This window comes from Pyrus communis, chromosome 15 (assembly GCF_041283825.1).
Source record: "Pyrus communis isolate YQ-2024b chromosome 15, ASM4128382v1, whole genome shotgun sequence".
Taxonomy (NCBI): domain Eukaryota; kingdom Viridiplantae; phylum Streptophyta; class Magnoliopsida; order Rosales; family Rosaceae; genus Pyrus; species Pyrus communis.
The window spans coordinates 18,399,799-18,460,746 of NC_142579.1; the positions used below are offsets into that span (position 1 = coordinate 18,399,799).

General features: G+C 36.7%; 4 protein-coding genes and 1 long non-coding RNA gene across 6 annotated transcripts; 3 read left to right on the forward strand and 2 right to left on the reverse strand.

Moving 5' to 3' along the window:
* The first annotated feature begins 5,692 nt into the window (after positions 1-5,692).
* LOC148690620 (uncharacterized) lies at positions 5,693-6,718 on the forward strand. Its single transcript, XM_088684967.1, has one exon. It carries the CDS (start codon positions 5,693-5,695, stop codon positions 6,716-6,718), a length of 1,026 nt encoding a protein of 341 aa, XP_088541093.1.
* Positions 6,719-20,646: 13,928 nt separating this feature from the next.
* LOC137745174 (glucan endo-1,3-beta-glucosidase 2) lies at positions 20,647-24,567 on the reverse strand. The gene is made up of 4 exons (XM_068485081.2): positions 24,213-24,567; positions 21,282-22,535; positions 21,144-21,171; positions 20,647-21,026 (listed from the first exon to the last, which is right to left on the reverse strand). Exons 1-4 carry the CDS (start codon positions 24,292-24,294, stop codon positions 20,876-20,878), a joined length of 1,515 nt encoding a protein of 504 aa, XP_068341182.2. The 5' UTR covers positions 24,295-24,567; the 3' UTR covers positions 20,647-20,875.
* A 6,601-nt stretch (positions 24,568-31,168) lies between these two features.
* Positions 31,169-38,356, forward strand: LOC137747112 (uncharacterized). 2 transcript variants are annotated; one of them, XR_015957071.1, is made up of 13 exons: positions 31,169-31,307; positions 31,407-31,549; positions 32,649-32,979; positions 33,097-33,309; positions 34,182-34,274; positions 34,366-34,479; positions 34,589-35,194; positions 35,721-35,962; positions 36,381-36,551; positions 36,719-36,783; positions 36,872-36,941; positions 37,030-37,125; positions 38,161-38,356. XR_015957071.1 is itself a non-coding variant. In XM_088686522.1 (13 exons), exons 3-13 carry the CDS (start codon positions 32,689-32,691, stop codon positions 38,248-38,250), a joined length of 2,118 nt encoding a protein of 705 aa, XP_088542648.1. In that variant the 5' UTR covers positions 31,169-31,307; positions 31,407-31,549; positions 32,649-32,688; the 3' UTR covers positions 38,251-38,356. The 2 variants fall into 2 exon arrangements, 1 of the variants encoding a protein (XP_088542648.1); XM_088686522.1 differs by having other exon boundaries at positions 36,652-36,783.
* Positions 38,357-45,565: 7,209 nt separating this feature from the next.
* On the forward strand, positions 45,566-51,311 carry LOC137746606 (bifunctional riboflavin biosynthesis protein RIBA 1, chloroplastic). Its single transcript, XM_068486619.2, has 7 exons — positions 45,566-46,087; positions 46,330-46,666; positions 46,792-47,007; positions 47,390-47,712; positions 48,181-48,310; positions 49,793-50,089; positions 50,657-51,311. The coding sequence occupies exons 1-7, from the start codon at positions 46,038-46,040 to the stop codon at positions 50,921-50,923; spliced, it is 1,620 nt and encodes a 539-aa protein (XP_068342720.2). The 5' UTR covers positions 45,566-46,037; the 3' UTR covers positions 50,924-51,311.
* A 4,564-nt stretch (positions 51,312-55,875) lies between these two features.
* LOC137717491 (uncharacterized) lies at positions 55,876-57,911 on the reverse strand. Its single transcript, XR_011065780.2, has 2 exons — positions 57,509-57,911; positions 55,876-56,299 (listed from the first exon to the last, which is right to left on the reverse strand). It is a non-coding gene; the product is annotated as an uncharacterized LOC137717491 (long non-coding RNA).
* Positions 57,912-60,948: the final 3,037 nt, after the last annotated feature.

Sequence of the window (60,948 nt, forward strand, 5' to 3'; positions counted from 1 at the left end):
TGAGGGGCACTTCTTTCTCACATAGAGGATTTTGCTCATTTTCTCTCTCAAATACTGACTTAATCGTCACAGAGCCTACGCCGGAACCACCCATTCGTGTTTAGTTTCAGGATCATTTCTTTGTGTATGTCCTTGCACACTCACTTCGACTATTGGAACCATTCACTCACTACTACAAAACTACCTATAACTGGCTGTCTTAAAACTGACAAGAAAACCTAATTTATGTCTGATATTAGGTAAAAACCGACAGAAAATAGGTGCAGTGGCGGATACGAGAACCGACATAATTGCTAGCGTCATGAAAAGCTTTTTTTTGTCGGATTCCCTTCTTAATCCGCCAAGAAAAAGGAAAGCTAATTAATCAAAAAAATGTCAAATGGTGTCGGATACACCAGACAATAATTATCATGTAGGATACAACTGAAGGTAATTTAGTAAATAATATTATTTTTATGATTTTTGAAAAAAAATATAAATGAAAATAATATTATTTTTATGATTTGTGAAAAAAATATAAACAAAAATAACAATTTCTTCCCCATCGGATAAATACACATTATGTCATCCATAATCGACATAAAATATATTAATTATAAAAAAAATATATATAAAAACAACAATTTAAATAAACATAAACAAAATAGAAAATATATTAATTGTAAATATATATATATATATATATATATATATATATATATATATATATGACAATTTAAATAAACATAAACAAAATACGTTTGGTAACAAAATACCAAGTTTGAATGTAAGGTTTACAAAAAGATAGTGAGGGAACAAAACAAAGACAAAGCTAATTAAGCTTGAAATTATTAAATAGACAAACCAATGAAAACAAAATTACAGTATTACACTAGTGTTTTCCATGACATAAGGAAAATAATACTAAATAAGCAATACTAATGAAGACACATTGAGGAAATGATGATAATCTTATGTTAAAAAACAATAACACCCTTGTAGTTCTAGGTCTTAGAGTCCAAGGCCAAAACAATGCTGAGGTTCATTGGATTAATGTAATTGTTGGACTTGGTCAGAATTTGCTGCACAATAATTCTATTTGCCTTCTCAGAATGATGGAATGGATCCCAAAGCGCATACAAATCTCTGTTTGGGCACAAGTTAGGGGCAATTGTGTAGAATCCAATCCCATTGTAGGGTCCTTGGCCACAACAAGCTATCTTTGAAGTAACAAATCCTGCACAACAAACACCAGATAACAGACCAATTTTCAATTTATGCATAATCAAGTCAAGACAATGGATAACACTAGATAATAGACCAATTTTCAACAAACACCAGATAACTGGGGAAGGGAGAAGGAGAAGGGGAGAAGAACAGATAACATACCAATTTGTTCATCCATGGTGATTTAAGCGATAAGGAGAAGGGCCTTAGCCCTAAGACTTGAGCCACGTCGAAAATGGTCGAGGACATGGGACTCATCATGAAATCGAAGGTGTTGGTCTTCGAATTCCAGAAGAGAAAAGTTGTGGTTAGCAGCTCGAGCTTGGCAATTACGGTGGTCTTAGAAAGCATTTTTAGCTCGTATATGCCGTTGTTCATTCATTTCTACTTGAAAGTAGGCTCGGGCTCATTTATCCATTGTGTCCAGCCTTTTTCTTTCATCAAAGGAAAACCTCTACAATGGTTTGACCACTTGGAGGCCAAAATGCCCGACCCAGTCAAGTACGGGTTAGGAGTGAACTAGTTGGCCTTGGGCATATTGTTATCTACTGAAATTGGGACTTGAGAGGTCCATGCAGGTCCCAAGGAGTGCACTCTTCCATCTTCAAAGAAAAGTAAGTTTTGAAGGCCAGCCCGATGGCGATGAAGGCCGTTGAGCAAACGACGTATAGTGGCAATGCCCTCACCAGATTCATAGGGAGTTTGAGCAGCTTTGGGTGCCATTGAGTTTAGAAAGAAATGACAAGAAAATTGGGAATAAGGGGCAAGAACTGAGAACAAGAGAATTCTAGAAATTATGAAGGTTATGAGAAATCTGGGATTTTGGAAGCTCAGAGGATTAAAATTGCTAAGGTACTTGGCCGAAGGATTTAAGTGAAGATTATATAGTAAACATTTAGTTAACATTTAAAATTGTGGGTTAGTGCAAAGGTTTGGTTAACAAACGGCTGTTTTAGATGGCGCAAGTCCTGAGTGAAAACATACGATGGCTGTTTAATCATCATTAACGCCTCGATTTGCAGACTCAACAATGATTAAAAGAGGCACTGTTTGGGTTAATATTTGAATATTGGGCTTAAATGAAGGGAAGCCCAAGAATGCCAACTAAAAGGAAGATTTGCCCGAAGCCCAACATAGAGTCCAGAAACAAACTGAAGCCTTCTCAGCCAAGATACAAGTCACGTGTCTATAATTGAAGTGACAAGTGATGAAGATTCCTATCAGCCAAAAAACACTTTGCAGTGGCATTGCTAGTAAAAAGTTGATGACTCACTACCTTCCCTATGCTTTCGGGCAAGAGCAAAAGCTACAGCAGCCAGGCCAAACTGCCTATAAAAGGGAAGATAGGCCCCAGAGACAAGGACACTCAATCAATCAAATAAACAAACATACAAACTCTGCTCTCAAGCCAGATTTGAATCCAAAAGCTGAAATCAACCCAGATTCAGTCCTTTTAGTGATAGTTCCTTACAAAAGACATCTTTTGTCTAGTATAAAAGCTCTACTACCTCCCTTAGTGGTGTAGTATCAATTCCTTCATGTAAACTTGTTTACCATTCATCCCTTTTTAGCATACAACCTCTGTAAACTCAAAGAGAAGTGGTTGCAATAGGTTCAACCTTGCTAAACAAGGTGAAATCGTGTCCGAGTCTCTTTGTTTGTTCTCTAAATTAGTAGATCTATTGCTTAATGTACTTTTCAGTATGTATTCAAGTCATTTCCACCTGTTTTACTATTTGAGAATGCCATTTGCATCTGGATCTGGTTAACTTAATGGATATGTTTTCATTAAGAGCAATTTGGAACTAAACAAATGATTTAAGGGGCTCTGGCTTCCCTCCATTTGAACATACAAGATCATGAACTAAAAGTCCTTGTTTACAAGGCAAGAAAAAGAACTTAATGTGGACTTAACCCATCCACGACAATCCTTTGATAACAAGAAGTCTGAGTAACTTGGGACGCAAGTAATCGACTTAAAACACACTTGGCATGCCTAAGCATTTAGCTAGTTTTGATTGTGAGCCTCAAGGCCTATACCTAAGGCCCCACAAAAACACCTTTCAGAACTATCTTTAAGCTCTTACTGCAACACACAAGGCAAGCAAGAGCCCGACTACCAAATATGCACATCCAAAGTGTCAATCCCTTGGGGAGTTGTGTTGAGGTCCAAGGAGCCTTCTCCAGAGAAATCTTTGCCTGAACACCAGCCTATTAGAATCCTAAGTGGATTCTCCTACACTAACAAATACAGTGACACTGCTAACTAAAGTTAGGGGTTCGTTGAAATGGCAAGGCACAACATTTTTTGAGGAAATTAATGGTCCAATGTTCATCGATCCGCAACACAGCGTGAACGAGCAAAGGGTTTGAACAATTTTGAACTCCAAGTGCGTGGGACTGATAGGAATCGGGGTGGGCTAGATGGGCTATTATAGGTATGTATCTGCTATTGGGCACCACCATGATAATTGGTTGCTTCGAAAAGTGAAAGGTGAAAGGGGACCCTTTGCATTAAAAGGGAAGATAGGAAAACTAATGTAAGGGGCTTGAAAACTTTGAGTTTTAACGATAAGAACAAAATGAAGAGTAAAGTGAATAGTACCAGGATTGACTTTTTAGTGTAAAAATGTGATTTTTCGTTAAAGTGAACAATACCGGGAGCTTTTCGTTAAAGTTTCCTTATTTCTAAAGACAAGAACACGGGTGGAGTTGGGTTTCCAAGTATCAACATATAACCCCATACAGAAAGGGAAACCAGAGATATGCGTTGAGCCAGTTGAGGGCATGTGAGAAAATCACAAAACCTACAAGAAGTTAAGGTTCAAGAGGCCCTACGTATTCAAGGAGGCAGGTACATTGGAGAGATTTTTTTTCTTTCTAATTTTTTATGAGCTTAATTATAGGAGAAAAGTTGTTCTATTTATTTACAAGTTTGATGTGAAGCCATACATAACATATTAATAACTTATTTGAAATTAAAAAAAAAAAAAAAACGGTGGAACAGACAAAACAGTCATAATAAGAGGTGAGGAATTTAAAGTAAGTCAGTAAGTTGATATCAGATTCACCTTTCACAGTGGATGTAGAATAAGAAATCTGGTTTAGTAGCAAAGAATATAGGGCTCAAATAGAATATTGCAAGGTTAGGGTTTAGGGGATGACCAACTCGATCAGCTTGCATGCATGCATGTCGATTGATTAAGGGACGAGACATATTTATTTGGTCGCTACGTACGTACGTTTGTTTACATTCACCATCCGTTTTTGTATGAATATATAGCGAGTGCAACTTATAGCACGTTAGCTGCTGCTGGATTTATGATCACTCCTAAGCAAGATACAAAAAGGAAGGTTTGCCTGCCAGCCTACAGAATGTGTATAGACGAATGATCCAACTTGATGAAGTGATATAATCTTGAAACTTATCAGATAATATATGTTATTATTACTGGGAGAGGCCAGCTGGTGAAGAATTCTAAACCTTTTATTACTCTAAAAGTGGTCAAAATAAAAGCACTTGATCATTGCTAATGATATGTTTCAGTGTACAACACCAATACACCAGATCCAGTTAAGTTAATATGTTTATCAAATTAAAGAATATGGGGCGGAAAGTCGGATTGTTTAGAACACAAACGCACTTTAGCAGTGATTTTGTTTTTAATGATCGATCATATTGCTGGACTTCATAAGTACTTCATTAATCTGTTGCTCCTAATAATTCACATACAGAGTGCAAACTTCCAATTTTTGTACAGTGGAATACAACTAAATTAGGTGGCCGACAATTGACAACTGATCAGTCATAATCTACTGGAGCAAACAGCGACGGGGCTAATCTACCGAGCCATTCAATATGATTAGCCATTTATATATGGATGAGGAGTGTATGGCAACAAACCAATTTAGTAAAACTTAAGAGTTTTGCTTATCCTTATAGTGCAATTTTCTGTTTCTCTTTTGTAGGTAAAAAAGGAGTGTTGAATTATAAGTATTTGAGCTGAAAAGTTTTTAGAATAAGTTTTGTTTAAATTGGTGTATTCACTTGTGCAGAATGAGGCAAAGTGTAAATGTCTAGTTTTGTAAAAGGGCCATGAGTGCCATGTGTTGTTAGACCCATGAAATTAGAAAGATGTGTGTCTAGGATGAAATGTAGAGGTTTATGTGGTCCCAAGTTAAGGACCTTTCAGTTAATGTAAAGCACGCTAGTGCTCCTTTCTGAATAGAAAAAGAATTATTCCTCTGCAAACTTTCTGCAGAGAAGAAGAACACAGAAACCATTCGTTTCCTCCAGTCTTTTGTTCATCGTTTGTTTTTTTCTGTTCAGCTCCATCTACATCAAAACACTCATTGATTCCAGAAACACTAACATGGCCTCAGAGCCTAGTTGGATTTAACAATCTGGGCGTAAATCTGTGAAGTTATCGAGCTCAATCGAAGCTCTCTTGAAACTCTGTGAAGGTTGTCGATTCAGATCAAAACCATGTCTGGATCTGGAGGCTCGGAAGTGAGGACTCCAATCTTCTCCGGTGAGAACTACGAGTTCTGGAGAATCAAAATGGTGACAATCTTCAAATCACATGGGTTGTGGAATCTGGTGGAGAAAGGAGTTAAAACGTCTGATTTGAAGAAGAAGAAGAAGTCTGAAGGATCGTCGGAGGATGATGGAGATGAAGAAATGTCAGCTGTGTTGATGCAAGACGCAAAGGCTTTGGGAATCATTCAGAATGCAGTCTCGGATCAAATCTTCCCTCGAATCGCCAATGCCGAGTCAGCGAAGATGGCATGGGATTTGTTGTATGGAGAGTATCATGGTGGTGATCAGGTACGATCTGTGAAATTGCAGAATCTTAGAAGAGAATTTGAATATGCTAGGATGCGAGATGATGAGTCTTTGTCTAGCTATCTTACACGGTTGAATGATCTAATCAATCAGATGAGAACATTTGGTGAATCTTTGTCGAATGAGAGACTAGTGCAGAAGGTTCTAATCAGTCTTAGCAAACCTTATGATTCTATCTGTTTGGTTATAGAAAATACAAAGTGTCTAGAGATTGTAGAATTGCAGGAAGTAGTTGCAATCTTAAAAAGTCAAGAAGAACGATTCGATTTGCATATGGTTGATGCAAATGAGAGAGCATTCTCTTCACTCTCTGTGAATCCAAAGGAGCAGAACAAGAGTGGTGGTCATTCGAGTTCATCTAGAACTCAGAGAAATTGGAATTCTAAAGGCAAGAAATGGGAATCAAAACCCAAATTTCAGCAGAAATCTCCTCTGCACAATTATCAGAGTGCAAATGCATCTCAGTCAGTGGGTCAGGAGGTTGCAAAGCCTCAGTGCAAAGTGTGTTCTAAGTATCACTTTGGTGAGTGTAGATACAAAGGGAAACCAAAGTGTTTCAACTGTGATAAATTTGGGCATTGGGCTAGGGAGTGTAATGTAGGCAGGTCAGTGCAAAAGGCAAATAATGCAAGTCAACTGGAGATGACAGTGAAGGAAAATTTGTGAAAAACAAGTTCATTTGAGCAACATCAACAACATGCAATTAACAATTAAAAGGCGGAATCATGTTTATATGCACTCAAAAACAAAACTTAACCCATGAACTTCAAAGCCTAGTAGATAGGTGAACCAAGACTCAACTCAAAAACAAAGTGAGTTGAGAAATCAATACCTTTGTAGATTCCTCTTTGCATAAGCAATGGCTAATCACCCAAAGAGAGGGCCTTCATTCCTTGCATCTTAGATCCATGGATTTGGATGAATGAAAAGGTTTCTCCAAGTTCCCAAAATTGAGAACCTCTAAGTCTCCACACCAAGGTAAGATTGGAGAAGAAATGAGTGACCTTGAGGAAGTAAGATTGCTAGATGTTTTTCCTCAAGGTGGCCGGCAATTTCTAGAGAGAAAGGAGAGTTTGTTCCCATCTTTACTCCTTAGAAAACCCTAAGGATGAAATGGCTATAAAGATGTCTTTATACCACCTCACAATGGAGTGGCAAACTTGCAATTAAGCCAAGTTTACTACCCTCCTCTAAATGGCCGAATTTAAGGGGATTTATTGGGCTATTTGGGCATTTGTGAATCATTATTCATTAAGTTGTCATACAACTTAAGTCAATGGACTTGACGTTCGAAGCCCATTGAGCCTTAAGGTCCAAAACTATCCCGAGGTCTTTAACGAACTTATTCGTTTGATTAATTAACATATTAATTAATCCTTGCCATAAATAATTAAACCATTTAATTATTCTTACTCATCTCCGTTGAATCTTCAATCTTTACCTTACACGGTGTACGATCCATTAGGTTCCTTTTAGCGAGGCAGTGGGCGATTCAAACTCTTTCAAATCGATTGTGAATTGGAACTTACTTTCAATTCTCCCGTTAGTGATAATACACTTTTAGGGCTTCCACAAACCATGGTTGACGCCTAGCAGCATGTCATGGTTACCCAAGCTAATCAGAAGAGGTGGAGAACCTATTCAGTTTTAGGATTACAAATGCAATACGGTCTTTCTCTAATACAATACTCTTGACCACATTGTTTGGTTTGATAGTTTATTCATGTCTACTATCCAATGTGAGCCTTGTGCTTATATGATTACCTTGAATGTGATCTGGAACGCATTCCAACATCTCATTCATACTCTGGCCAGAGATTCTAAATCATATCATAGAGTATTCTCCCTCAAACAGTTTGAAGGTTAGAGATCCCTTGTTGCGCATTCACTTGCCTCCATGGCTAAGTGGCTTAACTCCAACAATGTCGTGGACACCCTCTTGATGGAGTGACTTTGACATAATCAAAGATTAAGGACCTAACCATAAGACAACTGTGATGCCTCAGGTCAAAAGACTAATTTGCATTATCCCAACCATGAGTTCTCATGTGACATGAATATGAGAACTCTTCGTTGATCGTGTTCAGTGAACTCATTCTCTATTGAGCACCTACGTACTTGTCTTGATGTCACACACACCAATGACTCGAGACTAGTCACTCTCCCTGAGAGAAGACATAGCACGTACTGATCTTAACGGACTGTCAATGCCCAATTGACAATCCTATGATCAGGAACGTTTAGGATGTGTCAACGAAAGAATGGTCTCATGAATCTAACTTCTTTAGATCGCATTCTTCCAATCACATATTCCTTGGACTTATCGTTTAAGCATATAACATTTATATGAGACGGCTCAAACAATAATCTTTGCCCTTTACATTTAAACTACATTAGTTTGAAATGTCCGTAAAGTATCATCATATGATTGGTTTTAGGGCACATTTCCAACAATCTCCCACTTGCACTAGAGCCAATCAGCTTAGTCATCAGTGATGATACCTCTTCTGTAATTCATTTCATAAATGGCTGGGTAGTAGGCCTAAACAATGGATATCTATATGTTATCCATAGAAGCAACCTTGAGAATAACGACGTCACCATTATACATGATTCTCAATCATGTGGTTCAGTCTCTCATTTGAGTTCGGACCTTGATGAGACCTTGATTCCCTGGCTTGAGCTATCGCCCCATTAGTGTCATACACTTTCTGGTTGGAACCGAATGGAGAATTCATAAATGAACTTTCCCATCCAAACAACAATGTTGTAAGCTTCTATATGGCAATATATTTTGCATACATGATGGAACACATTAAAGTCATTACTTTTAACGTTTCCACCCAAATATCTCTTTAGTCATAATAAAGAGATATCTCATTATCACTTCATTCCTAATGAAGAGATATTCTATGATGGATTAGATTCATAATTTAATACATTTACGCTTCCATTACATTACTCTAATTCTTCCTCATTCTTGAGGAATCCATCCTTAGTATTTCTTAAATACCTAAGGATTCACTTGATAGTTGCCATGGTTCTGATCCTGGGCTTGCACTGATATCATCTTGTACCGTTCTAGGTACAACTTATATCAATGTTTTCATACAATATGAAATACATAAATCACCTTTCTGCGTATGCATAAAGGATTCTATTTATTTCTTTGGGAGTCAAAGGGTACATTCCCTTTGAGAAGAACAACTTCCTAGTCTTACTAGAATTGTCATTCTAATTGAAGTTTATCATCATACGAGAAACTTCCTAGCATCTCTTGTCTATTTTAGGGATTGATATAATCCAATTATATCTTGAAATCTATCATTATAGATTTCCATCCCATGTATGTAGACTATGTCTCCCATATACATTCTATCATTATAGAATGTTTAAAGTCATAACTTTAACGATGAAGAATTCCTTTCATTTTCAAAATTAATATATATCATGTATATATATATATATTCAAATTTAGGAATATGATTAACTCCCACTAATCTTTTGTAAACCTAGTAAACAAAAGATTCATTTACATCTTTATGAGAAATCAAACGATTTGATCCTTTTCTCATAAGATGCTTATAGCTCCCACTAAGTGTAGTCATAAGGATTTTCATTCTTATTTCTTTCGAATTAAGAGGTGTAACTCTATGACATAGTCATAAAGTTCAAACCATTCAACTGAGACGATTTATAAATCCTTCTCGACTACCTTGGAGCTTGTGGTGTAGGAACTAGGTTGTTATATTTGTTGATCATATCAAACAAATATTGCTTTTTAGCACACAACCCCAAATCTTAACATGTTTAAGATTTGTCTTTCTTTCCAACTACATCTTATGGAGTTATGAAAATTTTGGAAGATCTTCTAATTGACAATCATATTGTTTTAGAAGTATATATATCCTATATGGGTAATAGATAACATCCAACGAACTAAATTTTATTCAAGTTCGTTCTTCTCCTAATGGAGAAATTCATTATCTTATGATGCTATTTTCCTTGATATCTTTCAAGGAAACTCATCTAAAGTGTTATCTTTCCTTGGATCAAAGCCAAGGAGGTAAATACTTTAGACGTCTTACTCATCAACTTACATTTCTTGAATTCTTTGAAACCTTTTGCAAAGTATTCGGACTTGTGTTTATTCAAAATAAACTATAGTCCAACCGAGAGTGATCTTCGGTGAATGTCATACAACATGAGTAGTATTATGTTGTGGACAAGTGCCACTAACATCTAAGTGAATTATCCTTAACAACTTTGTGATTCTTTCTTCTTTCCAAAAGAATAAAGATTCGAACATTTCGCCTCTATACAATATAACAAGAAGGTATTGGATCCGGGTCTAACGATCCAATGCATCCATCTATTACCAACTCGTAATTTATGTTTTAGAGGTATCACAACTCAGTTGGGATTAGTCACTACCTTGCAACCTTTTGGGTTTTAAGCATCATTGTATTCTAAACAGTTAAACTACCACATCATCTCTACTATAGAGACAACCAATTAAATTACAATAATCTAATTATTGATTAATAAAGAACAATGTTTTGTCAAACAAAACATTTATCCATCTCTACTATAGTGACGGATTTAAGTTCCTTAAAATTGGAATGTAAAGACAATCTTTAGTATTTTCCAATTTCTTTGGTAGTTCATATGAGGAAGTAAGTACAATCCGCTTTCGCAGAGATCTATATTTTATTCACTTTCCGAATGTGAAGTACTTTCTCTTCTCTCATTAATCTTCTACTTTTTATTAGCACACTTTTACAACAATTGTAAAACATAGTTGCTAATATAGAATCATGTATTCAAGTAGAAGAACCAACTGTTTTGAATTATTCAAGAACATTTTACAACACCTTCGAAAGGTGTGTTCTTGACACTTGCAAGACATTTCTTGCAAATACCCCTTCCAATGTCCATCCTTTCATAAAGAAAGTTTCTTCCCTTGGAGTTATTTTGCCTTCTTCATTTGACTTCTCTTTTGACCACAATAGTCATGGTCCCTAAACTCCCACTATCTCTCTTGAAACTTATTTCAAATGTGTTATACACATCAAACGATTTGGAGAGTGTGCAGTTATTGTTCACTATATAGTTTACAATAAACTTAGTGAACCATTAGGATAGGGACACAAAGGTGAAGTCCTTGCCTAGTTTCCGTCTCGTTAAGTGTTTTGACACTTCAACATTCAATGATTCAAAATCATCATTAGTCCATGTTGATGGACTATTTTTGTCAACCAACCATTATGTTCTCAACATAATTACAAACTTTCAAGAGTTGTTCAAGGCAACTCTCATTTCTTCATACAACAATTTGTAAGTGAAGAATCATGGCACATAAAGTGTCCATGCCCTTGTGCTTACTTCTCAAGTTCCTTGTTCGTGTAACAAAGAGACAAGCACTAGAGTTTGCATTGTCCTTTTCATGGTACACTTATCTAACATGTTCTTCCATTGATACATTATCAATAGGAAGATTGTGAAGATGAGACTACTTAGGCACTTTTACAATCCATTCAAGACAATCTATGGGATTATGGTACCAAGTTCGGAAACTTAAGCGTTCGGTTTTTCTTTGGGAAGTTTTGGATAGCGTTTGCAAATATATTGGTAAACAAATACATAACGAATATAAATTGATTGATTTTAAGCTATTTGATCCGGGTCTTGAAATCAAAATAGCACCACCCACTATTTTTGGCAAATTCCATATCCCTCATCGGAATTCGAGAGTTTTGTTGAACTCTTAGCGGGGTATGGGAGACTCACCATTACCAAGCCCACCTCAGAATTATATCATGTTGGTTAGCAAAAATAATGATGAGAGAATAACACTTTAGTCATTTACAACTCTTGTAATTACCCATCTAGTTTGGCCTCTAGAGAATGAATGCCTCAGAATTATATCATGTTGGCACCATTGCACTTAGTTAAGTTATTCCCACCATGCTTAGTTTATGTAGAGGTTCAAGCACAACCTCAGAATTATATCATGTTGGTCATACTCGTTGTCTACACTCACCTCATCATATGTTTATGGACTCCTCCTGGATGTAAGCACATACTTTGTACTTCCCCATTATAGGGTGAAGCCGGTGTACAAGTCACAAACGATTGGAGCCCACCACGGTGGAAGGCCACGAAGAGATATTCAAAGCATCTCTCGCTTATCAACTTAATATTGATTTGGTTGAGGGTTTTTAGGTCTCATCACATATAAACATACATTTTAATCCAATTAAAACATTTTGGTCCTATTACAACTATTGGTCCATATGATTGATTTAGTAGTATATAATACTCCCACTATGCTTTTAAAACGGTTTTTAAAGCAAGACTATATGGTACTACTAACATAAGATTTGCATTCATTGATGGACTATATAGTTGCCTTAGGGCCTTAGGATGACTATGAACCTTTGATTCGATTCAACACGAGCCTAGTGTTGAATCTCGGTCTAGGGATGGTGATTGATTTTAGTTACGCGTTTAATCACATTAAGGCGTGTTGTCTTATTGGGCGTTGGACCCAACTACTCCAATTTCATGCATATCGAATAAAACAAGAAAGGAGTACTTCAAAGTAAATAAGAGCTTATGCTCTTTTACAACAATTGATCAAATCAAATTACTTTAAAGTAAAGAAGAGCTTATGCTCTTTTACAACAATTAATCATATCAAATTACAACCAAAATTTAATCTACACATTCCCATGGTTCAAACAAATTTGAAACGGCCTTTCACATAGCTCAATTATAGTAGGCTTAGGTTCATAATCACCCTTTCTTTAATTAATTAACGCTTTAACTAATTAAACTTGAATGCAACATTTTCATTTGGTTTTTGTATCCGTAGAATTGATTTAAATGGAGCTAAATGAAATGAAAACCCAATTCTCATTTAAAGAGACAAAACAATTTTGTTCTCTACCTAATTTGGGCTAAAATGCTATGACCTCAACTTTTGGGCCATTTTGCAAAACTTAAACTTTTGGGGTCACTTTGTAAAAACACAAAAGTCCACTACTTCATGTAATTACAACTAGAACCCAAAAATTTCCACAAAAGCTAAAACTTCATTAAAGGAGCAAAACAATTTGTCCTTTTAGTGATTTTGGACCTTTACGTAAAAACGTAAACTTTTGGGTCAAAGTACAAATACACAAAAGTATCAAAACTTTATGTAATTGCATAAAAGCCCCACAAGGACCCTAATTGAGTAGGGTGGCCGGTTTTGAAGCAAAGTAATAAAAAAAAAATTTCAAAGTTTTTGTAAGTGGGGTGGGTGAAATGGAATAAATCATTACACACCTACCCACTAAAATTTCTTTAACTTTTCAAAATAAATATCTAATATATTTAAACATAAGAAATATTTCAAAACAAAAACTTTATGAAATAAATCAAAACTTTGAATCAAAACACCAAACCTTTTGTTCTTGGCAAGAACATATCAAGAACAATGAAGAACATCCATGAAAACCCATAAGAGCTCCATGAACATTCTTCACCCAAAAACATACCAAAACCACTCAAACTTAAGGGAAATAACATACAACCATACTAGGGTACATAGGGGTTCCAAAAGTCACTTTAAAACACTTTTAACAAGTCAAACAAGAACCCAAAAATCCACCCTTTGGATTTGGCCGAATTTCCCCAAAACCATGGCACCAAATTTTAGCTCCAAAATTCATGCTCATATGAACTACATCTACAACATTTGAGATGGCAAATTTTCTAACAAAATTTACATTCAAAAAAGCAAGAATAAAGCTTGTAACAATTACAACATTCAAATCACAAACTATGAACTACAAAACCCAAAAGGATTCACCAACTACTAGACCTAGGCTCTTGATACCACTTGAAGGAAAATTTGTGAAAAACAAGTTCATTTGAGCAACATCAACAACATGCAATTAACAATTAAAAGGCGGAATCATGTTTATATGCACTCAAAAATAAAACTTAACCCATGAACTTCAAAGCCTAGTAGATAGGTGAACCAAGACTCAACTCAAAAACAAAGTGAGTTGAGAAATCAATACCTTTGTAGATTCCTCTTTGCATAAGCAATGGCTAATCACCCAAAGAGAGGGCCTTCATTCCTTGCATCTTAGATCCATGGATTTGGATGAATGAAAAGGTTTCTCCAAGTTCCCAAAATTGAGAACCTCTAAGTCTCCACACCAAGGTAAGATTGGAGAAGAAATGAGTGACCTTGAGGAAGTAAGATTGCTAGATGTTTTTCCTCAAGGTGGCCGGCCATTTCTAGAGAGAAAGGAGAGTTTGTTCTCATCTTTACTCCTTAGAAAACCCTAAGGATGAAATGGCTATAAAGATGTCTTTATACCACCTCACAATGGAGTGGCAAACTTGCAATTAAGCCAAGTTTACTACCCTCCTCTAAATGGCCGAATTTAAGGGGATTTATTGGGCTATTTGGGCCTTTGTGAATCATTATTCATTAAGTTGTCATACAACTTAAGTCAATGGACTTGACGTTCGAAGCCCATTGGGCCTTAAGGTCCAAAACTATCCCGAGGTCTTTAACGAACTTATTCGTTTGATTAATTAACATATTAATTAATCCTTGCCATAAATAATTAAACCATTTAATTATTCTTACTCATCTCCGTTGAATCTTCAATCTTTACCTTACACGGTGTACGATCCATTAGGTTCCTTTTAGCGAGGCAGTGGGCGATTCAAACTCTTTCAAATCGATTGTGAATTGGAACTTACTTTCAATTCTCCCGTTAGTGATAATACACTTTTAGGGCTTCCACAAACCATGGTTGACGCCTAGCAGCATGTCATGGTTACCCAAGCTAATCAGAAGAGGTGGATAACCTATTCAGTTTTAGGATTACAAATGCAATACGGTCTTTCTCTAATACAATACTCTTGACCACATTGTTTGGTTTGATAGTTTATTCATGTCTACTATCCAATGTGAGCCTTGTGCTTATATGATTACCTTGAATGTGATCTGGAACGCATTCCAACATCTCATTCATACTCTGGCCAGAGATTCTAAATCATATCATAGAGTATTCTCCCTCAAACAGTTTGAAGGTTAGAGATCCCTTGTTGCGCATTCACTTGCCTCAATGGCTAAGTGGCTTAACCCCAACGATGTCGTGGACACCCTCTTGATGGAGTGACTTTGACATAATCAAAGATTAAGGACCTAACCACAAGACAACTGTGATGCCTCAGGTCAAAAGACTAATTTGCATTATCCCAACCATAAGTTCTCATGTGACATGAATATGAGAACTCTTCGTTGATCGTGTTCAGTGAACTCATTCTCTATTGAGCACCTACGTACTTGTCTTGATGTCACACACACCAATGACTCGAGACTAGTCACTCTCCCTGAGAGAAGACATAGCACGTACTGATCTTAACGGACTGTCAATGCCCAATTGACAATCCTATGATCAGGAACGTTTAGGATGTGTCAACGAAAGAATGGTCTCATGAATCTAACTTCTTTAGATCGCATTCTTCCAATCACATATTCCTTGGACTTATCGTTTAAGCATATAACATTTATATGAGACGGCTCAAACAATAATCTTTGCCCTTTACATTTAAACTACATTAGTTTGAAATGTCCGTAAAGTATCATCATATGATTGGTTTTAGGGCACATTTCCAACAGACAGGAAATCTGTTTTATGCAAACAACATTGTCACAGAACCAAAGGTGAATGGAGAGTGGTATATAGACAGTGGTTGTAGCAATCATATGACAGGAAATGTAGATTTGCTTGTTGAGGTTAGAACCAATGTAGCTGGTAAAGTCCAAATGCCAACTGGAGATCTTGTGAATGTTGCAGGAATGGGATCTTTAGTTATTGATACAAATAAAGGGAGAAAATATGTTAGAGAAGTAATGTATCTTCCCGGGTTAAAGGAGAACTTACTCAGTGTTGGTCAGATGGATGAACATGGATACTTCTTGGTGTTTGGAGGTGGAATGTGCAATGTGTATGATGGTCCATCACTAGAATGCTTAGTTATGAGAGTGAAAAAGAAAGTGAATAGGTGTTATCCACTGACCTTGTTCTCTGAGAATCAAATGGTGCTGAAAGCGAGTGTTACTCACTCCACTGAGATTTGGCACAGGAGATTTGGACATCTACATTTTGGTGGTCTCAAACAATTGAGAGACAAGGACATGGTACATGGTTTGCCACAGCTTGCAGATTACAATGGAGTCTGTGAAGGATGCCAATTTGGTAAACAGCACAGAGAAGAATTTCCTAGAAATCAAGTGTATAGAGCAACTGCTCCACTTGAATTGATTCATGTCGATTTGTGTGGACCTATGAAGACTAAGTCAATTGCTGGAAATAAGTATTTCATGCTGCTGATAGATGATTTTACCAGAATGGTTTGGGTCTATTTCTTGAGATATAAGTCAGATGCGTTCAACTGCTTTAAGAAATTCAAAGCTATGGCAGAATTACAAAGTGGTTTCAAGATTAAGACATTGAGAAGTGACAGAGGAGGGGAGTTCAAGTCTGCAGAATTTGATCAGTTCTGTGAAAAAGAAAGATTACAAAGACAGTTTACTCTTGCATATACTCCACAACAAAATGGAGTAGTGGAAAGAAAGAACAGAACAGTGATTGAAATGGCGAAATCTATGTTGCATGAGAAGAAGATGCCATACTCTCTCTGGGCAGAAGTTGTGCATACATCTGTATATATACTGAATAGATGCCCCACAAAGGCTTTAAACAACATTACACATTTTGAAGCTTATTCTGGTAGAAAGCCAGGAATAGCTCATCTGAGAGTATTTGGATCTCTGTGTTATGTTCATGTTCCAAGTGAACAGAGACATAAACTTGAACCAAAAAGCCTAAAAGGAGTATTTGTGGGATATGCAACTTGTGAGAAGGGGTATAGGGTATTTGATCCACTATCTAAGAAGTTGTTCTTGTCAAGAGACATTGTATTTGATGAAGAAGCTGTCTGGAATTGGAAAGAGGACTCAGGGTCAACATTTCTTAATACTGGAAGTTTCATGCACAGTGATATAAGCATAGAGAGTAATGACAGAATGGTGTTGTCCCCTACATCATCTATTCTATCTCAGTCTAGAAGAGCCCCTAATAGTGAAGACTATGAATCTGAATCAAGGTCACCTATCTTAGGTGAATCTTCAAACATGTCAAATGTAATTGAAGGACAAAATCAAGCATTTGATAATACACCTTTGAAATGGAGGAATCTGAATGACGTATTGGCTCAATGTAATCTGTGTATCATGGATCCAGAGAAGTATGAGGATGCCAAACAAGATGAGTCTTGGTTAAAAGCTATGGAGGATGAGCTGTTTATGATTGAAAAGAATGGCACCTGGAAACTTGTTGACAGACCAACTGAAAAAACTGTTATAGGGGTCAAATGGGTCTACAAAACTAAGTTAAATCTTGATGGCTCAGTGTTGAAGAATAAAGCAAGGTTGGTTGCAAAAGGCTATGCACAAAAGCCTGGTTTGGACTACAATGAGACTTATGCACCGGTTGCTAGGTTGGATACCATTAGAACATTAATAGCTTTGGCTGCACAAAAGAGCTGGAAATTGTATCAGTTAGATGTGAAATCGGCTTTCTTGAATGGAGTTCTACAAGAAGAGGTCTATGTTGAGCAACCTAAAGGTTTTGTAGTGAAAGACAAGGAAGAAAAGGTGTACAAACTTCATAAGGCTCTCTATGGTTTAAAACAAGCTCCGAGAGCTTGGTATGGTGAGATTGACATCTATTTCTCACAGTGTGGATTCAAGAAAAGTTTGAGTGAACCAACTCTGTATATAAAAGCAAGGGGAGAAGATATTCTAATTGTGTCTATCTATGTAGATGATATAGTCTACACTGGTAGTTGCAAATCAATGCTAGAAGAGTTCAAAGAAGATATGAAAATGAAGTATGAGATGACAGATTTAGGTCTCCTTCACCACTTTCTTGGGATGGGAGTGATACAAACAGATTTCAGCATCTTCATTAATCAGAAGAAGTATGCAAGCTCTTTACTGAGCAAATTTGGTTTAAATGAAGCAAAGACTGTCTCAACTCCTCTGGTAGCTACTGAGAAGCTATCTAAAGATGATGGAAGTGGATCTGCAAGTGATGAATTGTATAGGAGCATTGTGGGAAGTCTCCTATATCTCACTGCTACAAGGCCGGATATAATGTATGCAGCTAGTTTGTTGGCCAGATACATGCACTGTCCTACCAACAAACACTATGGAACTGCAAAGAGAGTACTCAGATACATCAAGGGAACTCTGGACTATGGCTTAGAGTATGTGAAAGGAAGAAAAGCTTGCTTAATTGGCTTCTGTGATAGTGACTGGGGTGGTTCTTTGGAAGACAGCAAAAGCACATCAGGATATGCTTTCTCATTTGGCAGTGGTGTGTTTTCCTGGGCTTCAGTCAAGCAAAACTGTGTTGCACTCTCAACTGCAGAGGCTGAATACATAAGTGCATCAGAAGCAACTACACAAGCAATATGGCTAAGGTTTGTTTTGGAAGATTTTGGAGAATTACAAACTGTAGCTACTCCTCTTCACTGCGACAACACATCTGCCATTGCTATCACAAAGAATTCTGTTTTCCATCAAAAGACAAAGCACATTGATAGAAGGTATCATTTTATTAAGGATGCACTACAAGAAGGAATCATTGATTTGGTATACTGTCCCATTGAAAAACAGGTTGCAGATATCTTCACAAAACCTTTGTCTAAGGATCGGTTCAACTATCTTCGAGATATGCTTGGTGTGAAATCAGCTCAAAACTTAAAGGGGAGTGTTGAATTATAAGTATTTGAGCTGAAAAGTTTTTAGAATAAGTTTTGTTTAAATTGGTGTATTCACTTGTGCAAAATGAGGCAAAGTGTAAATGTCTAGTTTTGTAAAAGGGCCATGAGTGCCATGTGTTGTTAGACCCATGAAATTAGAAAGATGTGTGTCTAGGATGAAATGTTGAGGTTTATGTGGTCCCAAGTTAAGGACCTTTCAGTTAATGTAAAGCACGCTAGTGCTCCTTTCTGAATAGAAAAAGAATTATTCCTCTACAAACTTTCTGCAGAGAAGAAGAACACAGAAACCATTCGTTTCCTCCAGTCTTTTGTTCATCGTTTGTTTTTTTCTGTTCAGCTCCATCTACATCAAAACACTCATTGATTCCAGAAACACTAACAGTCTTAATGATCTAGTAAACATGAAGACTGTAATGTTAACCTGAAGAGTGTTACCTTAGTTGTTTGTGTTTTGCAGTCTCAATTTAGGCGAGTTTTTGTAGTCTCGCTATATGCTATAGGCGAGTTTGATGGTCTCACTGTATATGAGCGTGGTCATTTTGAGGTCGATCATGAAGAATCTACAATAGAGTACTAGAGGTGTGCTGTTTGAGTTTGTTAGATCCACAATTAATTGGTGATTTGAGGACTATATAAGGTGATTTGGAGCTGCGATATCCTTCCTTGTATTAGATAGAAGCATGGTGTTTTTCTATCCCACGATTAACAGTTTTGCGAGGTTTTATCTCACACATGATCTTGCTCGTCTTTCAGATCGTTTCATCATTTTATAAGTAGTATTTTGCATTTCCAGATTTTGCTTGCAAGTACCACCTTTTGGGGTCGCAGTACCCTCAGTTCTTATCAGTAACGCCAACCACTTTCAATCTGGATGGTGATCGCCACATGGCTTTTACTCAAGGCTGGTTTTATTTCCAGAAACAAGCAAAAGGGCTGTCAATTCTGAGCTAAACTAAAGTTCCAAAACAAACAGAAAACAGTCTGAATTCCTCCCCAAGCTTCAGAGTAGGAAAGGGAGAGGACTTTTTGTACTGGGGTACCCCCCTTTATAGCCCTATATTTACCATATGGCTTATGAATGAGCTAGTTTGCTAGCTCAGAATCTGACACAAGAGTAAAAACAAAAAATAAGTAAAGAAAAAAACAAAGAAAAATGGTAAAAAAATGAAGAAAATATTTGTTTAGGTGTGGTGGCTTTAGAGTGTGGACCCTTTGGTAGGCAACTTTCCTTTTCTTACTTGCAAGTGCTGTCCAAAGGCAAAGTTAAAAAAAAGTATGGAAAATATACATTAAAAATCATTTTCTTCTTCTCCCACTCCATTTTATCTAAAAAGAAATTGACTAAAATGAACAGAAACCAAACTCCAAATGCGGAACTGACTAAAATATCAGCGATATATACATAACGATCAAATATTGATACATGGCAATCTGATATCGAGAAGATGCTTAAAATATGATTAGGGTCATTAATTTTGGCTAAATATTCCGGCTTAAAAGGGAAAATTTCCAGGAGAACTCTGCTGGTTGGAATACTTATGAACAGATAGCCCTTCTCTTGATATGAATACAAAATTGTGATAACACAAGACACACCAATCAAACATTTAGTTTTTTTTATGCCAAACTAAAATTAGAATAGATTGGAATGCTTGTTGCGTTATTAAGCCCCAGAGCCTAGACAAACATGCTGCAGCTTTAAAATTTATGAGCATGGGGCCAAGAAAAACAAAGAAAATGGAACTTTGGATTTAAAAGAATGTGAATCGAACAGTTGAAGCGCAGGCGAGCTTTGTATTTAACAAAATTGAGAGGACCAATTGTCTAAAATTACCTGCTTACTACTACTCCCTAGAACCTTTCCTCCTCCACGCAAAGCGAAACAACGCACCCCCTGAGCACCATCTATCTCAAAATCTCTGAATGTTTTCCACGTGTATCTACCTACCTGCCAGCCTACAAGAAAACTGCACTGCTGAGGACAACTCCAAGTATCAGCAGAATGCTTTTAAAAGCATCGCTGTGGAAGTCGTAGGAAGAAGAATCCACACTAGTCGAATTTAACGATGGAGCCGTGAGGTTTGCAATGCTGCCATTCTTGCCAAGACTGCACCCATGCACAAAAGAATAACAATCAAATGGTACCAATTTCCTTGTACCCCCCAAAAACTAATTAATATTGTTACTCATCCAGCGAAGTGTAGAGAACGAGCAGAAAATTTACCTTCCCGGAAATATGCAGGAACCATGGCCTGCATAATTGAAACAAATTTGTTAACAAGATGCATAATAATAAAGCTTCATAAGTTAATATAGAACCTAAACCGATAGCACGTTGCATACTATAAGTTTGAGGCCTTACTTGGATCTGTTGTGGTGATTGTAGCCACTCCATTGAAGTCGCATGACGCGGAAGTCATCCCCATCTGATGGTAGTAAGTATCAAATGCATATGTTGCATGTGCAGCCACATCGTCAGGCTCGTAGCATGGTTGTCCCTGCAGTAAAGCTGAGCAATCCACCTTGCCAGGTCCACAAGCCCAATCTAGCGCAGCCTGAAGCATTTTCGGATCAGCTCCATCCTTCATAGTACAGAAAGTTTGGTTTGTTGTATCATTTGCTAATACTGCTCCTGATCCTGTCAAGCGTAAAATGTAGATAGGTGTCCCATTTGCATCAAACAGCCCCCAGTTCTTCTCTGAGACGGGTCCAGGTTTTGTGTCCTCATTATAGAGTTCATAAATGAAAGTACTAACAGCAAGTCCAGGATGTTTGGGAGTTCCAGTTTTGTTCAGCACGTGCCTTATCAAATTGCTGTTGTAAGTATTGGCATTTTCTAATGTTGCATCTGGCTCATTAGAATCACCCTTAGAAGGCCAGCCTGATTCTGTCACTATGATCGGAACATTAGTGAAGTTAAGGAAAGCCATGGCATAATATGCTGCGTCCACTACAGCATCAAAAACATTAGCGTAATGAAGAAGCGTATTGGAATCAATAGCTTCTTTGTTTGGAGGGAGGGATTTGAGGAGTGCATAATCTAATGGAATGACACCATTTGATTGCATGTAATCGTAGTATGGGTATATGTTGAGCATGAGAAACGATCCTGTGGACTGCAAGAAACTAAGCATGGGGACCAAAACTGGATTCAGTGAGCGATTAAAGAAGGCTTGGGAAGGTGGGAACGAATCAAGGATAATGGAGGAAGAAAGAGGAGTTGAAACTTTGATTTGGCGGTCAAGATTGGATGCCACAAGAGCTGATTGAATGTACTTGAGAGCATTGACCAGGATTTTTGCAGCATTTGGGAGGGTGGTAAGAACCTCTGAGCCAACAGCTATGGCTGTGATATTTGTAGCTGGGTAATGTGCTACTACATTCTGGGCTACCCAATTAGCTGCAGTTGCATTAGATTGGCCAATTCCAAGGATCTGCTCATTCGGGACAGATATCATAACTTTAATTCCTGTGTTTGCAAGTGCAACAAGCATGGCACGGTCAGCGTCATATAACCGGACATGTCGAATTTGCTGAGCTTTCAGGAGGGCTACAACTTGCGTTGGGTGTGGCATGTCTGAGAGGTCTGTTCCTATATTCACGCCGATAAACACATCTGCAAAAATGAATCAAGCCATTGTAATTTCTTATTAGTTGAATGTTGGTTGAATTTCACACAGACGCCTGCTATGTTCGCAATAATCGATTCAGTTTCGAGCGTTGAGGTACAAGTTCGAAAAGTTTGACAGCGAATATTGCAAACATTCTTGCGAGGAATTAGAAATTTCATTCACAACATTACAAGACAACAACTATTTACAACAAAATAAGGGTGAGAAGTTACCATGAAACTCATTCATGATATTTGTACCAGAATACAAGTGTGAAGACCATGAACTCGTTAATGTACATTGTACATATACGAGTGTCACGAGTAAGCAAACTCCCTTTCTGGACTTGGTTTGAATCCGTTTGATGGAGAAAAAGCAATGCAAAACTTTGTTTATGGTTGAGAACATACAAGTTTGGGATTCCAATAGACATCTGCTGTATAATATTGTGCAACTGAATACACCAAAGTTCTAAATTTTGTGAACTTTGACCATTTTCACTACTACCAAGGTAAAGGATAACAGCTAACAACAAATCACCCATGACCTGGAAGACAATGGTATATTAACATTGTCAAGATTGAAAATGGTTACACCCATCTCCCCAACTTAACCATCTAGTAGCAAAACATGCTTTAATTTTATCAGAAAATGCCTCGTTTGCAATCAGAGGTGTTTGCGACTAGAGGTCCAATTACAATAAAATTATATTTACTTTGTTAGGTTTCCGAGTTCCGACGTGGGTCTTTTGCGTTCTTCAACATGTTATACTATTAAAAATAGGGGATTATTTTATCTCACCATCATTTAGTATGATGTATGCTCACCACCATATTTATCACTGTTATATGAGTTTAAATTTTGAGATTCGTATATAGTGGATAAACACAAATCTCAAAATTCAAAGTCATCTAACGGTGATAAATAGAATGATGAACATACATCACACTAAATGATGGTGAGCAAATATGCACTCTTAAAAATAGTATTCAATTTAAATGAAAATTTGCACTCTCATAAATGCCTTTAATTTTGTTTTTAGTACAACGATATATTTTACACTAAAGGGAGAGATGAGTTCGGTCAAACCACGCATTGGGCAACCTAATTGGTATCGAATTCGTTATCTGCGAGATTCGAATTTAAGACCTTTCACTAGTGAAGAGGAATACATTAGACCGTAGTACTGAGGAAATTGTATTTGATTTTTTATTATACAAAAGATTACAGATATGAGATGGTGAAAATAAAATTTCAGAAGATTTATTCATATTAAGTTGTGCAGGGTTGTTGCTGGAAGATTGCATACAATTTCACACCAGGTATCCTCAATGCACATCTGAATTCTAAACAAAGCCTTCTAGCTTGTAATTAAATAAATGGCCACAAATAAGTCAATAACAATGGAATTCGTGGCTGAATATCATTCAATTTATTATATGCATTAAAAACAAAAACTGTTGGATCTTGGTGGGTTTTGAGGAAAGAGGTGAAACAAATGACTCAGGACAACACAAGAAGATAAATTTCATAATGCAAACCGTCACCATCAACTCGAACATTACAATAAACAAGTAAATTATCACACAAAAAAACTAACAATGCTGACAAATATGGAGGCATAGAACTCAAAAACTTTCAGAGAAACCACAGCAAAGTAAAATAGTGAACAAAGATGTAACCTTCATCAGCTGTAGCAGCTGAGACTGCTAAAAGGAATAGCAGAAGGCTCCCAGCCATGGACTTCTTCTCCAAAATACCCATCAAAGAATCTAAAACAAACCCAACAACGCACAGAGAGAGAGAGAGAGAGAGAGAGAGAGAGAGAGAGAGAGATGAGTGTTAGGATGGAAACATAAGAAACCCAAGTCAAGAAGTAAAGTGAGGATTAAAGTTGCAGGGGGTAGGGGAATATATGATAATCTTTGAACTGTGTGAGAAGGAAGACAAATAGAGAAGGGCCCACATGGCCACATATCACGTGGCAAAAACGTAAGAAAATCAAACGGCCAAATGAACGTCTCTTCTCAAAACTGTCATGATGTGTAAAATAGAGCAACTACTTTAAACGGATGTATTTTTTTTGTTCCGTTTCAATTTAATAATATAATATTATGTAAAAAATTTACACATAGTATTACATTTCTTTGTCGAATTGTCACAGTTACATAAACCCGTTTTACGTAAATAACGTGCACAAAGTAAGCAGAGCTATGTTGGGTACCGTAATGAAATGAAAATGAGACAGGGAAATAGGTTTTTTCTGCTTTTGTGCAGTGGAGCGTTGGTTTTGTAAAATTACTGACATCTGTCTTTTTCCTGTGTGCTATTGGGATAAGAGAGGAAGGGGACATACAATACAATGCAAACAAACAACACCCCACCACCACCAGCGGGAACACCGAAATGACCTAGTTACCTGGTCCCAACGGTCATATTTCCCGTCCTTTCTCCTTTCCATTCAACTCATTGTTTTTTGTTTTCTTTTTCCTTTTGCTGCAAGCATTCAATTCATTGATTGCTCATCCAATAGGTAGTTTGATTACTAAATGCAATGTCTGCTTTTATTTACTTCGATTGCTTGGCCTTTGTCCTCTTAATAATTTTTTTAGATAAAGATATATTTTATATTAACATGATGAGAGTTCTGCTAAGACACATAATTGGTAATCTAATTTAGTATCAAAATTTGTCATTTATGAAATTCAAACATACGTACTCTCACTTACAAGTGAACATGAATATTACTATGTGACGTTAATATTATTCTTTATTTAACAAAAACAAGTGAAAATTGTTATTAACATTCTAAAATTCTTATTTTGCACTCTAAACCTTCTCTATTTAGAAAGAAAATTATACTTGTGAAGAGTGCAAAATAAAAATTTAGAAGTGCCAATAATAATCCTCAAAAAAATACTAAATGAAATATTAATTACCAAAAAGAAAATACAAAATGTAATATTTCACTGAAATTTTTGAAAATTTACGTTGTTTTAATTTAAAAAAGTTAGAACTTTGCTCATTGCTTTCTCAACCTTGACCCAGTTAAAGCATTGTTCTTTAAATTTTGGTGTAATTAGAGATCTAGTTTCTGAACTCAAAATTCATGAGCCAATCCCTAAACTTATTCAGAAACCAAAACTTATCACTATGTAGAAAAATTGTCCTTTTGAGTGACAATGCTGGAAATATCCAAACTAAAAGACATAAATGAAAAATGGATAAAATTTATAATGGAGTTACCTCAAATAATCATTGTCACTCATTTAATAACTTTTAGGAACCCATATTCATAGATTTTTGTTCAGGAACCAAAACTTTAATCAAATTAAAATTCATGGACCATTACTCATATTAATTTTTTTAATGTTCTAGCCTCGATCACCTAAGGACCTTAAAATAAGGATTTTTGAGGATCAAATTCTTCTTAGCCACATGATTATATTAGTAAGATCCAACAAATTAGAATATTTTCCAGCTTAAAATATAAAATCCGTTTGAAATCAATTACCTTTTTTCTTATTCAGAAACTTGTGAGGACCATACACCAATTTAGCTTTTGTTGCTTTAATAATCATTTCTTTCGAGGAGAGACAAATATTGTGAAAAGAGTAGCGACATCGATACTTCCGTATTTCCCAACAAATGAAAGTTGCATTTGGGTACACCCAATGGTGAGTGTCTTTATTTGAACATGCTACTTCTTTTAGAGCTAGGAACCAATCATCAAAGCAGGTTATGCGAGCACAATCCATTCGATGTCTTGTTGATTTGGTGTTACATTGAAGCCCTTCTAGGGTATTCTGGTGTTGAAGTATTTTTGGCGACTGCTGAAGTATTTCGATGCTTGTTTAAATATTTCCAGCAGTTTTTGAAGGGGTTGAAGATGATGAAGTTTTTAAAGGGGTTGAAGATGATGAAGTTAAACTCACGTTGTAATTCATAATAATTTAGCTTGGCATGAAGACTTGAGGTGTGGGAGCTAAGAACAACATAAGTTTAGCGTGAGAGATTGCATGACCCCTTTGGTGTTGGTTATGCATGAGTTTAGGAGAAAGGAGATTTTGAAATCATGGCTATTATTTTGACAGTTTGAAACTATGATGAAGCTATATGGCCTGGTGGATCAAATGATCGAATGACTATGGCTTTTATGTATGGATGTATTTGGATGAGAGGATTTAAAGGATGTATATTTGGGATGGCTTAACATTCTATTTCCTATGCAACTCAAAGTTTGTTAGTTGTGAGGTTGCAACTTGAATGCCACTATTGATGCATGATCTCCAATCGTGATCTCCTTCTTGTTTTTATTTATAGGTACAATGTGTTAAGCAAGCGAAGGAACTTGCTTCCTCGAAGTTGACCATCTAGGGATACATCACTGAGACAAAGACAAAGTTCTTTGCCATGGTGGCTAGTATGAAGTCTCTAAGACCAACTCTAATGAAATGACCTCAAAGCAAATATTTGGGTTTAAATCGAAAATTGCCAACCCAAATTTAAAAAATATGGGTTTGGCCCAAATCAAAACCCAAATTTGGGTTTAGATTTTGGCTGACCCAAATTTGGGTTCAGATTTAGCTGATCCAAATCTTGAGTGGGCCCAATTTTTTTTTTTAAATGTGGTTGAAGGGTTAAAGTTAGTGGCAGATAGCTGGGTCACCGCATGGCAGAGACCGTAGTTGTGGGACCACGATTTTTCAGTGCCGAAGTAAGGCATATCAAATATGACCACCTTCAGAAGTCCGGTGATGGACTCAACAACTTCCATCACAGAGTTGCATAGACGATCAGGGATGCCACCATCATTCAATTATGGAGCAGTGGGTGAAGTCCAACGACTTCACTAAGATTGACCATGCTTGTTCCACAAGATATGAAAATTTGATCCGGTATGGAATTAGTCAGGTTTCTCATATTTTTGGAGTTCTACAATCTAGGGATTGGTGTGTACCGCAAGTAATCACACATATAAGAGAATGCAATATCTACTGTAGATATCTTCTGGGATTCTCATGGTTTAATACGGATTTTATATCATTAAAGGACTATATCTAGATTGGTATAAATACACCATTTTAGGGTTTATCTCTGATAATGCAATTACACTTATTCTCATACCTACTGCTCGAGTCTCATATATTTGCTTACTAACTTGAGCGTTGGAGAACCTTTAGTCGACACCCTCCCTCAGTTCTTAGGTTGCTTACAGTTATTTGTTGTCTTACAATTAAACATGTTTGTGTATCTCCACCCTTCACGACAATGTGCAAATTTAGTTGCAACAGTGGGTGCTTTCATTGAGAGTGAATTCATATTCATCTCGACCAAATCACTCTACCACAACCATGTCTGCAAAAGAAGCTTAGTTAACACCAACATTAACACTACGACAGGAAATAACCCACTTCCCAACGCCTAAGTCACCTTCGGCATAGACAATCCATTTCCCAACATCTTTATTACTCTTGGTGTGAGCAATCAGGACCCTGAGGCTAAACCATCCCAGGAAATAATGATGCACTACTAGAATCCTTCCCACCATGGAACAGATTTGGGAGACATTACTGAAGATCAACACCTCTGTTGATTAATTGTAGAGAACCTACATGGCTTTACGGGCTGAGAGTCATGCAAACTTCGTGGATATAGAGAAGCGGATGAAAGCCTTGGGAAGCTTAAGCAGACTACTCCATAAACCCATATTCATGTTTTCAATTATGGTAATTTAAGTACCATAACCTCAAGGGGCAACTAATCGTGCCAATGTTTGTTTTGACCCTAGCACAGTTGCTGATCTGAACATGTGCGCCCCGCACGATGCCTTTCCTGGATTGGGGGTTGGCCTACATTATGGTAAGGACTGAGCCCTTCGATGACCTTTGGGTCTTTGATCCTTGAGCTTATGTGGATGGGGTTTTCTCGACGCTGCCTCAAGAAGTCTTGACAGTCGCGATAAACAACCTTTTATCATTCCTCTCCTTTTGCAAGGAGGTGCCTCCTTCCACTTCTCCTGTTTTGGGTCGAACCCGCTGGGTTGAGAGAAGTCTCGCGTTGACCAACACATTGATGGGTAGTTCGCTCCTCATTAAGAGTATCCATGTTGAAGACCGGTGACCCTCCATGTTGAAGGGGCACCCTGGTGATGGTTAATATCCACATGGGTCATGGGTTCATGAGATTGAGTCTACCTACCCTCATGGAGCATCTCGAGAGTTTCTCATATCGTTCTTGGATAATCTCATTCTTCATTACTATCTTGTTGTTCTGAGCCTCAATCTCCTCAACCTTAGCCTAAAAAGCAAACTTCTTTCTTTCATTCCTTCTCTGTCTCACACTAAACACGAAGGGGGTGTCGTTCTGTGTGTTGTAGCTTCCTTCGCTTCCCATGTTGGAGAGGGATACTTGATCAAAGGAGAGTGTGCGAATGATGGAAACTAGCTTGACAAAGCTGGAGAAAGTAGAAATAATTGTCGTTCCCACAAACAGCGCCAAATGTTGATGCACAAAATTAGTGAAGACTTTGGAACAACATAAATTGTAAAGTTTGTAACCTTCGCTTGGTTGCTCCGGTCACCTTGTGAGGATAATATGTAAGGAGATAGAGATATGGAAGTAAACACAAGATGTACGTGGTTCACCCTAACTTTGGCTACGTCAACGGAGTAAAGGAGTTTTCATTAATAATGAAGGGTTTACACAAATACATAAGTTTAAGCATAATTAACATTAGTGGATTCTAATAATTGGTTTAAGTACAATAATTACATTAAGGGTTAATTGTAGGAGAATAATCTTCTTTTATAGTTGAGGAGAATCTCCAGCTTTCGTTCGCGGTCGATGTGGGACTCTATGAGCTTTATTCTAACATTGACATGTGTCGTGCTGTGATTGGCCTCCTAGGTGGAGGGAAACTCTTTTGCTTTGGTAGGGGTGCCTCAGCCTAAACCCCTCAGTAGGCCCTCAAAGATCTGAAGTTAACCAATACTTGGTAGTTTCGGGATTAGTCAAGTATGGTACAAACAAGCATGATCAATCTTACGAAGTTGTTTGGACTTCATGCACTACTCTGGAACAAGATGATGGTGGCACCACTGCTCTGTTAACCCAGCTTCACTCGGAGCTATTGAGTCCATGACCAGACTTTTGAGGTACTTGTATTCCGATCTGCCTTACTCCGGCCTTGAAAAATCATGGTCCCATAAGTAACTATATATCCTCAAAATGATGCCCTTTTCAAAGCATAACTAGGGGCATTTGTGGACTATGAATTTTCCTAGCCTAAAGTAAGGCTACAAGTGCCTCAGAAGTCCAATCTCGGACTCAATGACTCCGAATTGAACTAACTCGCCTAAAGGGACCAACAATGCCATCATATACCCTCTTGGACTCCAGAATGAAGGGCAAAGTTCACATGCCTTAATAAGAACAACAGAAGCCTGATCCGATTGGAGATATAAAGATTATAATGCATCTATAAAAAAAATTCACTCTGAATCCAATAATTTCTGAAAGATTGTATGAAAATCAGAATATTACAAAGACTCCGCAAATTTAAATTTCCAAATGTTCTAAATTTCTAAATTTGAAAATCGATTTTTCCTTTAAATGGGAGTTAGAAACCTTGTTTATGATGTAATGCAACCCATCCGAAATCGCCCCTAGTTGGTGTATTGGAAAAAATGAATGATAAAAAATTCAGTCTATGTTTAAATGTTAAGGAAAACTAATGAAAATGACTTGCAAACATAGAGTTTTAATGATAAGGACAAAATGAAGGGTAAAGTGAATAGTACCATGATTGACTTTTTAGTGTAAAAATATGATTTTTTTGTTAAAATGAACAATATCGGTTTTGGCCTTTTGGAATCGAATCAAAACCGAACAGCATCGCAAAAATTAAAAAATATTTAATTAAATAACTATATTAGGTATTGTGTTCTAATTGGTAGTTTGTTAGACTTCATACATTTAGTATGGACCCAACCACGCAAGAAATTCATCTCTTTTAGTTTTCAACTATGTTTTTTTAAACAAACAATATTTTCTACACTAGGGGATGAGGGGGTTAGATAAACTTCATAATGGCTAGCAATAGTTAATTTCTTTCTCTCTCTTAACCAACCCTCATCTCAAGCTGAGTTCACATACATCACGCTCACACAGAATTATAATATTTTATTCCTTGATATGGTACTAGCATGCTTAGATACTCAAAATGCTATCATTAAAATTACGAAAAGGAATCCTCTACAATTCAAAGTTTATGAAGCTATTCTTTCATTTTCTGTGGATGGAGTGAATTACTATTTTAACATTTCACAGAACTGCAATTCTGCATCTACAATTCAATGTTTATGAAGCTATTCTTTCATTTTCTTTGCAAATAGTTTGAAACTGAACCGATCCGAACAAAACCAAATAGTGTAGTTTCATTTTGATTTTAGCTTAAAAATCATATGATAAGAACTTTCGGTTTCAATTTCACTCAAAATTACACCAAACGGAACTGAATCCACCCTACACACATATACTTTGCACAACACCAAATAAACGACATTTTACGAAAATCAATCAAACTACTTTACACAACACCAAATAAACGACATTTTACGAAAATCAATCAAAAGTAGATAAAACATTGTCATTGTGGTCTGGGAAATGTCGTCTAAGATGCTCTGTTGTCTCTCACCTCTTCAGCTTGCTAAGCCCGCGAAGGAGACACCATTTCCCTCTCTTTGGTTTTCCACCAAGCCGTTGTCAAAGTTCAGGTATAATATCTCTCTCTCTCTCTCTCTCTCTCTCAATGATATTTCTGAAGCTAAATTCAGTGCATGTTTCTGATGGGTTTTTCTTCTTCAATATTTCAGACCAGCAAAAGAACCAAAGGTCCTTAGTTTTTGTCTCTCCCTCAGTCAAGTTCGAGCCCACCGTCTAAGTAGTGATTTGGGTTTCTTCCTCTGTCACTTTCCAAGTACCCATTTGGGTATCATCTTGCCTCTTGCCTTATAGGGTATGCTTCTTCCCTTCTATTTTGCTGCTTTTGAGAAATTCAAATTATTGTTTCTAGATTTGTATGACTTAGATCTGACCAGAGTGTGGGTTGAGTTTAAGATACATGTTCTTATTTTGTCTGTTTGCTGTCTCTTTGGTTGAGGAGGAGTTTTATGTAATTCCCTTATTTCGCGGTAGTTTGATGTACATTTGTTTTAGCTAGTCATTTGTTTTGGATTCTAGAGTTTGTACTTGAAACTCCAGTTGGAACACAAACCTTCTGAAACTGAGCAAATATTCAGAATGAGCTGTGCTTACTATATTGAAAAGAGGAAAATACAAGGAAATGATTGGTTCAGTTTCGAGTGTCAATGTACGAGTTTAAATTTTTTGCTGTAAAGCTTCGATATCCAAGAAAAAATGGCACATTCTTGGAAGGAATTTGAAATCTCATTTAGAAGACAACAACCATTTACGACAAAGTCAGGGTGACAAGCAGGATGAATCTCATTCACGACATTTTTACCACATTACAACTGTGAATACCACGCTGAACTGTGTTGATGTATCTTAGTGTCATCAGACCCTTTTCACTCAACTTTATGAATTAGGATTGAGGCAAGAGTAAGTTTCAACTTGGAATAAAAAGAATTTAAAAGAAAAATTGAAAAAGGGAAGCAAAGTCCCTTTCTCGCTTTCTTTTGAAGGCATTTGATGGAGAAAGACCAGTGCAAAACTTTCTTTATTGGTGAGAATATCAAAACCTTGGGATTCTATTACATTTTATTTGAGAAAGCAAGCAAGGAACGAGGAGAAAACAAATTGTGAAATTGAGTTCAGGATAATTTGAAATTATTGGTCCGATGCACTTATTCATTGACATACTTGAGGATAATATGAATTTAATTAGGACCAACGGTACTGAGAGCTCATGAATTACCTGTCCTTACTTTCTTGAAAAGGAAAATTGGCGGAGTCTTAGAAGGAACTAGTTTAAAATCTCGTCATTTAATTTCATTTCGATTGTCAGTTGATTATTGTATTAATTTATATAATTTCAAGTTGTTGTGCTTATAACAGTTGTTTTTAATCCATAATTCCGTACATATATGCAACAGATCAACCAGTGCTCATTTTTGCGGCTCGGAAGATTAAGAAATGGGTTTACCCAAACCAAAAGAGGTGTCTACTTCAAGGGAGACTGAGGACACTGTTACTACCTCTAGTGGGGTAAAGAGGAAACGCGGGATAACAAATATGCATCGCATAGCAAGTACTGGTAAGAAATTAATTGTACAGTATAACTCAAAGGGCAAACCATATGGGAAAGTAGCATCAGAGTTGGCTTCTTACATTGGGGTGGTGACACGCCGTACGGTCCCCATTAGTGTTGAAGGCTGGCCTAAGGTGGAGAAGGATCTGAAAAATAAAATTTGGGAAGCTATAGATGTATGTAGTCGACTTGAGTTGATGTTCTTCTATCTTTCACAAATGCAATCTCGTTGATAACTAATGCATTTCAAAAATCTCTTTGATAACAAATCTGCTTGCTGTGTTAATTTGTAGATGGCATTCATCTTAGCCTCTAAAAGCAGAAAAACGGTGTTGTCCGCTGCTTCCAATAGGTGGAGGCAATTCAAGTGTGACTTAACCACAAAATATATTATGCCATTTAAAGATGATGCTGAAGCCCTGAAAAACCCTCCAAAAGAATATGATTTTATTAAGCAAGAACATTGGGAACAATTTGTAAATGGCCGCTTAACCAAGGAGTTTCAGGTACAATGAGGGACTTATTTCATAGTTTTTTTTTTTTTTTTTTTGGGTGCAGTGCATGATAGTAATTGCTAGTGAAGGAAGTGGTCTGCACTAATTCTTATAGTTATACCCTTCTTCATTCTTTTTTCAGTTTCTGCACACCCCTCTTAGTTCTGGCCCTTGATTCTCCTTTGCTTTGTATAATCCAATGGCTTGTAAAAAGAGGGCTGTGCCAGAGGTGAAAAAGGGTGTGTAGAAATCATTTCCCTAGTAACTTTGTGTACTTAAATGATATTACTTGCTGGTCATGTATAACCCACAGAAATAAACTCAATTCTGGTCATATACATAATCCTAAACTGAAATACAGCCAACCCTTCATATTTGTAGCTGCAGTATGTAATATGTATTTTGTGGTTTATCGTAATTGTGGAGAGTAAGACTTTGAGATGGCTCCTTTTAAAGGATTAGATTGCAATTTGCAAGTGTTGAATCGCTCAAAAGCATTATATGGTTTAACAATCCTTTGAAACAATTATTATATACAATTAAATTATCATTTGAAGGTCACCATTAATGAAGTTGTCTTTGTAAACCGCTTTCCGATTTAACATTCAGTTGATTGCTTGAATACATGCACTTCTAACTTGCTCCTTTCTAGCAAGACATTTTGTCAAGGTTAATGGGTGCGTTCTTTTAATAAATATTTTTGGAAAAAAAATAGAAGTATTGGGTAGGTTTGCATGTCTGGTGTACAGTTAATTGCTTATTTGACGATATTCTGGTAGATGAAATTTAATTCCCAGAATTCTTAGTTTTAAAATCAAAATCTTCGTGGTATCTCTATCATCTGGTTGTCTCTACTGAGCTATAACCATATATGCATATTGTAGAAACTCCATAAGGAACAGAAAGAGAGAAGGGCAAAGTTGAAATATATTCATAGAATGTCACGAAAAGGATATGCGAATTTGGAGGCAGAATTAGTAAGTTCATAGAATACCAGCATTTTCGCCATTAATAGTTCCATTTACCTGGGCTAGGAGTTAGGACTAACCATATATTTGATTTGGTCAGAAAAAAACAATGCCTGAAGGTGAACTTGATGGGCATCTACTCTGGAAGAAAGCACGCGAGGATAGAAAAGAGAATATCTCCGATGTGACCATAGGAGAGCAGGCTACGAAGATTGTGAGTATGCTACATCCTGTAATATCATATGGTTATGATATGATTATAACTAAGAATGATTCATCATGCCTTTTGCATTTTTTTGTCGCTGAACCTTTTTATGAAACAGAACAGAGAGCATTCTGAGCGGTCTGAACCTGCAGAACATTCTGAAGATTCCGAAGAATCCAGACATTCCAATCATTCTGAAAGTTCTGAGCATTCTGAACATGCAGAACATTCTGAACGCCCTGAGCATTCTGAACATGCAGAACATTCTGAAGATGCAGAACCTTTTGAACAAGCAGAACAGTCTGAACATCAAGAACATCCGGAACATTCTGAACATCAAGAACATTCGTACAATTTTGACGCCAATCTCTCCTCTAAGAATAGTGGTGTCCTGACAATGGCATTGGAAACTCCTGAACAGTCTGGTAGGGTTAGAGAGGTGGGAGGCTTTGTCAGGCCAGGAGACCGACAGGCTCAGTTGGAGAAGGAAGATCTGCTGGATGAGGTCAAGAAGATGATTGAGCAGCAGGGGGCTTACTTTAAAGCCAAGATTGCTGAGTTAGAGGCAAAGATCGATGGTGGGGCCGCTGCTATCACACTTCCAACTCTAGCTCCCAATCCTTCTGGGAAGGCTGGCTGTTCTGGGAAGGAAAACAATGTCTTAGAAGATAATGAAATTGATTTTGAGGAATTGGCAGTTGTGGGTAAAAGAGATGGCATAAAGGTAAGAATAAAAACGATATTTTTGATACTTGACTTGTATCTTGTTTTATCATGTGGAATGCACTTACTGGGGGTGTTAGAAGGGTTCTTAGCCATTCACTTACAGTGTGCTTTCCCTTATATTCTGTTAATTGGAATTTGGAAACCATGCACATTGGTGTGAGCAATGGTACAGTAACTAAAGTGTGATGTGGCCATCCACTGTCAGTGGTGTTCATTTAGGAGATGGCAGTCTGAAAGTTCCTATTGATGTAGTTCTTGATAAAGCAGAGCTGCTTCTCGTTGCAGTTTCTGAGGAATAAGTAACAATTGGCCAAGTCGTAGGCTCGCATATCATGTTGTCTAAGGGTCTTGTTAGGTTAATATAGGAGGCAATAAATAACTCAAGTACATATGCCACTGTTCAACAATGGATTTCATTTTATTCTGTGCTTACCTTCAAAAGTTCTTTGTTTATCATTTTATTATGGCCTCATGCTGTCTTCTGATATCATCTATATCTTCATCTTTGCTGCCAAACACCGCAGAAATGTGGAAACACTGCAGAAAAACCTCGAGAGTTACCCAAACAAGACGTGAGCCTGCCCAAGTCCCTCAAGCTGCTATATCGTTATGCAGAGCGCGCCATGCTGGATGGCGAAACTATCAGTGTTGATATAGAGAAAGCAGTATTTGGTGTTTCCAAAACTGTATCCATTTCCCAAGAAGACATAATGCAGTTTATGGAAATGAAGGAAATCTCGGCCACATGCATGATTGTTTACATGAGGTAAATACAAAAATAATTATTAAATAGGTAAAATACAAAATGCTTATGATAATTTACCAATTAATCCAATTTTGAAGTTGTATTTCATATTTCTTTTTATACCATTACGATCTTTAGCTGGTTATTTATTCATATTTACTATACTATTGAGAAATTAAGCTTCTTCTTTTTTCTTATTTACTTCCAGTTTTTGTAGAGTATTTGTTCAACGTGAGAAATGGAAGATTTGCCTATTGTGGTGCTGTCTTTATATATTGTGTGTGTGTGTGCGCCCGTGCATCAGGATGGGTTTCATTTTCTTGCTTGGCATCCACTCAGATTAGAACAAGTAGATGTCAGATTATAACCCTGTAAACAAAACATGGAATATGATATGTGCAGACCCACTAAAATTAACCCTTACGACTTTATGTTTTAGGCACTTATATAATAAGTTAAAGGAATCAAACATGGTCAATATGGTTGGTTTGACTGACCCTTCAAGCATTTCGGTTGGGGTAGGTGATTCCGACCACAAATCAAGAATGCTAGCAGCCCGGTTACAAAATCTGCCTTCTGATCAAGTTCTTTTGGTACCTTACAATTCCGGGTAAGTTGAGCCTTCTACATTCGATGCTTGTCAACCTTCTGTGTTAGATGAACCAAGAAATCATTTGATTTCACTAAAATAATTCTGATCCAATATGTAGCTATCATTGGATGTTGACTATCATTAGTGAAGGCAACGACGTATGCTACTTCATGGACCCTCTTCAGCGCTATTTCATGGACTCTCTTCGACGGAGCATGCACGAGGAAGAATGGAAATATGTTGTAAACAAGTAATCAAGCTGTCCTACTTCACTTATATAAATGAAATTATTGTATTAATCTTTCTAGATTGTAAGTTTTTTTTTTTCGGTGCTGAAGTGGTATTAGACAGTTCAACGCTCAAACGGGTCGGGGAGTCCAAAAGCCACCCATATGGAAAGTACTAACGGTATGTTAGTATTATTCATTTACCTAATAACAAATCAGAAGTGTTGAAGGAATCAATAGAAACTAACAGACTTTTGAATTGTGTGTAGGGTCCTAAACAACCATCAAATATGGAGTGCGGGTATTATATCATGAGATACATGAAAGAAATCATAGAAGATGAAAACCTTTCGTTCGCAGCAAAGGTACAAATAACTGTTCTACGGTTTTCTGTACGGGTGTGAATTGCATGTGTAAGTTGTAAAATGGTTGAGGTGCTTTTTTCCTTTTCAACTACTACTCATTATGCTTTGGGGTTGCCTTGTAACGGCATCTATAATCTATTGCAAATGAGTGAATCTCCGTTATCTACTGCAAATGGAGTTCTAAAGTGGTTTGTCTTGTTCTATATGGTCTATTCAGCGTGTTATTTACCGCAACTGAGTGAATCTCCGTTAGGCCCATTAAATGAGGGTTGTTTAAATTTGTTTTCCAATTATTGCAGCTCTCAGTTTTTATTGTCTAATCTTTTATGCTTATGTATGCTGAACTATGAAATATTTGCAATTTTGCTAACAGAATGTCTATAGTTGTGCCTTTTGTTGAATTTTTATCCTTTGATGAGATGAACCTGTACGTTCTCATTGTGCACAAACAATGCTTTGCTAAGCAAATTGTTGAGAGTACTATTGTTGTAGGGTGACCTTCTAAGTTCAGTTTTGCATTACATTTCTTTAGGGGGATATGAACAATGTCAAGCAACTGCTAAGGGTATTTACAAAAACAAACATGTTTGTCGTATTGAAGCGGTAGCTGCGAATTGTTAGCATTTTGCAGGGGCAATCTTTACCTTATCTACATACAAGAAAGAAAAAGGAAGAATTGTATAAGCTCAATAGATTGTGGTGTGCAAATGTGTAATTTGCGGTATAATTGAACATGGTGCGATTATATATAAGCTATGTAAATATCCTTCAGTTGGAAAGCAAATCCCCTCCCCCTAGGCATATTGTGCATCCTTATTTTTCTTGAGCATGGTAATTTTCCGATGGATTATGTTTTAGACAGCTCGGTAATAAGGATTGCCTGATACGGAATCAACTGTAATGTTAGAGGCTGCTGTCACCAAATTCATTTAGAAGCACACACACAGCTACTGCATTCTTTAGTCGCATTGGACATTAAAATGTTCTATGTTTTTGCACTCGTTAATGATAAATGTTTTCTTTATCTTGTTTCAGTGGGACGGGAAGGCGTTAGATGCCTACACACAAGCTGAACTCAATGAGGTACGGTGCGAGTGGGGTGATATTGTGAGTGATTATATGTAATGTAGGGGCTAGGTCATAACAACCAGCTGGAAATGATGTATCTGCAAGGATTTATGGCATATATTTTGTATGGATTCCCTTTCAATGTCAAAGTCAATTTGGATGAGACCGAATATGTCGCCTTTTCTGGGGGATTAGGGTTAAGGCCGGGAGTACTCCTAAACTTTGATGTATGTTTGCAGTGAAAATCTGCTGCTCCTGGGATGTTTGATGACGTTAATGATTCAGCAAATGGAGATTAAGAGTGCTAATTCTAACACAACTGTAAAAGAAACCAGCTCCAAATGACTAAACTAACAACTAAAAAACACATTACACCCAAATCTAGCATAACCCACATCCAAGCCTGCATAGCCCAAAACAACCGAAACCTCAAATGAAACCATAGCCCCCGTTCATAACTATAACCACAAATCGAAGCCACACCACCATTGAACCCACCGCATCTAGCCTTGAAGAACCTATAGAAAAAATGGAGGATTTGCTTAAATTGGTGGTAGAAATATTTGTTTGGTATTGGAAGTAGAAGATTCGAAATATATATATAATTTTGGTTAGAATTGTAAATCGGCATGAACCGAATCGGAACCAACGTGAACTAACTCATACAGTTTTATAATAAATCTAAGCAGAATTGAACCGTTGATATTTTTCGGTTCCAGCTTTGGTTTGCGGGTGGAATAAGGCCGAATCGGAATGTGCCCACCCCTAGTCTTTTGGTATCAACGAAGTTTTGAGTGGTTCTTTACTTGAGAAGCCTTGATTATCTATAGATTGCCAATGGAAGGGCTGGTTTTCAGCAAAGTCTCCTATATGATCCATGGTGGGAGGGACTCCAGCACTTGGAGCGTCATTTTTCTTGGGACGATTGAGAAGTCATGGGCTTGATTGCTTGCTTCAAGGGCTTGAAAGATTTCTTGCTTTTTGCCAGTTGAGGTGTTGGCATTAGCATTAACTGAACCTTTTTCGATATACATGACTGTGGTAGAGTAATTTGGTCGCGGGAATATGATTTCACTCCCAATGAAAGTACCAATTGTTGGAACCAAATTTGCGCACTCATCGTGTGTGGAGGAGATGCACAAACTCAACTACTTGTAAAAGAGTAAATGATCATAAGACAACCTAGATACCGGTGGGATACCATCCAAAGGTCATCCAATAGTTTAGTTAGTAAGAATATATGAGACTCAAGCAACATGCAAGATAATAGAGTATTCGATAATTGCTTTACCAAAATGAACTCTAGACAAGTGGTTTTATTATACAAGTCGGAAGTGAGACGTTTTATGATATGAAATCAGTATTAAACTCAAGGAACCATTAAAGGATATCTACAGATAGGTGTTGCATCCTTTTAGGACTATGATTACTTGCCACGCACCCTAATCTTTAGGTTGTAGGAATCTTTAAGAATATAGGAAACTTTTTTGATCCCAATCAGATCAGGTTTTCTAGTTTTATGGAACACGAATGGTCAATCTCAGCGAAGTCAGCAGACTTCGCCTACCTTTTCACTTTGTCTACCTTTTCGAAACACAAGATGATGGTGGCATCTTTGGTCCATTTGTACAGCTCAATCTAGTCGAAGTTGTGGAGTCCATAACCTTACTCTTGAGTTATTCGTATTATGATCTGTCTTACTTCGGCCTTGAAAAATAATAGGTCCCACAAGAGTGATAAAAGAGGAAAGAAGAGAGAGAGAGAGAGAGAGAGAGAGAGAGAGAGAGAGAGAGAGAGAGGAGAGAGAGAGTAGGATTACTAGCGCATGAATGATCAACGAGTCTTCATGGGCTGGGCTTATGTAATCCGTGCAAGTTGTCTTGTCAGGATTTGATTTTTTTGTCCAATCGTTAAACAAAGTTATTTGAATGCTTTTGATAAAAATAGGATAAAGTGTAAAGCCCTTTTATTAGTTTTCCTTACTATTTATTACTAAGAAAACTTGTCCTTACGGAGAGGCTTGGTTTCTTTCTCTATCAATTTCCGTATTTCCGTTGCCTTACTTTTAGATATTCACTAGCATGTAAAATCAATTAAATTATTGAACCAATAATTACAAACGTGCTCTCAAACTCAATCGTGACTATCGGTGTCACCTCATATTACTTTACTCCCTGAAACTTAAAATTCATTCTACTTTACAATGTTTCTAATTCTTCTGTGAAATAGCTGTTAAAATTGTTGACGTGGATGGGTAGAAATATAAAATCATAGGCTTATATTTAGTTACGCCCCCTAGAACTTGATTTTGATCCCACTTTGCCCCATGAAACTCAAAAATAGTCATTTTATAAATCTCAACTATGAATTGTTTAATGTTAATGCATAGTGGAGATGGATTTGATTATAAATCTCCATTATGAATTTTATTATAAATCTCAACTATGAATTGTTTAATGTTAATGCATAGTGGAGAAGGATTTGATTATAAATCTCCATTATGAATTTTATTATAAATCTCCACTATACATTAACATTCAATAGTTAGAATATATTAATTTTAAAAGAAGAAATTAAGTATTAATTTTTTTTTTGGGTTGGGTACTTGAGTTGCAAAGATCAGGAAAAAAATAAAATATAAAATGATTAGCTTGGTGGACCTAAATCAAACCCATATAATGGAATTTGCTCTAATTCCACGGATAGCAAATAAACCCGAGGGAAAGAGTGAGAGAGAGAAGCTTGGGTTGATAGTGAGTAAGAGAGGAGGGAGTTATCGCCAGTGAGATGGGATAGGTAGTGGTAGGATAAACGAGGCTAGGAAGTCGTTCATTTTCTTTTGGGTTTTGATTCACCATTTTACTGTATTCCTCTTTTTTCCACATGGGCATTTTTTAAATTCACATTAGCATGTTTGATGGCTTTTGAACGGAATAATAGAATTAAGGCAATGTGGAGAGAATTTTAAGTTTCATGGGGTAAAATGATGACTTTTGTGTTTTAGGGGGTAAAGTGAAATCAAAATTGAGTTCTTGGAGGCAAAGTGGGATTGGGGCAAAGTAAGATCAAAATCGAGTTTTAGGTGACATAGTTAAAAATAGCCTTAAATGTATAGATTTTGTTCTTTAGAGATCAAAACTCATGTATTTAGGCCTCAATTTTATATTCATGGAACAAATCAAAGAAATCCTAGCATTTGAGGATCAATTCTTAGAATTTTTTTTGGTGAAAGGGTAAAACTCATTACCAACAAACATAAGTACAACAAAGGCCCATGTACAAGTTATGCATAACAAAAAGGGACCACAAACACACAGAAGACAAAGTCCGAAGCCCAACCTTGGAGCTCAGTACACACAAACAAACCACACCAAAAAACCCTAAAAAGCTAGTCTTCTTGAAGTTGCAGACGCCAACGCTGACATCGGAAAGCCACCCAAACATCCTCACGTCAAACCTATCATGATCACTTAAGATGACACCATTAAGAAGTTAAGAAAAATGCCATAACGTCCTCAAAGTACCAGCAAAAATCACTGCTAAGAGAACAAGGAAGCACGTAGAAAGAACCCACGAGCAACAACGCTGGGAAGGGCAAACTACAAGAAGAACCAATAATGGTTAACAAGGGTGGTGGTGTGAACATTTGAGCTAAAGCTCTACACACCATCCTAAAGATCCATGACAAATTGTGGAAAACGGAGGTGACAACCAACCGAAAATGAAGATAAAGGGATGAGTCAAAGATGGAGGATGGATGGTGGGACCAAATGATCCAAATGATGGAGGGGGTGGGTCAAAGAGGGGGAATGGGTCAAAAAGGATAGAGGAAATAGGGGAATGGTCTTTAAAATGTGAGATCAAAGGAAGAAGGAGAAAAGAAAGAAAGAGATTGTGACAATTGCATGACATGCCCAACTCTGATATCCTCTAAATACCAAGGTAGGCATGTACTGGCCGACACTCGAAGATGATGAAGCCATATTAGAATGCATGAGAACTAGAAAGAAATAGCTAACATAAATAAAACTTGTAAATTTAACTATAATAAATATGCAATTGTGGAACGTGTTCAGAGCATACAACTAATCCAAGACACTAAAAAGAAATAATATAAAATTGAATGAGCAAGGAGATGGGTCCTACACCGAGAAGACTCGAAGATGCCGATGCAGGAATGTCTTGACGCCGAGATTGTACACCTCAATTCTAAGTCCTAAGGAGGCACAAAACAAAACATGATTGGACCAAGTTGATATATAAGTAATATGAAAACAATTATTCATCAACGTACTAACCCCCAACGTTTATGAAAACTCAATAGTATAATATGTAATAGGTGTTTTGAAAACCCTAGCGTGCCATAAAACCTTCATAAAACATATATCATATAGTGTGCTTAGTAGTGGTATCATCTCATGCCCGAAGGCATATAGAACTCCTTACTCACCCGAAGGCATATAAAACTCTTCCAGTCGAAGCCACCTACATAAGCCAGGTCGAAGCCATATATAAATATCTTCCAGCCAAAGCCACCTACACATGCTCGGCTGAAGCCAAATATAAATATCTTTTGGCCGAAGCCAGCAACCTACGCCCGGCCAAAGCTATATATGAGTATCATTCGTCCGTAGGCCCTACATCACCTGACCGAAGCCAATTAATGATTTCATTCGCCCTAGGCAGTATCATATAAATAACCACTAATTAAGCACATAAAAACATTAACATAATATTTCTAATATATATATATATATCTATCTCAAATCGGAGCTCAGTAACTAAAACGTCATATCGTAAAAGCATGTTCATAAGTAGGTATATAGTCATCAGTCATATATACCACAAAGAACGTAAAGTCGAATAAGCATGATAATTCATAAAGCGTGAAACCAATTTACTCATAAACGTTTCATAAAACGTAGGCATAAAATCATGTTTTTCATGTATGCATTTCTAATAATAAAAATATGCATTTTTGAAGGGGTCCACTCATAGATACTTCACCGTCGAAGAGCCGTGCAAACTAGCGAAGATGGAAACGCCATAAATAATTGCAGCTAAGTACATAAGGGTACCAATTAATAAAACTGTAATAAAACGGTTGAATTTGGGAAAACGGATGTCGGAAACTGATCTAGGACGTCAAAAAATAGAACAAAGGACCTCGGGTACCCCCATGTGCCCTCACGCCCCGGATGGCCACGCACCGAACTGGGTCGCCGGAAAGTTGGCCGAAAAAGTCACCGACGCCACCGTCACAGTACATTCGATGGCGGTGCGTGTGCTCCACGCTTACCCACGTGCGACCTGGGTTCTGGGTTGGTGTTTGGGCTTGGGTTATGTAGTTGGGCTTAAAGCTAGGCCAAAAGGTTTCAGGTTTGGGCTTGACAATTGGGCTGGGTTGCATGGCCCAAATCTTTAGGCCAGACTAGGGTTGTGGGTCTGGGTTTAGGGTTACCGGGTTGGGTCGACCCGATTTTAGATCGGTTCTCACAGAGACGAAAGCCGGAACTTCCCAAGCTCCGGTCAACCCTGAACCTCGACTACAACCTACGATTTACCCACCAAATTAAAGACAAACTAGAGTAGATTAGGATTATACCTTTGGTTTTCCAAGTAGTGGCTAGAGGTGGCCAGAAAAGTCGTTTGAAACCCACGGTTCTCGTCGGGAATCTGGATTTCGGTTTCCTTCTTCGTTCCATCGCAATCATGTTGTTCACAAACCTAAACTAGGTTAAAGTTAAACCATAAAGATGAATAAAAGAGGATCAAAGTACTTCAAGGCTTACCCCACACGTCGGGAGGTCAAGAAGCTTGCTAGATTTCTCCAAACTTTTGCACCAGTTTCCATGGTGTTATAATCCTGGTCTGCAATTGCAAAGGGAGAAGAGGAACGAGAGAGGTGAGGAATTGAGGGAGAATGAGTGAAGAGAGAAAGACCTGCAAGAGGGAGAGATGAGATTGAGCTGAGGGAGAGAGGTCTGAGAGGGAGAGAGCTCGGGGAGCATCAGAGAGAAGGAGAGGAAGTGGGGAGAGAAGTACCACGTGGCAGCCTAAGAAGAAGAGAGACCGGGGGACCAAAAAGAAAGTGGGCCCCACCCGGCTCACCATTTAAGAACCAAATAGTACCCATTTCAAAATATCTTTCAACCGCATTGAAATTACCAAGATACCCTTCCGTTCCAAAATTCGTAAAAATTATCGGGATGAATTGCAGGGAAGGGGAGAAAACATTGTAAGCACTAAAAAAAAGTAAGAAAAAACTGAAACTAAACAAAACAACAGAAACAAGCCACACATAAAAAAACATAAGACTGGCACCGATCCTTACCAAAGCTAGAGTTGGCGTCGACGTAAATCGAAGGGAACGAAAAACCACTCACATAACAATGAGAAAGACTCATAGGGGAGAGAAGAGCACTCACAAGAGAGAGAGATGGGAAATTTCGATCAATTCTTATATTTATCAACTAAAAGTGATCAAAAAATTTAGTTTGTGAAAAGCACATAAGATACTCTTTCAAACCCACAAAATTAACTTTATCAAAATTAGCTCAATCAAAAATTAATTTTGAAAATTTTCACAAAAAATGAATAGATTCTTGTGTATGGTGGAGTGATTTGAATATTATTATTTTTTCACCGATATATTAACAATAAGGGATGAAGATTTGGTTCAAGTCACGCAATGGGCCAGTTATATATAATTAATATCGAACTAGCCCTTTATCAAATTTGAACTTAAGATATCCTACTTATAAGTGAAAGAATATTGCTATGTTGTAGTACTAATTAACGATTTATTTTGTATCTAATACAATGATAGATTGATATTATCATGTTAAAATTTTGAGTTAATCTACATTATAAGTCAATGATAACATTTAAGGTGTGTTTACATATACCTAAAGGAAACGATAAATGGGTGTCATTCCTATTCCGAATTACTCATTTTTTTTATCAACTCAAAAATAATGAAAAGTAATGTCTGCCTCACATAAAATCAAGAGTCCGATTTTTGGTATTGGTAGAGTCGAATTCTATTTGAGGGATATCGGATTGGGCAAAGCGGGATGAGAATCAAACTGGTTTCTGAACATTATAGACAGCTTAAATAGAAATTAGCGCTATTTTTATTCTGATTAGTAAACTATTTAATGAGAGTGTCTCCCTTGGATTTTTGCCTTCTTCAATTAATACCTGATTGGCACATTGTATTACGATCTAATGATATTCCTATTCACTTGCAAGTGAGAGATCTTAGGTTCGATTTTCGTCAAGAGATAATTTGAACCACGTTATTATGACTCGTCTATTATGAAGCCTAGCATACTTCTCCATTTTAACGAATTTATAATCTTATTACTTCAATGCTAAGTAAATACGCCCTTAGTTGAATAGTTACGTGGTCAAGACGGCGGGTTGCCGGACAGACCGCACCTAAACTAAGATGGAAGCAACCGAAACACGACTTTCTTAATTCTTAATTGTCAATAATCAAAGACAACGTTTTCTTTTTTTCGAATATTCTAGTACAACCTGGAGATCTGCGCTGCACTGGCGTGCTTTTAATGACACAAAAACCAAGGTGGCGGGATAGTGCTGACGTCAGATAGAAGACCCACAGTATATGAACCGTTGAATCGAATCATTCCGTTCGGTTTCTCTGCAATTGCTTGGGCGGCGGCTTTCGTTGACCAATCCGACGCCGCCACCTTTGCGTCTCCGACTTGTCTTTCTCTTCCTCTTCTCTTCTATTTCTTTCGCCGGCTCTCTCTCTCTTACGGAACACAGCTGAAAGCCTGAAAGCCTGAAAGCAGCAGCTCTACGCCCACCTTCCAATGGCTTCCGTCAACCCCTATTGCTCCTCAATGGCTCTTTCCCCTTCTCCGTAAGCCCTCTCTCTCTCTCTCTCTCTCTCTCTCTCTCTCTCTCTCTCTCGGGTTTAAACTTTGTATTATCCGTTTGTTGATTTGAATAACCACAGTGATCTGAAGTGTTAATCCTGAAATTGTGAGGGATAAATCGAGGTTTTTCATGTTTTGGAATTGAGGCATTGTGTATGTAATGTGTGTTCAATGTTAAATCTTCAAATAGGGTATGTATACATGTCTAACTAGTTTTTATCTTCAGAGGGCACACTAGTCTATATCCTGGAACTTGGCTTGCAGCAAATGGGCGATTATCCGGTTTTGTCACACCGAGTGTGTCTTGGAAATTGTGCCTTGGTTCCAAGGGATCAATTAAGGCAAGAGCTTTGCTGGGAGAAGATGGTCTCCTGTCTTACTCTAATGGCAACCCAACTGGGATTGAAATACAACCTGACACATTAGGTTTTGGAACACTTTCAGCTGAAACAACCCCGACGTTTAGTGGGTTCTCTACCGAATATGATGAATATGATCTAGATCACCCTGTACAAGGATTTTCCTCCATTCCGGAGGCCATTGAAGATATACGTCAAGGCAAGGTTGGTCATTTCCTCAGCTAGTTCTGTTGTGAAATTAAGGGATCTGTTTACTCTCTTTTTTCTTGTGCTTAATTTTTCTGGAGGTGGATAAGATAGCAGATCATTAATTCAAGAAAATATTGCAGATGGTTATCGTTGTAGATGATGAAGATAGAGAAAACGAGGGAGATCTTATAATGGCAGCTTCCTTGGCAACACCAGAAGCTATGGCATTTATTGTGAAGCACGGAACTGGGATTGTTTGTGTGAGCATGAAAGGAGATGACTTGGAGAGGTTGCAACTTCCACTTATGGTGACAAAGAATGAAGAAAAACTTTGTACGGCATTCACTGTCTCAGTGGTATGTAGTTAAATTCTCCTAAGTAACATCAAACCCAATTATGCATATTGAGATGCGCTATTAGGAGGGGAACAATGACCTTATCATGATCACAGGCTTCTTGTTCCATGTATTTTACTATTCTGGTCAGTAACTTCATCCGAGTTTGTTGGATCTCTCAAAGGATAGGGAAAGAGTGAAAAGGATATTGTATATACATGGCTGAATTTTGAGTCAATATTTCTTAGGGACAGTGGAGCTGACTAGAGTTGGTATTGCCAACCTTGTCTTTGTCTTGGGGATGGATAGTGAAAGTTTAATCTATTACTTTATTGAATATATACCTGTTTTCTGATTTATAACACTCTGATGTGGGTGACCTCAATTGTTTTGGACTCCATAGGATGCAAAACATGGTGTAACAACTGGTGTTTCAGCTCATGATAGAGCTGCTACAGTCTTGGCACTTGCATCAAGGGATTCAAAACCTGAAGATTTCAACCGCCCGGGACATATCTTTCCCCTAAAGTACAGAGAGGGAGGAGTTCTAAAAAGAGCTGGTCACACTGAAGCTTCAGTTGATCTTGCTATGTTGGCTGGGCTTGATCCAGTAGCAGTTTTATGTGAACTTGTGGATGATGACGGTTCTATGGCTAGGTTACCAAAGCTTCGTGAATTTGCAAGGGCAGAAAACTTGAAAATTATTTCCATTGCTGATTTGATAAGGTACTCTGAATGATTATGTCTGGACATTATGAGTTCAAAGTGTGCTAGCTGTAGTTACCACATAAATCCTTAATACTTGACTAGTTTAAAGATGACTACAAAACTGTTTCATTAACTGATAAGGGTTATTACATATATCTGAAACACTGGGTCATCCTGCAATCCTCTAGTTAGCATCTACGAGCTAGTGAAGAATGTTCATTTGACAGCTTAAATATACTTCAAATAATTATAACTTCTACTCCTTTTAATCAGTTAAGAATGGTTCAGGGCTGTCAAAAAACCCTGCACCTTTTTCTTTCCTTTTCTTCGATAGACTAACTTATTTATAAAGTAATGAATTAATGTTATTGTTGCTTCTTGGTATATTTTGTTAGGACAAGTAAATATTAAATGTCGATTTTTGTCATGTTCTTTAAATTAGTGGAAGAAATTCAAATGATGATGTTTCTGAATTGTAACTTTCAGATATAGGAGGAAACGAGATAAGTTGGTAGAGAGGGCTGGAGCTGCAAGAATACCCACAATGTGGGGTCCATTTGAAGCCTACTGTTATAAATCATTGCTCGATGGGATTGAGCACATTGCTATGGTGAAAGTAAGCAAATCATTGACCTAGAGTATTCTCCCCTTAAAACTATTTAACCTTCTTTATCCAACACCCATCATAAATAGCCGTTGGTATAATCGTCAGTCTGTGGATTGTTATTTACCATCCTTATGTCTGTAGAATTCTCCTGCTGTTACCATTCTACTATGTCAGTGTTCGATTGACTTAGTTACCTGCGATTGTTTTTGTAGATATTATATTGCTCTCTTCTTAGAGTTCGGTTTTTTTATACAGATATACCAGATGTTGTGTACTTGATTTCTTAGTATGGACTTTTGGAATCCCTTACTTGGGAGTCCTCAGATGTGTGTCTGGTGAGAAAACTTCAGAAAAATGACAGAGATGACATGAAAGGCCTTTGAGTTGATATCTTGATTCTCGGCAAGTGGATCTAGGATAATAACCCTAGATGCTTTTAGAAGCTTATATCAGTTAATCATGAGGCTTGCACCTCATGCTTTTAAGGCTTTGCTTCATATTATTGGCAGTGTCTTGTCATGAACAATCAGCCACTGTGAGCAAATGGATGTGTAAGAAATCGACTGTTCAATGGTCAAAGTGTCGGATGCTACAAGGAGTCATTTGTTGTCAACTTGTCATGGAGTTCTCTTTATTGAACTAGCTCATAGACACCTGTTAATACTTTTCTTTATTGACAGCACGTAGAAACCTTTAGGGATATTATCTTTGCTCAATGAAGGATCTACCAGAAGGGTTGAAACTTGAAAGCTAAGTTAGAGGAAGATTATCTTAGGTTATATTTTTCTTTGGGAGCTTGCACTTGCATCTTCCAGCCCAAGACTCCACAGTTTTCTAGCTGGATGTGCAATTGTCTATCCTCTACCACCTACCAGCTAGTCTATTATGTATAGCATGTTTCTGTAACCAAAGTTTCTTATCAGACTCTATTTGATGATGGATTTAAGAATGTAGTTTTCATTTATTAAGGGACAGAAAGAGCTTCGAAATTATGTTTATTTATTTAATGTTTTATTTCTTGGAATTAGAATTGTGGATAGCTGTTTATCTATCTGTTTTTCGAATAGTTTAGGATTTTATTTATCTTGCTCTCTCAATACTTTATGAGGACATCTAAGGTACTTTATTTTCATGGGATTGCCTTCGCTGAAACGCCTCATTGTAATAGGATTTCAAACTTTGGCATATTGGTGTGTGATAATAAAGAAATAGGTTGTTGTAGCCCCTAATTGCCTCTCTTTATCCATCTCTTCAACATTTTTCCCGTCTTTTTTTCTCTCCTTTCAACTGCATCAATTTTTCCTTCTATCTGCATAAATTGATGGGCCTACTGTCTTTCCATAGCATGGTTGTATTCTGTATCACACTTTCATATCACTAACCGGGAGATTCACTGAATCGTGAGGTTGGATGACAAACAAAGACAATATTTTGTGTTTGATCAATGTTTATTCCTGTAAGTAACAATTTGCAGGATTTTGAAATGTACAGGGTGACATTGCTGATGGGCAAGAAATACTTGTTAGGGTACATTCTGAGTGCCTCACTGGTGACATATTTGGGTCAGCCAGGTGTGACTGTGGAAAACAGCTGGCACTTGCAATGAAGCAAATTGAAGCAGCTGGTAGGGGTGTTTTGGTGTATCTTCGTGGACATGAAGGTAGAGGAATTGGTTTGGGTCACAAGCTCCGAGCTTATAAACTGCAGGATGCTGGGCGTGACACTGTTGAAGCCAATGAGGAGCTGGGATTACCAGTTGATTCTCGCGAGTATGGCATAGGTGCACAGGTACTGGTTTCTTAATAGTAAATCATCTCATTTGTGTCATCATTTTTTCAGCATTGCGTATCTTTTCTCGTAGATGTGTTGTCATACTGTTAAAAGTGTTGCGTACATGAGCCTCTCTTTCACTAGAAAATTGTCCCTTTCATGGGTGACCAAATTTCGGAATTGATTTGATCCCATTTTAATAAAATTTCTTCGTTGTTGGGGATCTACAAATGATGGGGATTCATTTGTGTTATAGTGTAAACATTAAATCATAATTACTTTGATTCAGAGGTGACTCTAAAATACTGTTAGTTTTTTCATCACATTATAGCTCCTTTCTCGTCGCTATGTTGGAAAATTTTTGGCATCAGGGCTGGGAACCGTCTGCTTCAGGTCTTTTGAGTTGGCTGCCATTATCAAATTGTAATTTGAATTACTATCTGTTGTAATTATGTTTGTAACTGTTAGAAATTATTTTAAGTCAGATTCCATTTAGATTTTCCTAGGCTTGGTTCTTGATACAATCTCCCATAGCGTAAGGTGGATTGTCTTGATATCTGAACCCATGACTCAATTCTTTTGCAGATACTACGAGATCTAGGTGTTCGAACGATGAAGCTGATGACTAACAATCCTGCAAAATATATTGGCCTCAAGGGTTATGGTTTGGCCATTGCTGGCAGAGTCCCATTGTTGGCACCGATAACTATGGAGAATCGGAAATACCTGGAGACCAAACGGGCAAAAATGGGGCACATCTATGGTTCAAAATCCAATGGTCATGTAAATGGCACAATCGATGAAAGTAGTTCGAAATTTGACAACCAATCTAATGATGTGTCCGAGAAATGAACACGTCGGTTTCCACGCTAACAGCCGGAGAATCAAAGGGGTAGGTGACCATCAGAGTTATTCATATGTATGACGTGACAAGAACTTTTATGTTACATTTCAAATGTGGTTGGTGCTTTGTTAGATACATCCATTCATTGGAGGAGGAAGATTTGTGTTTGGCTTGCAGGAAAAATAAAGGCTGGATCGGATTCAATTTTGTCATTGGCAATGATATGGAATAGCTAAGGACAAATTCTGAGGCTGAGATTATTGTATTCATGGTTAACACATTTTTTAAACTGTTATTTTTCTCGTGATTACGAGAGAAACTTACGTGCACTTGTTGTATCTAACATCTCTCACGTATTTGCAACATCAATGCTAGTGGGCTCTTTTTGAATGTTTATTATTCAAGTGTTGTTGGACTTGATCGCATACCGAATAATGCTATTTGCTTTGTAAGAATAAGAATAAATTTCTATGAAATATGAAATGAAAGAGTTTCGCAGGAATTATTATGATCATTGGATATCTTTGAGAAAAAGTAAAAAGTGTTATCAAACGATTTCATGGCCCCTTGTCCGAAGGGATTTTGTTTATTGGTAAAAATGAAAATCGTTGCAAAATATTAGTCAAATCGAAAATGTTTAAGACATTTAATTAAGTACAAAGAATTTGACGAACAGTATGTTTTAAGAACATCGAGCCACTTAATGCTATAGATAATGGTTTGTTAAAAAAAAAAAAAAAATATATATATATATATATATATATAATAAAATAAAAATTAAAAAAAAAAAGGACAAGAAAATTTCTTCATTACAATCAAATAAGTAATGATTTCAGTTTAAATTGATTTTTTGTAAGGATGATCTGTGAATGAAGACTTGAAAAAAATAAATAGTTTAGATCGTTGAAGTTCGATGTATAATAGGCCCCACAATTAGTCCTTATTTTTACCAAAAAACGAGAATCTCTTTGGATACAGGCTGTGTATAGTTTATCTCTGTTGTCATATTTTCTATTCTACTTATCCTAGAAATCTTTTCGATGATCGCTAGTCTTTTGGGGTTTATATTCAAATTTTCTGGCTGGCCGAGTTATAAAAGTTATTCCTCGCACCTTTTTACACGTCTCTATGCATTTTATTTTAGCGTTAAAAAATTGAGCGCCCGAGTGTCAAATTAGGAACCGGCAGATAATAGAAACTTTTTTTTAAGTGTGAATAAAAAATGGCCAAACAAATCGGAAATAATTTCCTAATCATGGAACCCGATTCAAAACGAGCCCACACTACTTGTCAATCAGAGCTTAATTATTTACGAATGAGAATTATTCTTTTTGTGAGGATCTTATGATTCTTCAATCACATTTGTTCATCATATATAATGTACGAAAACTGTGTCAAACGAAATTATTTTGAATTTTTTTATTTAAAATTAAATAGAAATAGTGCCTAACGAAAACTGGTCACATGATATATGATGAACAAATAGGGCTTTTCATTGTACATAATATCTGCCCGATCTTATCCGATGCTGACATGGCTGGAGACTTTTTATTGTATTTATTGTTTTCTTGCGCATCAAGAAATTCAAAAGCATTGTCATTCAATACTATGGTCTGGTCGTATTCTTCTTCACTTGAAAGTGAAAGGTCTTAGTTTGAATCTATTAGATAACGTATTCGATACCAAATTAAGCTGCTTAATGTGTAGTTGTACCAAACTCTTCCTCCTCTTAATATAAAAATATCGATATACTCAACCAAAAAAAAATCCGTTAGAATGAGATAAGGACTTGTCTAAAAAAAATAAAATTATCTTCGCATCATTTGTTTCTTGTTGTTTATTTATTTTTACGACTTATGAGGACTTGACTCTGCTGCAAAAGTGAAACTGACAGCAAAATTCGGGGCAGATTAAGGAGAGCTACCCTTTTTTTTTATCTTTCTATTTTCCTTATTTTAGACACTAGGGCTCCTCCGTCTCGATTGACATAGAAAAATAAATTGAGCTGAAAAATTAAATTTTTTTAACAAATAATATTATCTACACTAAAAAGTACAATCGATTTTCCTTATTTTAGACACTAGGCTTCGTCTCAATTAGAGCTGGAAAAAAATAACCCAAAAAACCGAATCCGATCCCAAATTTCCAGAATCCTACCCGAAAAAAAAAAAACCCAAACCCGAAAATCCCGAAACTTTTGGTATGGGATTCAGTTTCGATAAACCTTTAGTTCGGTAATCCCGAACCGAACAACAATATATTAATATATAATATGTATTTAATATGTATTAATATATTAATCTCAATTGTCCAATCTAAGTTATAGGGTTTAACACTCTCACTCTCTCACATTTCTCACTGAAACCTCAACCCTCAACCCTTTCATCTCTCTCAAGTTCTCACTTCTTCGCCTCTGTTCTCTCCTCTGCCTCTGCATTTTTGAGGTCAGTGGCTATGACTATTGACATAAGAACTGCCTCTTCATGTCCTATAGTTGTTGCCCTTTATTCCCTCCCTTCTTCTTCCTCCTCTGTATCTTTTCGATTCCCAAAATAGCTCTTCCTTCATCTGCATCATCTTTGCTCAACCCAAATCCTGTGTTCCTCGCTACAAGCTTTGCCAACCTGCCATCGTCGCATCGGAGCAAAAACCATCCTTTCAGGTCTTCATGATTAATTATGTGGTTTTTTTTAATGGGTTGCAGTCCTTTCTCAAAATAATAATAATAATAATAAGAATAATAATAATAATGGGTTGTAATCTGATTCTTTATTTGATTTGAATTTTGTTTTGGGATTTGTTTGTTTATCATTTTGAGCTTTTTACAGGATTTTTGTCTTTAATTTTGTTTTGAATAGCAGAGTGACGGTGCAATTTGGCTTCGTATGAATTGGATTTGGGCACAAAGGATCAATCCCGATCCGTCCCGATATCCCGAAAAAAATTTTGGGCATCCCGAAGTTCGGAAATCTCAAAAATTCGGTTCGGTTTCGGGATTTGAAAGCCCATTCCGAAATATTTCGGTTTGGAAATCGAGATGGTGGTTTCTGTTTGGTATCCCACACCGAACCAACCCTCAATTGGTATAGAAGATTGAGTTAAACTGGAAAATCAATTTTTTTTTAAACAAATGATATTATCCGCACTAAAAAAGACAAGGGTGAGCTTAGCTTTATAATGAGCTAGTAATAATATGGTTCAAATCTGTCTTTGACGAGAATTGAATCTAAATCCTCTCACTAACAAGTGAAGAGGAATATTGATGAGTCCATATTATACCATATATTTTACCCTAATCTTAGTATTAATTTAATAGTTATTTTGATAGAATTTTGATACTTTGTTATATATTTTCTGTGTAGGACATTCGAATTCTTCTGGAGCAAAAAGTGATCAAACGGATGAATTTTGGAGTAATTCCAATTGGAGGATGTTTATGAGTTTTTCTAGATGTTTATACCAAAATTCCAGATATTTCTACCAAGTCGTTTGGCCGTAGCAAAGAAATGAAGGCCTAGCGCATAGCTTTCCCAAATTGACGTTTTTGGACATTTTGGGTATTTTGGAGGTCAAGATGGCGTATTTTGAGGACGATTCCTTCTGAGAATTTGTAGGAGACGTCTTCAGTTTTAAAAAGAGACTTTTTGGGACCAAATCGGAGTTGATTTGGTTAGTCAAAAGTGTGATTTTCTGAGAACTCCAAATTCTAGTTCAAATAGAAAACCTTTTATTTTCTGTTTTATTATTTAATTATGTTTCCTAGTTTTACTCTAAGACTTTGAGGGTTTTATTTTGTATTAGTATAAATAATGCTTGTTAGCCATTAGGGTTCTCTAGGCAACATTGGGAGGAACGTACGTGGAGAATTTAGCTAGACTTTGACGCTTTGTATTTTAAAGGTGTTTTCTATCCTTTTTCTATATCAATAAATTCCTTTTGTTTTATGGTTGTTCGTAGCTAATTTCCGTTTGCTAGGGCGATGCCTTGAGCCTTAGCATGAATATGTAGTTTTTATTTAAATGCTTATGATATTATACATGCATGCTTTGAATTATTAATCATTGTGCTTTAAACTGTATCTATATCTTAATGCTTAGCTACCATTATGATGTTTAGATAAGTAATCGGATGCAATTCGGTCGGAATACCACCAAGGAATTAAGTATTGCTTCTTGTGATTGATAGTTGTAATTTCACCTAGAATGAATACCACGTCTTAGAGGTTGCATGGTTTTTCAAAGGGTTTTCACAAAGCATAATGAGTTATGCATGTTTATATTTGATCTAAATATCACGGATGGATTGCATGTTTGATATACGTTCTAACTTGAATACCACGAGTAGAATATGCATTAGGAAAACCTAACCTTCAAAGTTGTATGGGTAATTCATAAGTAATTGATAAATCTACATAGGATTGTTAAGGGGACATCGGAACCCTAAGCTTTTACAATTTTAATTTTCAAAAACTGTTTTCCTTTAGTTTATTTTATTTTGGCACTTTATTTAATTATTTTCTATTAAATTCGTTTTTATTATTTTAAATCATAAAATCAATTTTTTCCAATCTTTGTTTTTAAATAATTAATTAAGATTTGGTATTTACATAAATTATTCATTCAATTCCTATGGAAAACGACCTTACTTGAGCCGTTTATACTATAACTACCTTGTTCTCTTGCAAGTATTTTTAAGTGTTTTTATCCCTATTTTGGCAGGTGGTAAAATTCCTATTAAGAAATTGGCGCTGTTGCCGGGGATTATTTTAAATAATTTGTGTTTATCAACTCTTAGTTAATTATTTTTGTATATATCTTTTCATTTACTTGATTTTATTTTATTTTTTTTAGGTTACAATTTGTGCAACAATGGAATTTGTTCCTCCTCCTGAATTTGCAAAATGGGGTTTTTATGGATTTAAACCTACAATTTGTGCACTTTGCTGTTTGAAGACCCACAATATTTTACAATGTCCTCAGAAGGAATATTTTCCAGATTATGTCAAGGAGCATATCAATATGAGAAACAACTCAAAAAGAAATTGGAACAATCCATATTCAGAGTTCTACACCCCAAGTTTGCAAAGGCATCTTGAGCATTATTTTGAGCAGTTTAATGTGCCACAGGAGCTTCCTGTATAGTACAAGCTTTCTAAATTGTTGGAATCAACTGAATTGTACACTGAAATAACCAATCAAGGATTTCTGATTCAAGCATTAAACTGTGGGATAAGCTATGATGATCGAGAGGTTGGTGTTGGAACTAAGGAGCCATCTGCCTGTTGTTCACACCCAAGGGAAGAAGCAACACATGCTGATCCTATAATCCCACCAGAACCGAGTGCTACCCATGTTTATGTGCCACCAAAACCTTTCCCACAAAGCCTGCAGAAAGACATGAGTGTTAATATGTTAGGAGAGGTTCACACAAATTTAACATCCAATATGCTGCATGATCAGCTCTCAAACACATTGATCGATTTGGATACAGGGCAGATGACTACTGATACAATTTATGTTGCTGAATCGGATGGTCCAGCAGTATAAGCATTCAAATTTAAAGAAAATCTAGGTGAGTCCTACGAGCAAGCTAAGATCTACAAGGGAAGGAAGAAAAAGCTTAGTGGCAGCCCAATTCTCAGTCACGAAATTTGACCAAAGCAAAAATTGTGGGTATTAAATACAAGATTGAAGTCAGTTCAAGGAAAACACAAGCATCGATGGAGGGGAACCTATTTGATCACAAAGATTCATTCACATAGAAGGGCAATTATAAAGAACTCAATCGCTGATAAACAACAACTCATTCCATATCTACTGTTGCCGTATGATGCTCAAGAAGTGGTTAACTCTAACAAGTGATGTGATGATTTCAAATCCGTCTAGTTATAGACATTAACTAAAGCGCTTATTGGAAAGCAACCCAATTTTTCTAAACTCTTTTCTCTTTATTTTCGTTCATTTTATTTTCTTCCTTCTAGTCTTTATCACACAAAAAAACAAAAAAACAAAAAAAAAAAAAAAAAAAAAAAAATTGAAAAACACAAAAACAGCAATTGTTTTGAGTTAATCAGTATTTTATTTTGGGATTTCTTCCAATTAGAATTTTAATCTGTATTTTTGCAGGTTGCATTTGGACTCGAAGGGCCCTAAATATCCATTAAGCGCGCAAAATTCAATTGAATCATGCTTTCAGCAGCATTCATTCATCCACATTCATCAGACCTCAATGGATGAACAGTTCTGAAATACTCACAGTGGGGGTTTACTGTGCTACTCTTTGCCCTGTTTGGAAACTTTCGCTCACTCTCTTTCACTTACAAATTCCATTACATACAAGTTTGGGGGTGGACCAAGCAACACAGAAGGAGAGCATAACTGTTCATGCAAACCAAGGATCTAGTTGGTGCATTGTTGAGCTCAATATTCATCATATTATTCATGGCAGCATGCATAGAAAAAAAAAATTGGAGACTTTCAGACCAATGGATGCGAGATAGAAGCCACACACTGACCAAACCACATGAACAAAATGACCACAAAGACACATATTCACATAATCTATTCATCCAAATCGCAGTTGAAAATTTATACCTTTCTTTCAACCTTAAGATCTGCGATTTGGGTTGTTTCCTGTGGTGGATCTGAAAGTCCTGCACAAGATACACATATGCATGAGAATAAGAGTGAGCATTTTTATCTGCCATGGAGGGCAAAAATCCCAGTGCTGGCTACGCAATGTGATGGATCTGGGGTTGCATGTATGGCTTTAGAGTTCCCGGTTTTCATTTTTCAAACCCGAAGTTTGGGGGTGGCAGGTTGTAGTTTAAACATCAGTCACGATTTTGGACAAAATGGCTATGGTGGCATGGCTATAGAGATGGATGAAGGTTAGAGATAAAGAGCCGTTAGCTCTGAGCTCGAGATAGCTCTCAGTAAGGAAAAATGATGGCAATGGGCTATGTTTTAATTTGTATAGTGGAGCTTTAGGGTTTCAGTCACCCATGTGTATTGCACGTGTGCCAGGCGTGTGACTTCTGTTTGTGGTGTTTGCCATCACGTGGGCTGGTTAAGTGCATGGATTTTTTTTTTTTAGGGCCCAGTCTTCTGGTTTCCATGGCTACCACTCTTGCGCCGTGTTTCTTTGCATCCTACCCCATGTCCAATGCCAGGTCCACATTTTCAAACCAGGTGCATTCTTTTCTTTTCTTTATCTATTTATTTTGTCCCTTTTCTTTTCGTTTTTGTTCTTATTTTTCTTTACTATCTTTTAATTATTGTTAGGTTTAGTTAGGTTTCGTTTTAATATTTAATTTTCTTTGTAAGGTTGTTTCTTTGTTTCTTTTATTTTCCACACCTTGAGGACAATGTGTGATTTGAGTTTGGGGGTGGGAAATAGAATTTTAGATTTTTAATTTTTGAGTCATGTTAAAATTTTTCATTCTTTTTAAGTTAATATCCATAGTTTATTTTAAAAGTTAAAACAAATGTACATGGTGAAGGTTAATCCCATAGTAGAGTCTTTTCTATTTATCGTTGCTTAGACACTAATTCATAAGTTATACTTTGAAATTTGCACATTCACATCAACATGGTTTGTGGGGAGTGAGATTGAAACACTTACTTTTAGTCTAAGTTTAATTTTAATTTTTGTCTTAAGTAAAGTTTAGTTTGTATTATAAATAAAGTAATAATTGTTCCACCCGAGACTTTACTTAGTAACTGGACCAGTCTTGCCTGATCAACAGTGATTCTCGCGTTAAACAGTAGAGTTTTGGCATGGGGTAAGGTGGTTAGTTGGTTTCGTAGCCTTTTCAGCTCGAGTTAATAAGTCCTTAGGGGTGTTCTACACATAGTGCCTTAAAGCCTTTGTGGTTCGGGAGTCATTGTCCTAAAGCTCGCTACAGGGGCTGGATCGAAAGCTTAAGGGAACTGGCATTGCATGACCACCACTGTTACTAAAAAAAAAGGAAAAAAAAAAAGAAGAAAAAAATATATATCAAGTTATTATGTGTGTGAAGTGTTAAATAAAGAGGATGAGAGGTAAGGGTTTTAGTCGAGTCTTTTTAACTATGCTGGTTCACTTTACACCGAAGGAAGTTCATGAATTCTTTTCTAATTGATTCTAAATGGCTTAGACTCTGTGGTGGGATTCGTTGGAACTTTTGGAAAGATGTTTTAATTTTTAAAGTTTTCTATGGATTGCAACTTGAAGATGAAAATTTTGTCTTAGTTGAGTTTTAATAAAGTTTTTAAGTTTGCTAGTTTTTATCTTTGTTTTTGAGTTTTGTTTTGCTTGGGGACAAGCAAAAAGCCAAGTTTGGGGGTATTTGATGAGTCCATATTATACCATATATTTTACCCTAATCTTAGTATTAATTTATTAGTTATTTTGGTAGAATTTTGATATTTTGTTATATATTTTCAATGTAGGACATTCGAATTCCTCTAAAGGAAAAAGTGATCAAACGGATGAATTTTGGAGTAATTCCAATTGGAGGATGTTCATGAGTCTTTCGAGATATTTGTATCAAAATTCCAGATTTTTCTAACAAGTCGTTTGACCCTAGCAAAGACATGAAGGCCTAGCGCAGCTTTCCCAAATTGACGTTTTTGGACGTTTTGGGTATTTTGGAGGTCAAGATGGCGTATTTTGAGGAAGATTCCTTCTAAGAATTTGTAGGAGACGTCTTCGGCTTTAAAAAGAGACATTTTGGGACCAAATCGGAGTTGATTTGGTTGGTCAAAAGTATGATTTTCTGAAAACTCCGAATTCTAGTTCAAATAGAAAAACCTTTTATTTTCTGTTTTATTATTTAATTATGTTTCCTAGTTTTACTCTAAGACTTTTTAGGGTTTTATTTTGTATTAGTATAAATAAGGCTTGTTAGCCATTATGGTTCTCTAGGCAACATTGGGAGGAACGTATGTGGAGAATTTAGCTAGACTTTGACGCTTTGTATTTTAAAGGTGTTTTCTATCCTTTTTCTATTTCAATAAATTCCTTTTGTTTTATGGTTGTTCGTAGCTAATTTCCGTTTGCTAGGGTGATGCCTTGAGCCTTAGCATGAATATGTAGTTTTTATTTAATTGCTTATGATATTATACACGCATGCTTTGAATTATTAATCATTGTGTTTTAAACTGTATCTATATCTTAATGCTTAGCTACCATTATGATGTTTAGATAAGTAATCAGATGCAATTCAGTCGGAATACCGCCGAGGAAATGAGTATTGCTTCTTGTGATTGATAGTTGTAATTTCACCTAGGATGAATACCACGTGTTAGAGGTTGCATGGTTTTTCAAAGGGTTTTCACAAAGTATAATGAGTTATGCATGTTTATATTTGATCTGAATACCACGGACGAATTGCATGTTTGATATACGTTCTAGCTTGAATACCACGAGTAGAATATGCATTAGAAAAACCCAACCTTCAAAGTTGTATGGGTAATTCATAAGTAATTGATAGATCTACATAGGATTTTTAAAGGAACAACGGAACCCTAGGCTTTTGCAATTTTAATTTTCAAAAACTATTTTCCTTTAGTCTATTTTATATTGGCACTTTATTTAATTATTTTCTATTAAATTCGTTTTTATTATTTTAAATCATAAAATCAATTTTTTCCAATCTTTATTTTTAAATAATTAATTAAGATTTGGTATTTACATAAATTATTCATTCAGTCTCTGCGGAAAATTACCTTACTTGAGCCGTTTGTACTACAACTACCTTGTTCTTACAAGTATTTTTAAGTGTTTTTATCCTTATTTTGGCAGGTGGTAAAATCCCTATCAAATGCCACTATACCGAAGTACAAAGTGGCAAAATCAATTATTTTTGAATACCTTGTTTTTATAAAGGGTATTGTAGAATTTCTATTTCGGGGTAAATGTTAGGCATATCACAAGTTTATCACAATTTATTTCTTCTTATACAATACATTGTACGATAAAGGCAATGAGGATTTGAAGCCAAGCCACATAATAATTCCTTTCTTATAATTAGGTATCAAATTTATTATTA

Excerpts from the sequence above, each read along its gene's own strand:
- LOC148690620 (XM_088684967.1), top strand. The coding sequence starts at position 5,693 with ATGTCTGGATCTGGAGGCTCGGAAGTGAGGACTCCAATCTTCTCCGGT.
- LOC137745174 (XM_068485081.2), bottom strand. The coding sequence starts at position 24,294 with ATGGGTATTTTGGAGAAGAAGTCCATGGCTGGGAGCCTTCTGCTATTC. Across the intron at positions 21,172-21,281 it reads AATCACCACAACAGATCCAA|GCCATGGTTCCTGCATATTT; the intron begins GTAAGGCCTCAA and ends TCAATTATGCAG. Across the intron at positions 21,027-21,143 it reads TCCTGCATATTTCCGGGAAG|TCTTGGCAAGAATGGCAGCA; the intron begins GTAAATTTTCTG and ends GCATGGGTGCAG.
- LOC137747112 (XM_088686522.1), top strand. The coding sequence starts at position 32,689 with ATGGGTTTACCCAAACCAAAAGAGGTGTCTACTTCAAGGGAGACTGAG. Across the intron at positions 34,275-34,365 it reads CGAATTTGGAGGCAGAATTA|AAAAAAACAATGCCTGAAGG; the intron begins GTAAGTTCATAG and ends TGATTTGGTCAG. Across the intron at positions 34,480-34,588 it reads GAGAGCAGGCTACGAAGATT|AACAGAGAGCATTCTGAGCG; the intron begins GTGAGTATGCTA and ends TTTATGAAACAG.
- LOC137746606 (XM_068486619.2), top strand. The coding sequence starts at position 46,038 with ATGGCTTCCGTCAACCCCTATTGCTCCTCAATGGCTCTTTCCCCTTCT. Across the intron at positions 47,008-47,389 it reads CGGCATTCACTGTCTCAGTG|GATGCAAAACATGGTGTAAC; the intron begins GTATGTAGTTAA and ends TGGACTCCATAG. Across the intron at positions 47,713-48,180 it reads TCCATTGCTGATTTGATAAG|ATATAGGAGGAAACGAGATA; the intron begins GTACTCTGAATG and ends TGTAACTTTCAG.